At 53.2% G+C, this 70907-nt stretch overlaps 1 protein-coding gene across 1 annotated transcript; it reads right to left on the bottom strand.

Moving 5' to 3' along the window:
• Window positions 1–20624: 20624 nt before the first annotated feature.
• Window positions 20625–67382, bottom strand: EPHA10 (EPH receptor A10). Its single transcript, XM_052811480.1, has 17 exons — window positions 67280–67382; window positions 65878–65942; window positions 63934–64603; window positions 46482–46637; window positions 45319–45660; window positions 38362–38486; window positions 35889–36051; window positions 34372–34480; window positions 34051–34106; window positions 32509–32634; window positions 30776–30961; window positions 29947–30008; window positions 29623–29826; window positions 27609–27758; window positions 27205–27398; window positions 26934–27098; window positions 20625–26396 (listed from the first exon to the last, which is right to left on the bottom strand). The coding sequence occupies exons 1-17, from the start codon at window positions 67380–67382 to the stop codon at window positions 26282–26284; spliced, it is 2991 nt and encodes a 996-aa protein (XP_052667440.1). The 3' UTR covers window positions 20625–26281.
• Window positions 67383–70907: the final 3525 nt, after the last annotated feature.

Genomic DNA, 70907 nt, shown 5'->3' with positions numbered 1-70907 from the left:
AGACATCTTTTGCTTAATCAATAGGACAAATTGTCCTAGTCAGTGTGTGCACAAACTGACTTTTCAATATGAGTTCCCACATCTCAGTGAATCAGAGAGGGCTGTCTGGGGACCAGTGAGAAGTTCAAGCTCCTAGTGTCAAGTCTGTGATGCATGATACTATTCCCTTTGATAAGGACTCAGCTTCCAGTGGCCTTTCTTGGTGAGGACGGGTGCTCTCTTCACTCCCATCCCAGCATGCATTTGCATGCCACCTGATCACAGCTGGGATGTTACACTGGCTCTGCTCTAATTTGAATCTTCCTTCCAGCGGTTCACAGCTGAGCAATGTGCAGTTTTTAATGAGGTGAAAAGATAATCTCCATCAGGGAGATGAGTCTATGGATCCTAGGTCTGCTGCCAGCTGCGTTCCTGCCTGGTCCACAAATCGCAAGACGTGGCCAGCTGGTTCCTCACCTTGCTCCTTACACTGCTTCTGCTGAAGGGGAATGGGCTGTTCGGAGCCGCAGTCAGTGATGCTGATGGCTGTTGGGAGATTGCAACACGGCAATGAGGAGGCCCAGCCAGTGGTGTTTCTTGGCACAGTGTCAGACTCCCGTCACGCAAAAGTAAGTGGTCTCCGCACTGAAGAACTGCGAGTCTACCCATGGAAAGAGAAGTAACGGATGGTGCAGAGGTGAGCACAGGGATTCAGCTCTGTGGCTGCCTCATGTGGGTTGTCAAACCTCTCCCTCTGTGATTGCTGATGGAATGGATGCTCTAAGAGCAGAGTTACAAGGCTTGAATTACCCTTCATCAGCTGGGGGCGCAGCCTGCCAATGCTGCTTATGCTTCTTTAACTTTGCCTTTTTTTCCCTTCTTTCTTTGTGGGCTTTTTTTTGGTGGGGGGTTTTGGTGGGTGGGGGTTTTTTTGTTGTTTTTTTGCTAACTGACAAAGATTTAACATTTAATTAACCTGACTGACATCATTTAGCAGTTGGGCACTCAATTAGGTATAATGTATTAATTAGAAGACGTGAGTGGTGGTGGGTTTTCCAGGCTGGTGTCTCGCCGCAGGGAAGCCGTGCTGCACAGTGTTTAACGATGTCTGCGCTGCTTCGGACAGCCGGGCTCTCCCCATCACCATCTGCCGTAACACGATGTTCCCTGTGGGACCTTACAGCCCTTCAGCTGATCCTGTATCGCATGTCACTGTGTGTGATGGGGGTTCCAGGAAACAAATCAAACACTGTTGTTTGCCATGGATTTAGCTGCGGCTTGTGTTCCTCTAATTGATTGTGCTGCAGGACTCCGGGTGAATCCTGGAGGTGTGCGGTGGGAGAAGAGCCTTGCTGCGATGCTTGCTTGTCTTCCCACATGCATGTGTGCTCAGAGGCAGGACAGGTGGTCTGTTGGCAAGTACCCGATGGCTTAGCAGGGAGGGCTACACTCGTTGGCAATACTCACTCTTGGGGAGGTTGTATAAGGAGCCAGAGGGGCTGTAGCTTAGCTTCTGGGTAAGAAATTTGTTGATGATCAGACAAGTCCCTGGGAAGGTGCGCTGCTCTGTGGTGAGGTCCTCAGGAGAAGAGGTTGTCCCATGTGCGGTACCTGCTGTCCTCCAGTCCACCGCTGTTGGGAGTAACATGCGGGAGTGCATGGCTGTGAGCACGGCTGTAAGGAGGATGGCATTGGGTCACAGCCCATCCCTCCGGGTCCTGCCAGCAGCCAACTGGCAAAATGAGGAGGGTTTTGCCCTCCCTGTGGCAGCACCAGCCTTTGCTGCCTGAATCTGAGGGTCTGATGCCTCTGAGGACAGAGGGAGAAGCCGACTGCCCAAACAGCCCAGTCATCTGGAAAGGGAACTGTGAGTCTGGCTCCCCTCCGGCCACGGTGCCATCCCTGCAGGGTGAGAAAGCCAGGTGTGCCAAGCAGCCTCCAGCAAGGTGAGACCTTTCCTGAGGTGTACATCAAGTATTTCCTTCCATGAGAGGTGCCCACGAGGCAGGCTGGGTCTTGGCTTTCACAGCCTGACAACTGAAAGTTGGAGCCTGTCAGGAGACCAAAACAAGTATATCCAATTTATTCATAGATGGTAGCTTTCTTAAAGGCAGGATTTCTTTCACAGCTGTGCTGCAAATCAGATCCATGTTGTCCAGTGAATCTCATTTACAGCAAGATAATATGAAAACTGATGTGACTGGACCTCGCTGTGGAATTGCAGGGTGCCACTGCTCGGCTGTCACATCGGAGCTGGGGAAAGCATAAATGTCCTCTTAAAATACAGCGGTGGGAAACAGAGCTTACAGGGTGTGGACTTAAGAGCAATTTCATCCTTAGCTCTGATGAGAGCGGGGAAGAAATTCTCTATTTATCTCAGAAAATTAGTGCCCATGAGCCACAGAGCTTTACACTCCTCTTGCCCAGAAGCATTATTACACTGAAAAATGGGATTAGACAGAATCGCTAATTTTAACATCGCACATGGAGACCAAAATCCCAGGCACCCTCCCTGTCTCTCCAGGGAAAGATTTATTGCCTGCTACAATGTAATTAATCTAATTTCCCTTAAGAAGGGTGAGACAGTTAATAGGAAAGTCACGTCGTCAAATTCAGTTGCCATCCCTAAGCCTGGCCGTGCGGAGGAGCGCAGCCAGGGCAGCGCCTGTGCCCCTGGCACAGCCCCTCACCCCAATGCCAGGTCCTGCCCACGAGGAGCTGCCTGTCCCTCCGCAGGAACCAGCAAAACCCTCTCTGGAGCCAGAAGTCACGCTGGGACAGGGCAAAGGGAAGGGAGTGATTCCCTCTGCCCTGTGCCCAACACCTGCTCCCTTGGGAGGGTGCCGTTGGCTGCCTCCTGTCCGGGGGTCCCGGCGAGGGAACGCAGCCCTGGATGTGCTCACCCAGTCGCTACGGGTGCAGTTACGCTCCTGCACGTCGGCAGAAGAGGGTACTTGGGGGAACAGGAGGGTGTGAGGTGTTTAAGGCATGAAAGCATGCAGGCCTTGCTCCCCGGCACCTCCATTGCTGCCAAAGTGCTCCCTGAGAAAGCACCCTGACCTGCAGCCACGATTATTTTCATTAAGAGAAAATACGCTCTTGCAATCCAGTGTCTGTTGTCGTCTGTTCTGCACAGCTCTGGAGCAACTGCCTGAGAGCAGCTTTCAAGGGAAAAATCAATAGTTACTAGTTATGGGTCAAGCTTCCTTATAAAGTACAAACCATGCTGATTTTGCACAGTTCGGGGCTACACCGAGTGGGGAAGCCAACATGTTTCATACACAATTTGAAATTAATTCATTTGCTCTGAGATAGCAGCTGGAAATGTTAATAAGGTCTCAGCTGCTGTTGCAATCCCCTCCCCAGGGAACGAGCTCAGGAGCCCCGAGTGATGCCAGGACCTGGCTACAGCCCCCAGATCGAGGGGATGGGGTGGGGGAAGTGACTGCTGATCCATAGTGCTGAAGCACAACACCAGTGGAAAAGGACAATTTATCCTTGTCCTGCATCCCTCATAAAAATAGCACTGGGGGGTTGAGCACTAATTGCAGCCTCTCCCGGCCAACTTCACAGATTACAGGCAGCATCTGGCAGCTCAGCTCTAGGGCTGAGGCAGGCAGGGAGCTCCTGGGACAACCTTGTCAGTGGGGAGAGTCGCTGGGTTTAAGAGCCAGCCCACCCCTAAGCACTGCTTGTCTGGGGAGGAGGGCAGGCAGGCAGGCAAACGCTGGTGGAAGGGCGAGAGGCAGGAGCACGTTGCAGAGCAGGCAGGGCAGAGACCGGCCGCTGGCTCGGTGGTTCCTGCAAGCAAGCAGGCAGCACAAGCTGGATGTCTGTCCTTTTGCTTGTCCCCACTTGCATCGCCAGAGCCCAGCGCGCCTCTTGTACCCACCATCGTGCCGTCATCCTGGCCCGTGCTCACCCCGACACCCGGCTTGTGCGGTGCTTAGCCAGGGCTGGTCCCCATGGTGGGGCCGGCTCCCAGCGAGCGGTGACAGCAGAGGCTGTCTGCCCATCTGTGCGTTTGCTGTTATGGCAATTAAAGCCAACTCTGGAGATTCTTTGGTTTCCTTTAGGAAACGTCTGCTGTGCTCTTTTTCCAAACCTTCCCTTCTGCAAAGGGCCTCAGTTCACCTTCATGAAGAACACTAATTGCAGAGTAATTTGGTGTGATGAGCATCTGCAAATGATACCTTCTGTGAGCAGTAAGTGAATTTTTTTTCCATTGCTGCAGCATGCATTAGCGATGGGGGCGTTTCTCGCTCAGTTCAGCTGTACTGCGTGTGCAAATGAGGAGGGAAGAGCTGGCTTGGGTGACCCTGTTTGTGGCTCTCACCGCTGTCGCGTGGCTTTGGCTCATCCACACAAACAGCAAAGGCTGGATCCAGATCACTGGCTGGGTTGATGGTTCCCAGGTGCCGGGGCTCTGAGCAGCCACACGATTTGCAGGAAGGGCTGTAATAAGCAAAGGTGGTTTTCTCTGGAGGAGCAAGGTGAGCGAAGCTCAGCAGCTGGAGCTGGACAGACCCCGGGCTCCTGCTCCCAGCACTGGGAGGGGTTTGGCTCCTCAATGCCTGGGAGGCATGGGAGCTCGATGTACCCCCCCATGGGCAGCAATTCATGCAGCAGGGAACAGTCAGACTTTAAATCCCAGCTAAACAAGCAATGGGCTGAGTTCATACCTCAGCAGCAGGGGTGGCAACTCTGGCTGTTCTCCCCATTCAGCTGCAGCGGTAGAAAGCCCTCCATCAAGAGGCTGAGTCAGCACGGAGCCTCTGAGCAGAGCAACCCCTTCCTTGAACCACTTCTGGCTTTCCCTAAGGAAAAGCTGCTGCCAAATGGCTGAGTGCCAGGAGTCCGAGGGGAAAGCTCACGCTCCCCGCTCGGTGCCAGGCCAGCATCGTCCCTTGAGCGCTCACTGCACATCTCCCTGCTGTGCGCAGGGCTGGCAGCTTTCACTGAGCCCGACGGGCACCCTGCCCCTTGCAGGGGGACACCGGGGATGTGTGTGCCTGCCTGGCACTGCCGGGGAGAGGGCCTGGCCCCCCTGCCCTGGGACACCTAGGGAGAGGTGCCCCCCGCACCGGCTGAAGCACCTCTGAGGAGTGGGGGTCCGAACACAGTGCCCTGGGGGAAAGCCCTGCATCTGGTGCTGTCAGATGTTCCTGTGTGTTGTCTCACTATTTCCTGAAAAAAAGTTGTGAATTTTCTTCCTGCTTATCCCCAAAATGGTCTGAGAGTCCAGAGGCAGGGTGGAGGGGGACAGTGAGTAATGGCAGCTTGCAGGTCAGTCTCCCTCCCTTGCCCGCTGTGCGGCAGAGCCAGGGCTGCGGTGGGAGAGGGGCACGAGGAGGGCTCTGCTTCAGATGGAAAGCTGATTTCCCACTGAGGGTGACCTTGTGGCCTGGGAAGCTGGATCCTGATGGCACTTGATTGATGGGATCGGAGGAGTTGTTCTCCCTCAATGTCAGTCAGCCCGCCTCTGCTGACTGCAAATGAAGGTACAAGAAATTGGACAGTAATCAATGCCAGATGGAAAGTGCAACTGAAAATGCCTTCTGACCGGAGCGTGCAGCCTGGGAGGGAAGCTTGGCCAGGGCAGTGCCGAGCACTCGGCTCGTGCACGCTCACAAATGCTCTCATTTTCTCTTTCTGTTGCTCAGTTATTGCACGCAAAGATGATGGGAGATGCAGCTCCATAGGAACCAGCCGGACAAAGAAACCGCTTGGCAAGAGCTGCCAGCTCCGAGTGCTGCCAGCTCCAAGCAGCTCTTGCAGATTAAAAAAAGAGATGCTGTTATCCCGCCAGACAGAAAGGGGCAGAGATCTGAAATGCAATAGCTTTGCACTTTACAGCAAACGGTGCAGAGCGAAGTCACCCTTGCAGCGGTGAGAGCGCCGTGCAGGCACGCAGGGAGCAGAGCTGCTCACAGGCTGCGCTGGAGCTGCCAGGCATCAGAGGCATCCCGAGGGACCGGGGCAGCAGCAAGGCCTTTCTGTACATTATATTGCAGCAAAGCCTTGACAGAATGTAAACCTCCAGGATGACAGGAGCACATCCTCTCCCTCGCCGCCAGCGCGGCTCAGCCCTCCAAGGCAGCACAGACAACGGAGGGGAAGTCGAGTGGTGCTGAGCATAAATTACAAGGTCTGCAGCACTCATGCATGAGCACCAGATTAATTTATGCATGAGTGCCCAATTAGTTCATACATGAATGCCCAGCTAGTTCAGACGTAAGCACCCAAATAGTTCCTGTGCCAGTGCCCTGTTAGCGGATGCCTGAGCCCCGCATTGGGCATGCACGGTGGGGCAGCAGCCAGGGGCTGCCAGGGACCCCTCTGGCATTGGTGTAATGCCCCACTGCGCACCGAAATGCCAGCTTGGCAGAGGAGCCGGCAGCACTCCAGTGTAGGCGGATTTAAGACCAGGTGGCCCAAGGGAGGAGCAGACATACGGCTGGAGATGCTCCCTCCAAGCACCAAAAAAAAGCTGCCGTGGGGCAGGTTTGAGCCGGGGGCCCCAGCCTGTGGCAGGGACGGGGCCAGGGCTGCTGCTCTGTGCTGAGGAGGCACCAGCTCACCTCTGCAGAAGTGGGGAGCATCCTGGAAGGACATAGGCCAAGCCTGTGCCAGCACAAGACAAAACAGTGACAAGGCTCCACCTGCTCACTATAAATAAAAGCCCTTGCAAGAGAGAACAAATTTCCCGTTCCCTTTGGGAGAGTGCCGACCGATAGTAATCCCATCATTTTTTGGCAAATAACTCCTCTGGTAGTTTTTCGCTTGTTTGAGGAACAAGGCATCTTGCTGTGAATGAATTACAGGTTCATTTTCTCATCAAATATCCAGCTCACCTAGAAATGAGGAGGCCCAATGGCAAAGAGAGGAGGGAGGAAACTTCGGAGACAAAGTTTGATGCTAATAGCCTAAGTTAATTGCCGATTGTTTGGAGCGGAATCATTGGAGCCTGTGGCTCACTCCACGTAATAACATCTCCCTCCTCAGACACCTTACCCATCTGGCACTTGCCATCTGTTCCCCACAACACTCCCTGCCTTAGCTAAGGTTTGCTGGAGGAAGTTTCTCCGTGCAGAGCACTGGAGCCCCAGGAAGGGCACTGCCTGCTGCCGCGAGGGAGCATGAGCATTTTTGGAGGCTAGGTGCTTGTGGTGGTCCCTCGCACCCTGGGCAGAGCATCTCTGCAGACACCTCCTGCACCCCCTACCAATTAATTATGTCAAAGCACCCTGGACACTCCCCATCCTAATGAAGCTGTTACTGTCTCCGCTGGAGACCCCTGCTCCTGCCCTGCTGCCTGCGCTGACTGTGAGTGACCCAGCCAAGGGCAGCCACCCCCTCCATGAGGGAGAAGGGCCTGGGATGCAGGATGGGTGCACATCAGGGAGCCTGAAGCCTCTGCCAGTGTGGGTGGTCCAGAATCTGCTGATGACCTGGCATTGCCATCTCACTCCTTTTTCTGGCTAAATCCTGATGCTGCAGTCAGACCGTTCCTGCTCTTTGTGTCTACTATTGTCCTTAAAAACAAAAATTTGCTTTTGGCTAGAAGTAGAAATACTATTTTAAATACAGAGCCACCGTGTTGCTTTTCCTGCTTCCCAAGATCACTCTGTGCTGAAAATATTCTCGTCCTGTTTGGAGGCTGAAATAATTTGCTACAGTCATAATTGCCTTTTGGCTCCAAAGATTACTGATGAATCTTTCTCTGCGGGTATTCAATGGCAACGCTTTTCTGGCCACATGTGCGGTATCAGCAGCATTGCAGGGTATTTCCTTTCCTGGCGGAGTGGGTCTAATCGATTCTGAGCTAATTCCTGCCAGTGAGAGTGGCAGGAGGAGAGCGCTCCCAGTCTGGCTGCCCATGGCATAAAGGGGGAGCATGAGAGACCCTTCTCCTCATCCCACCTCCCCTGGTCCGGGCAGGAGCCCTGGCACCTGTACCCCAAGCAAGAGGGAACTGTCACCATCCCAGCGATACTTTCAATCAGCCAGTGCAGTAAAAGGGAATCAGTCACGTTAAAGGGGAATCATAAAGCAGCTTTGGAAGCCAGAGGGCCGTGCAGAGTTGCTCAGCTGTGTTTGTTCAGAGCCCAGCCATTTTACGGTGCCATAAACCTCCCGGCACGTGGGCTGAGGAGTGTAAATCTTGCGCTTACTCTTCTACACGCTGGCTAATGGCAGGGGCACGCTGCAGAATGAGACAAGCTGACACAGGGACCGGGGTGCCGTGTCCTTGGTCTCGCACAGCTAGCCCGATGAGATTTATTTTTTGCCGAGTAGGCAATTCTGCACTCCCAGGACACGACAGATGTTGCAGCTTCACCATCTCTGCAACAGTCATTGTAATGCAACTTGCTGAGCTTCTCAGGCTTCAGTGATTTTCCTCTTTGTCACCAGTCTCCAGATCATGTCGCTTCCTCTTCTTGCTCTCAGCTCTGGCCCAAAGCGAGCATCGTGGCTCCTCATCTGTCCTGATATTTAGGTCTCTGCTTACAGAGAGATTTCTTGCAAAAGCAGGATTTTGCAAGATGAGTTCTTCTAGAGGAGCCACTGCTGCAATAGGCTCTGCCAGCAGGTTCTTCCCCCTGGAACCTGGGGTCCCTGACCGAGCTACGGGCACAGAGAGGCACCATCAGTCTCCTGTGCAGGGCTGTCTCTGTCGCTCCCAGTTTGGTCTCACCAGGGCTCAGGGACGGGAGGACGCGCCTGCGCAGCCCCAGCACATCGCCTCGGCCTCGCTGTGTCCACGGGGGCTGCGGCCACCCCCGTCGCTCACAGCCCAGCAAGCGGAGAAAGGGATCCTGGGCAGGACAAGGGCTTTTTTGCTTCTGCTCTTCCACTTGTCACCTCCCCGAGGTTTCTGGAACGAGCCCCGCTTGTGTGCGGGGGACAGGGCAGCATCCTCCACCCGCTGCGCTCTGAATGGGGCCGTTCCATCCTGTCCCACAGCTCGGGGAGTGACCGCGGCTCTGTGGGGTGGGAACCAGAGCCGCCCGCAGGGACACGGATGACAAATTGCCGGTAAAGTTGTTGTGGGGAGCATGCACAGGCAGTAATGGAGTTGTAATGAATTAAGTGCTGTTAAAATTGATGCAGGGCTACTGTAATGAATGTGCATGTGTTGTGAGGATTAGGACACGGGTGCGATGTATATTGTCTATCAGCTGTGATAAAAAGCCTACTATCCCAATACATATTTTCAAAAACTAATTTAAGGCTGAAAGAGATTATTAAAAATGAGGAGAGGAAATTGTCTGGGATATATTTAGAGTCTCTTGCTAGGTAAGATGAATTCCAGAACTCAAAATACTGCCTGTGGGGTGAAAAGGATAGATGCGGATATTGTGGTAGCTCGTGATAAGAAGACAGGGCTGAGGCAATCCTTCTGCTGAAGGAGAGTGTTCGGGGAAGGAGGACAAGGAGAGTCCTTGTCTGGGGACCTGTGTGCTGGGGACCTGTGTGCTGAGCTGATCCCAGCACAGGGACCGTCCCGGAGCTGTCAGCCCTTGGCAGGGGACCGGAGCACGGTGCTTCTGCTGTCCCCGTGTGTCTCTGCCCCCAGCCCAGGGTCCGGCCAGTCCCTTCCTACCTCAGTTTATTTCCTGAACCTGTGACCGTTTTGCAGCTGTGCAGTGGGGACACGAGCTGCTGTAAGCACTGGTAAAGGATCCCGGAGGGGGAAAGAGCTTCTGCAGAACAAGGTCTAAGAATGGCCTTTGCCTGGAGCTGCCAAGGAAGAAAAGCCCAGCACTGCTGGTGACAGGTGGGCTCTGGTTTGGTCACTCCGTATTTCATTCTCTTTCATTAAGAGGGCATGTGCACATGTACACGTACCCCGAGCTGCTGTGCCAGCTTGGGTGCAAGGAGACAGACCACCATGAGCCTGCAACCTGCCGCGCTCCAGACATCTGGAAATCTGAGGTTTGATCTTGGCTGTTCCCTCAGTCTTTCATTTAATCTCTCTGTGCTGTTCACAATGACAAGATCATTAGAAACCCAGTTCCTGTTGCAGAACTCTTCCTCCCGAGCAGTGTGTAACCACACGGACGATGCCTGCAAGACAAGAGGCTTAATTGTGTTCTGCCAGCATCCAGGGGGATGTCAGCGAGTCAAATTTAAAGCCAGGCTGGATGGGGGTGGGAAATGCACCTCCATTACTCACCCAGCCTGAATGAGGTTTCGGTTTTATTATATCCCGAAATAGCCGGTGCCTGGGAGGTGCTGATTGAAGCCATTTGAAAACATGACAACATCCTCAGGACAATAGGTGTCTAATCTAATGAAGCCAGAATGCATTAGCTAAGAGCTGCGTAAAGCAAAGAAAATGCAGTTAAAGCATTCCTGAGGACAGATGTCGACCTATGTAGGGGACACTGATATGAAGACATCGGCAGAAGTCTAATGAAAATAAATGATCTATTTGAAACATTCCTCAAATCAATAATGGAGACCAAGCCACCGCCACTCCCTCCAGCCCTCGGCGGCTGCCACCTCGCTCCTTTCTCACCTGCACCAACACAGGGAGCAGCTTTGCTCGAGGTCTGTTTGCTTCGGTCAGAGGGCAGGAGTTGGGTCGGGGGCTGGGGGCTCAGGCTCGGTGGGTCGTGCTGGCAAATTTAAAGCCGGGCTGGGCGGCTCGGTGGGTGCTGCCAGCCATGAGCTGGTGCAAGCACTTACCCACACATGGTTACGTGGGCAGGGACTGATCGCACTCCTGCCTGCGCAACACCATGGGCATGGCAAGAGTTTTGTCCAAAACAAAGGCAAAATAGTCCAGGAGAGCTCACTGGCTCATTCCCCGGTGATTACAGGGCTGCATGTACAAATGAGGGAGCCACTGTGATTAGCACCTGTATTAATCAGCATCGCCAACAGATCGGGGCTTTTCCCAAACGCCCTTCCCAAGGCTGGGACACTGAAACCTTTCTCGCAGTCTGGTGACAAGACATGATCCCTTCCCTCCTTGCAGAATTTTGTAAGTTTTTGTCTGTGAGTAACCACTTAAAATACCTCAGGCTGCTGAATTTTAATCAGCTCTTTTCTTCTTTAAAGACTAAATCAGAGGAACACACAGAATCTTTCAGTGCAGTTAGACATTGATGCATAGGAGCCAAATTTCAGAGATTTCATCATCAATAACCATGGCTCCTTGCTGTGTCTTGTACTTTAGGTTCTCAGACAGATTTCCTTTTATTCCCAGCTCCTCAGTGACACAGGAAGTCTGATGAAATTTTGATCTGAGCCCATATATCTCACTATCTTTTTTCATCTCTTGATGCTGGTTTAAAAGGCAGCACAGAGCCACCACAGCCCTACATCAGGGTACACTCATCCCTGCACGAGCAGTGGGTGTCAGGCTCATTCCCTCGCCTGCCCACTGGTTTTCCCGTGGAGCACCGTGTGGGAACGGCAGTGCGTGGCCGAGCCTCTCCGCACTTATCCCCGATCAAGGCTGTGTAAAAGAGAGCTGTAACCTGAGGAGATGCATCTTCCCATTGCAGTGTGACCAGTGTAAACAGCTGAATAATTCAAAGCTCTAGACCGATACGCTTCTTGCAAAATAAAAAATCCCGTTTCAATTCACCCAGGTAAGCTGCAGACCCTGCCCATGGGCAGGTTGCTGGCAGCAGGGCCCCCTCCCTGCAGCCTGGGGCTGCCCGTGACCAGGCAGGGCCATCCCTGCCTGCACCCCTCCACCTGCACGGACCCCCAGCCTGTTTTTGTGGAAGGGCTGGCTCCCAGGGCTGGTCCTTGGGTGCTGCCGCCGACAGGCACCTCTGGCTCCCTGGGCTGGGCTGGTTCCCAGCATGAGGCAGCACCCGCAGGAGCTGGGCTGGGAAGGGTCACCTGCTCCCACCTCCTAATCCCACCATCCGGGTCCCTGCCCGCTCCCAGGCACTCTCCTGCCGCAGGGCACCCGGTGCCTCCCCAGCTCCTGCACCACGCACTGCAGGGGCACGCGGCCACGCTGTGTCCCTGTTGTGTAGCCAGGGAGCCCACCCTGGGCAGGGGACGATGATGCTCCGGCCGGGTGCAGGCAGAACACCTGGTCAGAGCCTCCCCGCTGTCACCTCCATGGGCATTTGGGTAAGTAGGAATGGAGGAAATGTTCCTGTTCCTTGATTGCTCAAAGTGGATTGTGTTGCGCTCTCGCTCTCTCAAGTTCTGCTATATTGGAGCTACATTTAGGATCTGGGTTTTCTGTTGTAAAGCTAATGCATATTTGGATAGAGACACCTTCCCTTCTCTCTTTAGACTCTTACTCGTGTTATAAATAGTAATTAAAACCACCCACTTTTGTAAATTGCTGGCAAAAGTAACTCACATCAAATCACGATTCTTTGGCAAGAGTTTAAATCGACAGTGACAAGTTTATTTCTAGAAGAAAGTTTTATTTTTGGAAGTTTGATTCATTATGCCACATCACATTTTGATGCAGTGTGATGTGATAGCTGACACATTGCATTTCCCCGCAAGTCAAAGCAGAGATTTATATATTGCTCTGCTTTGTGCTGTGAGACAGCATGCTGGCTTCTGAGAGCCACCCTGCTCTTATTAGGCAAGACAATACTCTGTTAACAATAATTTTAACAGACTCAGAGAAACTCTTATCCTTTTGTGGGCAAATGTTACAGTCATAATAGAGCTTTCCTTATAAAATTATTTAAGTGGAAACCAAAACGTGCCCCAGCTGCAGGCACTGTAGACCCTACTATGCACTTAATCATGATTAGGAAATCAAAGACGGTGCAGAGCTGACTGCAAATGCCTTTCTGCCCAGCTCAGCACAACCAGCTGCCCCACTAACACAAGCACTTTGATTGCCAGTGCTTTAGGTGGAAGGGACTTGGGCATATCTGTGAGATGACCGAGACAAGTGCCTCTGTCATGCCTCCTGCTAGTTCAACTCCTGTCTGGGCACCCACTGCACCCGAGCATGCAGGGGCTCCTCAAAACCACTGCCCGACTCCAACCCGCTGCAAACATGGGTGGGGGTGTCTGCTAAATTGGTATTTGGTGCGATGCTTTTAATCTTCAGCCAGCAAGGATTTGGCAGCATCTTTACTAACACAAGAGACCCTTTTTATGGGTAGGAACAAGCAAACACAGAAGGAGGAGACTTGCAAGGAAATGTGTGAGCCTGACCCGTAGCCACTGGCTGGGCTCAAGGCTGGCTGTGCAGGAGCAGCCACCTCACAGCAGGAGTGTGACAGCGTGCAACACGACCCACACGTGAAAACCCCTTGGGTCATACACACACATGTGTACAGACAGCATGAGGATAAAATAGGTCCTTTGGGAGCCCTGGTGATAAATGGTGGAGAGGGCATGACTGTTGCTGTTCCTCACATGAACCGCTGCAATGAATTCTGCTTCTCCTTCAAAGCTGCATCATATCTTCCTTTAATTTACTTTGCCCCGAAACAGCCACAGTGAAAGCAGTCTGGGTCCCTGAGCCTGTTTTATCCCAGAGACATACAGCATTACCAATTTACATGCCACTTACCCTGGGAGCTTGTATTTACAGTCACAAACCACTATTTATCCAGCGCACCAATTGCCATCACCCCAGAGCACCTAAATCTCACAAAAAGCATTTTCATTGCCCTATTAATCTCTTCGACTCCTGGCGTTTAATAGAATTCACTTAAAAATATTTAACAGCCTAAAACCCCCATGGCTGAGTGCCATCCTTATGCCTGCCTGGAGAGGTTGCCCCGCCACCTCCGTGCTCGGGACACCGGGAGCGCGTTGCTCCGCTGTGCGCTCGTCCCTGGTCCTGCAGCCATGGGGGTTTTATGAGCGAGCATGGGCTGCCAGAGCTCCCCACAGCTGTGGCCAGACAGCCCCTGGGCAGCAGCAGCAGCAGCACCAGCAGCGACACCGGCAGGGATGCGCCGGGTACCAGCCTCCCTGCAGGGTCCATCTGTCCATCAGACACAGTGATTGCACCGAGGCTGGGGCCTGGCACGAGGATCGGGCCAACAGCGTTCGGTTTCCAAGCTGCATCAAGATGGGAGCCTTGGGATCAGACGGAACGCTGACATTCTCGTGGTTTGCCCAGAGAAGACGGCACCTGAGCAGGATGGGGAGAGGCACTGCCAGAACCTTGGCACTGCCCAAAATGAGCCGCAGGAGGGATCGGCGGGAGATAACTGCCTGCGAGCTGCTGCCACGGTGCATCGCGGCACTCATGACATGGTGAGACATGGCCACTTGCAGGAAACAAGCCGAGCTACCTAAACATTGTGGCGTGTTTTATTCATTGCTAATAAACACAGACCGCAGCAGGACCCGTGCTGCTGTGCCCCAGCGTGTGAACACGCCTGCCTCTGCCCTGACTCCTCCTGGCTTCATGCTTTTGCAGAAGAAAAAGCGGAAGACCCGTCCAGATCTGTGGTCCTCTGGGGCGTCCCTGCTGCCTCTGCCCACCCTGCACAGCGGTGACAAGGCCAGCTTGCCCGCCATAGGCGTGAGGAGGGCACAGTGGAGTGCACATCACACGAGCACCTTGCCCCGCGCGGCTGCGTTGGACTGGTTTTGTGATGGCCTTCCTCTGGCGCACGTTTGGCCCTTTGCTGCTTTTGTCAGAAAATGCAAAAGCCCCACCACTGCCCCATCATGCCTGAGCACTCTATTAAGCATCCACCTAACAGAGACACAGTATTCCCCTGGGAAAGTGTCAGCGAGAACAGGCTTCATTGAAGAGAAGGAACTTGCAAGAAAAATCTGAATTGTCCAGTTCTAAGTTCTTATTCAAATATGCAAGGTTTCCCCAAAGTGCCTCTTTGTAACAGATGATCTAGGGCTCCAGCAGGGACAAGATGATGCTGCTTTATTTCAGGTCCATTATGGAATTTAAATACTGTGCAAGTTAATGGAGATGTTTACGACTGTACATAAAGCAGCGAGCTGTGCTGCTGTGGCGCTGTGCAGAGAGTGAGACCAGCCCTCCGCACGCTGCAGGTGCCTGGGGGTTCATCGCAGCACCCGAAGGAAGCGCCTGGCCTGCAACACCCCTGCCTGGGGTGCCCCTGCCCGGGGTGCCCCTGCCCGGGGTGCCCCTGCCGCCTGCCCCTCCGCAAACAGCCCGTGGCTGCTCTCCGGAGCAGGGGGCTTCGTGCAGGGCAGAGCAGGCAGGAGGACGTCCCTGACCCCACTGCCGCAGGAGCCGGCGCTGCCACCACGGTGGAGATGGCACTTACAGCTGGGCAGCACCACGCTGCTCATCTGTGCTAAATGTTTGTGGATAACTATTTCATCGCCCATTTGTAAATGTGACTCAGTGAACATCCATGTGCGGCGGCACCCCCGAGCCCGATGCGGCTGCATTTCTAATGAATGCGTTTGCTCAGCTGCTGCCAATTCCCAGCACTTCATGGAGTTTCTTTCATCTAATGAGTTATATTAGGTGTGATACAGACCAATGCACGCAGCCTCTGCATCACTCCAGTCAGGCTCGCTGGCTTTTGCAGCTCAGGGTGCCCCGCTGGGCGCAGGAGCCTCCAGGGGCTGCTGCCGCAGCCACGGCGGGATGAGGTGCTGGCACTGGCAGCGGTTGCGATGCCCTGTGTGGTCTCAGGATGCCAGCTGGTCACTCAGCACCGAGGGCATCTGCTTCTCCTGAGCGGTGCCAAGGCCGCTCGCCTGCTCTAGCAGCCCACCAGCTCGCTTCAAAAGTGCCTGTTTGCAGTGAGCTTTGTGAACAGTTGTGCAACACTCCTCCTGGCACAACTGATTCCTGAAAGTCTGGTCTGCTAATAAACCAGGACTCATTAAAATGGCCTTTCAATTACTTACATCCTCTAAGTAAGTCAGATGCCACCCTAAAAAAGGGGGGGTGGGGTGGGTGCCTGGGGAGAACACCTTATAAGGGCTCTTCATTATAACAGAAACAGCAGAAACCCTCTAAACAACTTCCCGTCCCTCTTCTCTCTTTCTTTGCCACCATAGACCTGCCACCAGCTTGCAGCAAGCAGCTGGGTAAGGAGACGTCCCAGCCAGCCGTGCCATCCCCCCCCAGGTGTGCTTTGCTTCCAGACACAGTGCAGCCAAAGCTAAAAAGGGGCAGGGGGAGCACAGCCCCTGTCAGGCCACGGGCTCTTGCTGTTGGGGCTCCAGATGTGGCAGGTTGTTGGAATGCAAAAAAGCAAGGCAGGAAAAGGGCCAGCTCAAGCTCCCCGAGATGTGGCCGTGTGACAGAGCCTGTGCCAAGGCGGTGGCTCAGGGACTGATCCGGACCTGCTGACTTAATACTGTTCCTCTGCTTTTGTTTGTGCCCCTCCAGCTGTGGCTGCTGCCCAGGAAGGCAGTCGCTGCACGGAGCGATAACGGCTTCTCTTTGTCTGATGCTGAAGGTGCTTGTCAGCCTCGGCAAGATAAAAAGGCCAAAGATATTTATAATTGTGTAATTAAACGGCTCCTGTGCCTTCCAGGCGTCTCTTGCTGCTGGGCAGATGGCTCTATTGTCAGCAGGTAAGTGCAAAGGCAGCTAAGGTTACCCATGGGGGGCTGCGCTGGTGCTGCTGGCGGGCACCCAGCCCTGCGCCAAGGCCACCTGAACCGGGATGTGCCACAAACGCCAGCACTTGCTTCAGCCCGGGCACCCCTCGGCCGGTCCCCGCTCTGCAGCGGGCTCAGCCAAGCCAGAGCTCTGTGGCTGCTCCCGCCGGACGAGCCTGGGACAGGCACCTCTGTCCATGCCGGCGTGACCAGCGGCAGAGCTGGACGGTGGCTGCGTCTGGCCCCAGCAAGGGATGAGGGGCAGAAGGAGCAGGTCCCTGCAGCCTCGTCTCTGCGCTGGGTGGCTGAAACTGAGCTTGCAGCCTCTGCTTTAATTAGAATTGGTTTAAGTGGATGGTGTTGGGCCAAAGCAAGGAAGGCAGCCAGAGCTGATGCAAGGCAGGCAAAGTCCTGAGTAGCTGAACCCATCCCCAACAACGCTGCCTCTGAAACTTGCTTATCACGCCTTCGATGACCGTGAAGTTAATACATTACCTTCAGCGCATTTTTCAGCTTTTGCAATTAGCAAAAGGGAGCGCGAGAGCTGGCAATGCTGCAGGACGCAGGGAGACCCGGCTCTGCTGCCTGCCGCCCAGCCAGGGAAGCACAGGCACTCTTCTCAAGGGGAGCCCGAGAGCTGTGGGGTGCACTCCCCTCAGCAGTGCGGCCTCTGTTTTTCCCAACTGATGCGTTTGGCTGCTGCCATGCCCCCGCGCTCCCTCCGGAGCTGACAGCTGGCTGCGCTTCCCGGGATATCGCTCCACTGTCGGTCTGTCCATCACCTGCAGCGCTGCTTTACACGCTCGTCAGTCATTTTGCTAAGGAAAAGGCTGACGAGCCCCATGTGGGGTTTTAGCCTTCCCTGGAGTCCCAGCTCATGCTGACGGTTAGCGAGCAGAGCCGTTAAGCGCACCAAGGCACGGCTCCAAAAGCACACAGGGTGGACAGCTCGTCTCTTGCCCTGCAGGACGCTGGGTCTCCGCAGAGCAGTTCCGCTGCTGCTGCCGCATGGCTGTGCCTGCGGGATGGCCGTCCCTTCGTGCCACCGCGCGGGCACCCGGCTTGTCCAGCCAAGGCAGGCAGCGTGGCACCACCGGCAGCCTGGCGCGGCGGCTGGGAGAGCGCCTGTCCTTTGCGGCGAAGTCCTGGTGAGGAGGTGGGCTCCGGGGAGGGACAGGAGCTGCAGGGATTCGGCCGTGCCCCAGCGTGTGCAGCGCTCTTCTCACGCACCGAGACGGTGGGAGATTAATACAAGGAGGAAAGATGCATCCGTCCCAGTGACACTTGAACTGACAGATCGCTGATTATGATGATAGATGGCACTGCTCTTCCTGATAATTAGCAGTTGCTCATATTTAAACGTTGCTCTTCCTCCAGAGCCAGGCTCTTTTTAACATTCCCTGGGCATCGCTTTCCTCCTGCCTGTCTCCTTCCCGCGTGGGGAGGATGGGGGACGCACGCCAGCGAGGCCAGGTTTGCCTGACTCCACCACACCGCTGTCACGGCAGCGGTGGCTCATCCCGGCCTCATCAGCCGTCACAGCAGAGACGGGGCCATGCAGCCTCTCTGCAGCGAACGTCCAAAAGAGGAAGGGGGCAGGTGATGGATTTCATGTCTGAGGCCGCTAAGTGGGAGCGAGGGGCAAGAGGAGGAGACCTGCTCTCATGAGCACCATGCACTAAATGTTTTATTTAAAAAATCCCCCCTGTATGAGGCAGCACCTGCCAAGTGCTGAGCCCTTCCCTGACTGATCACTGCTGCATCTTGCGTTTTACTGGGTCTCAGCCATAACAGCTTATTGATCCCTCCTTTGTCACCAGAGAGCGACGTCCTCCATTACAGCGTGCTCTCCACCCGCGCCTGGGGTGAGCCGGGGGCACGGGCCCGGGCTGGGCACACAGGGGAGCAGGGCTGGCAGTGGGAAGCTCTCCGGGGCGCAGGAGCTGACACCGGCACCGCTCAGCCATGGGCCAGCCGTCCACGGTCTGATAGCTGTGCTGTTTGCTATGATTTTCCAGACATTTTCCAGAGCTGGTTTTCTTCCTCAAAGACACTGCATGTGTCAAAAGCTGGTAAGTCCATTGCTGCATATACAAGACACATGCATAGTTGCAAACCAGGCTGTAATCTTCCCCTCAAACCTCCAGATCGGGGAAGTAGAATTAGATGGACAGAGGTTTTCTCTGGTCTGTTGTGCAGAAAATATTCGCAGTCTGGTCAGCTGCATCAGCAGAAGGTGGGGGAAGAAGGAACAGCAGCTTCAATGTCAGCCCGTGCAATCCATCACTGCAACAGGGCAGTCGTAAAACTGTGAGCACTAAGTTATAAAGACAAAGCTTCCAGCTCAAACAGGGCAGGGAGACACTGCTCAGTGCAGCAGCTTGACCCAATAAGCCAGAAAATCTGCCTCCATGGTAGGCAATGCAGTGAACTGCTGAAGTGTGGACCTGCCGTGGGAGAGCCGGGCAAGTCTGCTCCTTGGGTGGCAGAGGGGAAGGAGCCCCTTTTGTGCCATTAATACCAGCTAATTATACAGGTGGGCAACAGCTCATTTCTGGGCAATTACCTTCCTTATTTTTATTTTTTTTCACTCCTCACACAAGGCATCAAGTGAGATGAGTTCAAACCTGCCAGGGCAAACAGGAGAAGGGCTCCTAAGTCTGAAAGTGGGGACTGAGGACTTAGACCTAGGAGGGGACCCAGAGCTGGTGGCTTGCACGTAGGCAGCCGTGGCCGATGCTCGCCCCGCTCCGGCTGCCTTTCACACTGACCTTTCCCAGCGCACAGGGAGGCAGCTGCTAATGATTTCTCGGCTATCTCTGCGAGCCGCCACACGCAGCCTATGGCAGACTTGTTTCCATGTGTCATGATCTCAATTATTAACGGCTCGACTTACGCGGCACACCGCAGCCTTCGCCTGGCACGTTCCCTGGGGGAGCCGCCCCTGCCCACGCACCACAGGAACGCTGCGGGGCCGAACGCACAGTGCCTTTGCCATCGCTCCTGCCTGCCCGCCGGCCCCGAGGGAGGGTGATGTCTGCAGCTGGAGACCCCCACCACCCCCAGCATCACCCATGCCCTCCACTGCACCCCCCTCATTGTCTGTGCTGGGGGTAACCAGCCCCCCCGTCGCAGCCAGGAGGGGAGGTGTCCCACGGCCCCCAGCCGAGACCGTGCCAGGAAGGTCACAGAAGAGAGGTAAAACCATCACCCGCAGGAGGCATGAGTGCAGATAACTGGGCAAAAAATACATCTGCTTGGCTGTGACTTGCAATCCACTATTCATAACCCTGCTTCAGAGCTCCAATTATTTCTTTATAGTGCCAATATAGCCCTGACCAGGCTCTTAGTGAAGACTGGCTGAATTAATTGATCGACAGAAGGCAAATAGACTTCACCCATTTTAAGCACCCATTCCGTTCCTTCTTCCTAGCAGCTGTCACTGTTGTCAGCATACCAAAATGAGGCTTTTGTACATGTTCTTTGGCATTAAGCAGCCTAAGAAAAAGAGAAGAAATGTGAACTAGTGAGAGTTGCATCAAATTATTTCTAAATATTATTGTTTGTGCAGTGTCTGCATTTTAGATGCTGGCCATACACTGCTTTCATTTACTCAATTAAACAATTAATTACATGCCTTGAGCACAGTAACTCTGCAGTGTTTTCCCTCTGCTCAGCAGCATCCGCACACTTCACAGCAACACGTATATTGGACTGACAATTGCACTTGTATTGACAGCTCCACACTGTGAGCACTTCCAAGGTTATCTGGTCCTCTGGGTGACAAGAGGGAGTCCTGCCTGCCCGAACGGCATCTGGCCTGACAGGCCAACTGATGGACTTTTCTATCCACAAAACACACATGCTGTATTAGTTGAGTAATGTTTTTTTTTCCCCCTAACAAAGTGTCAATAACAAGAAACCACCATCCTGAGTTCCACTGTTGCTGCCACCTCTGTAGTAGAAGCAAAGGCTCTCATTTTAGCACCATGCTCTTTAATAAAACAATGCATCATTTCACACCTTGCTGCTACTAAAACTATTCCTTACCTGACACCTGCTACCCTTGCTAAAGTAGCACTTCTCATCATGACGCCTGAAATGACCCACACAGACAAACCAGGGCAGAATTAGTGGTTGTTTTTACTTCGGTATTTAGATATCTCATTATTGCAATCTTCAAACATAGTTCAATAAATACAAAATTAACAAAAATGTCAATAGATCTTTATTACCATTTATTATTATTATTATTATTAATTATTCCAAACCAACTGTGATTCCCTGGAGATGTCTGACTATAGTTCAAACATGAAATGTACACAGTGTCCCTTATGATATTATATTACATTTGTTTCAAGCTTATAAAAATATATATTGACTTCTCAGGTATGTATTTACAGTATATAACACACAGTTAATGAATATCAAAAAGCATCTGGAGATGAACCAACTTGATTCCAGTTTTGGTTTCATGCGAGGGGGGTGTTGCAGGGTGCCGGCGACGGCAAAGCCGCGTGTCCTGCCTGCACCGAGCAGCGCTGCGTCGAGCTGCGGCTGGTGCTTCCCCAATTCTGGCTCCAGCACATCATTCCTACCCTGGTGCTGCCTCAGGCCTTCAGTCATCCCTAGGGATGGGAGGCACATCCCTTGTCCCCCCTCACTCACGCACCCCTATAGCCCCACGGGGTCTGATCCTGCAGGCGCTGTGCCTTGCTGCACGGGACGCAGCGCACAGACCGGCTGTCCGGTTAGGAGCCGTCCTTCTGATCTCACGGAAAACAAGGCGCAACACAGGAGGGAAGATTCGGGGACCGCAGCCGAGGGAGCTCAGGGGAAAGGGCCTCTCCTGCAAGAGCCTCGCCTGCGGAGCGGAGCCGCCGCGAGCAGCAGGAATTGCTCTCCAACCACCCCAGGAGAAGCTGTGCCGGGCCTTTTCTCGCCAGCGGAGAGGAACATCTAGTCGAGATGTTCCCATGAGGAATACCAAGCAAAGCCCAGAAACAGGTTTCCTGCTACTGTATCAGGGCAGCAAAGTGCCCCATCCAGCCTCCCAAACGCTGGACACCGGGTCCGTGTCGCTACCCTCCCAAAAGCACCCAGCCTTTGGCTGCTGACAGGCACAGCCGCCGCGCTGCTCTTCCAGAGGACACACGATGGGAACAGCACCCTGCTTTACAGTCGCCAGGCACCGACAGCCGACCGCGCACACTGAGGGATCAGGGCTGCTTTCCAGGTGCTTCCCCTCCATGCAAGAACAGCCGACGGTCCCGTCCGCACATGAGCTTAGACACGCACGCTCGCTCTGCTCCTCCAGTCCGTAACTGGCCTCCACTCTGCCTGAACATCTAAAATCTAATCCTCTCATAACTGTATCTATTAGCTCCAGCAAAGCCCACAGATTACAAAACATTTGTTCTTTTTTCTTCTCTGAACAAGCCAATTAACGCTACCGCTGCTGCAGAGAAGGTGAGTGTGCTCGGACAGTCCTGAGCCCTTATTAGCACTGATGTGATCAGGGCTTCCCCACAGCCAGGGGAGGAGGAAGGAGCCTTGCACTGTGTCAGAGGCTGGAGGGGCAGAGAGACTGAAATTTTTCAGGCATTTCCCTTGGTTGAGCAGCTTCAAAACAGCGTTGCTAATTAATTCAATTATAAGGCATTGAATACTTCCCCAAAGAGGTGCTGAGAGAATGCAAGTTAATTTTAAAATCATAACAACAATCTATAGCTTAATCTGCTCATTTTATTATCTTCAGTGTTGATAAGGAGCTCAATTAAAAGTGTTTGTTGTTGCAACAAGCTAGGCTAGAAAGCATACTTCCATTATGTGCTTTTTCTTTTCTTTCTTGAAGGAGAGGCCAGGAAAGCAAATACCTCTTGCTTCTGCTGAGTTAGAGCATGGTCCCTTCCACAGAGCCATGCTGTCTAAAAGAAACAGCTTTCTGAAACACCACATCCGAGTCGCTCACCAAAGTCAGAAAAGTAATTAAACACTGAATTTCTTTTGGGAATAGCTAGAGAGACGCAGACAAAGAAATTACACCTTCAATTCTGGTTGTGCTAGAGAATGTAGTATGGGAGCCTAATTCAGTGGGGGAAACACTAAAGGAATGATTGAAAGGTGGTCTCATTTTCACTTGGAGAACTCTAGCACAGAGCGAGCATCACACTATTACACAAGTAAATGACGCAGGAGGCTGCGGGGCTGCCAGCCCCCTGCAGAGCTCAGCTGCTGTGGGAGGGCAGGGACCCCCACACAGCTTCCCAAGGGACCCACGGCTCCCGACAAGCCACTGGTCACTGCAGCCCAGGAGAAACTACCATGACTCTAGATAAGCTGTGCTGAGGTTTCTCTCTCTCCAGCTAGCACAGAGCCAGCCCCTCCTCACATCTGTAACTTTGGAGACAGGGTCAGTTCTGGGGGGTTCAAGAGGAACACGTTGCTGCCTGCTGACGGCCAGGTCTGTTTCCCGGACTCCGAAGCACTCTGTCACCTCATCACCAAGCCCTGGATTTCCCCAGATCTCCTTGAAAGCAGCTGCACCAACCTGGAGCCAGCCCCTCCAGCAGTGACGCCCCAGCACAGCTCCCTGCATCCCGATGCAGAGGCTGCTGGAAATCCCGGTGGACAGGACAAGAGCAGGGAGATGGGGGAGACGATCAGGAATCAAGTTGGTTCAACTCCCTGCCTGAAGAACTATAATATACTTTCTCTATAGATAAAATGTAAACATAAAGAGCATACAAATTGCACTTGATCCTTGGGATCTGGCATTTCTACCCAATGAAGGTTTCTGTTCACCATTATTACTCTTCTTTGTGTGAAACAGCAGGATTGTGAGTGACCAACCAGACCAGACAAGGGCCAAACTTAAAGACAAATTATTTGTGTTAGAAAACTAACCAAGGGATATTGGGGAATGTTGTTTAAACTGCAGAGGTGGCAGGAATGAGAGAGCTTGTTTACCCCGGAGAGCAGCAAACTCCCCAGAGCGCGCCTGGCACTCGCCCACCGCCAGGCACGCTGCCGGGACAGCTCCGGATCCCGCAGGGCCAGCGTTCCTGCCTCAAGCTCTGCACACGCGTGTCTGTGCTGACTCGCACTCCCATTAGTGTTTGCTACCGGGAGCTCAAACCCTGCGTAGAGGAAGGTGCCCTTCTCTCCGCCAGCCTGCACCGCCGGGGCTGTGGGACCAGGGAGCCGCTGGGAGTGTGCGGTGCTCACCACAGCATCGCCTGGGAACACTGGCACAAGGCAGAAAATTGATAAACCAACATCAGCTGGCACCTTCTTGAGACCACTGGTTGGTGAAGTTCAGGCAGAGAGTTCTGATCTCTAATGCAATCAAGCTAAAATATCTGAAAAAAGTGAAATCTTGTCAGTCTTGAGCACTCCTGGACCCAGCCTGGCCACACACCTGAGCCAGAAGAGCCCAAGGGCCGGTGAAAAGGAAACCACCGCGAATGAGGCTTTACTAAGCAGAAGCTGGATCCCTACAGTAATGCATTCTGTGAAGGCCAGCGGGCCCAGGACAGCCACCAGCACCTATGGTCACGCCGCTCTGCTTGACCACACCACCAGGAGAAAAGGAAGACGCCCGGGCAGGGCAGGTGCCATGCCGGCCCCGCAAGAGGCTGCCTTAGGGCCCTTCGCTCAATCGTCATTTAGATCCTCATCCTCTCAGAGCAGGCTAATAGGAGGATCTGACTCAAACAGATTTCCAGCTGCCCTGTGAACATCTCCCACAGCATTCGTTCCCTTTGTAAATCTTTGCCTTTTATCATTAATAATTCACTTGCAATACTTACAGATGATAATAAAAGGCCTACAAAACTCTGTACAAGGCTGCAAAGACCCATTTAATTAACTAACTTCAAGGAAACTTGTATTATTAAGCAGATGCTATTTATGTCTTCCATCAGGGATCAGGCCTGCATCAGTGGGAACTGCCAGCGTGCAAGGCAGGCCGTACTGCGCTACCATCTGCAAGAAAATAAAGTGCTGATGTACCCTGGTTTGCCCAGATTGCACAGCAGGATTTCAGGGATCCCACTGATGTAATGGTCAGTTCTACCCAAGGCCCAAGGTCTGGGCTAGGGTGTGCGGTCCCTTCGGCACAGCCCGTGCAGCCACCTCAAACACCCGGACCCGGGGTGCACCCACTGCAGAGGCTGTGGGTGCTGTGGGGCACGCTGGCACTGCAGCCCTCTGGCACGGACCTCCGCACAGCCATCAACCTGCGGTGGAAAACTGACGCCCTGGCACAGCAGAGCAGGACACTCCAGGCAGACTGCTGCCCTTCCCTTCCCTGCTCCAGACCAGGCACGGGGCAGCCGGAGGAGGAGGGGAAGAGCACTGACCACAGCTGAGGTGGTCCTTCCAGGGGCACGCTGCCAGAGCGGACACGGGAAGCATCCCCTGAAAGCACAGCCATGCCCGCTGTCTCTCTGATCCCAAACCAATTCCCAGGTTTTCATCCCATTTCTGGCTGAATTGGGAGGTTCCTTTCTGCCGCTGTGGGTTGAATTAGTGCTGTTCATAAAACCTCTTCCCTTGCAAAAGCTTCCAGACCTAGAGAGGGAAGAGCACTCGTCCATCTACTGCTCTGAGGCAGAGCGGACACCTCTGAGCAGGATGCTCCAGCTCAGCTGACAGCAGGGAGTCCCCAGGCTCTGGCGTCAGCCCACAGCTGTGGGCACGCAGCGACGCTCTGCCTGCTTTGCTCCGCAGCCTAGGGACAGCAGTCAGAGCCCATCACAGCTGCCCACAAAGCCAAGATGCAGGATGCTCGGCCCACAAAACTGCGAGGCAGGAAGCAGGGAAGAGAGGCTAAAGTAGCAACAGATGCTTTAGCATCAGTCCTGCACCGGCAGCAGGTCTCTCTGCCTGTGGGCTCAATCTGCATGTGGGCAGCAGTGTACTGCCTGCTGTTGCTCTAGTCTGTAAGTTCCCGCCCCACTGCTGGGCTGCAGCAGTAAAATGAGGGACCAGGACCTGCACAAAAGGCAGTGAAGGCTGAGAGCATCAGCAGGGCAGCCCAAGGACTCCACTGCTTGACCTATTGGCTATGGCTCTCTTCAAAGGTTTTCATTTCTTCCCCTGAAATTGTCTTGCCAAGAGAGCCTTAGAAACATTCAGCACCACTTGCTCTGCGCTTTAGTGGAGAATATTTGTTTTTGTTCACCAACTGTGCTGTCAAGACTCAGTGAAGTAACTCTTAGAGCAGAAGGGACATGGCTGGGAAACAGTTTCCTTCAACATAGCAGATGGGGAAAGTCACCTTCCAGAAGTTGGGCACTGGGTGTGAGCTGTGCTCTGGTCTCTAAAAATAAAAGCAATAAAAGCTCCTTGTGGGGTTGCTAGAACATGTCAGCTTGTATAAAAATACCCATGGATTTCACTAGTAGGATGCTAGATAGGAAAATGCTGTCAGCTCTGGATTAAGACAGTGCACAAACGTCCATCCACCCTGTTAACCTAATTACCATATGAAATGGCATCATTACAGTTTGACTCATCTTACAAAACAGTGCTAGGGAGAGCCACAGCCACCTAGGCACACCGCATGTGTCCCAGGAATCCTTGGCTTCCCCGGCACAGGGGACAGGAAGCCCTGCTCTCTTGCCACATGGAATGACTTGCTTGGCAGCAGCCCAGTGATTCCTACATCCCACCTGAAACCACGAGGCTTCAGAGATTTGGTCCGGTTCGGGGCCGGCTGGCTGTCTCCTCCCCGGGAGCGCCGGGTCAGTGCTCTGCACCTCTGCGGGGGACTGCTTCACACCTGCACGCCTCGGCCATGCATTTGTATCACCTGGGCCCGGAGAGTCTGGATCCCGCTCACGATGGTCTTCTGGTGCTCCGCCAGTGTGATCCCCAGGCTGAGGACATCTCTGCAAAATGAGCCCCGCATCAGCCATGAAAAACAAGCCCTAACTGTAAAGTGCCCCGACACCAACTGCTCCAAGGCAAGGGCAGCACAGCTTTCAGACCTGCCAGAGTAAGAAAGCCCCAACCTGTCGTCCCAGCCAAAGCAATACGGACCCTGACTGGGAATCCAGGGGTAACACGAGCCTGCAGCATGCCAGGCGTGTGATGGCTCCCGACCCTGCCACCCTGTGCTGCCTGCGTAACAGGTTATCAGTGAATTGCATTAGATTTGACTCTGCTTTATGGAAGGGACAGGCAACACTACTCTTGTCAGAAACAAGAGGTTAAAGTCTCAAACTCCAGGTTTAAATCTCAGCTTCAAGAATCAGCAACTGAGATGCACAACACATGCAGGCCAACCCACGCCAGCGAGCTCTTACAGACATGTTTTGGAATATCCGTCCTCTTGTGTAGTGACGCCTGACTGTAACTGCAAAGCAGAGCTCACTCACACTGCACCCAGCAACACACGGTTATAGCCAGGAAACCAGTTCACTTACTGGGCTGTCATCCGGGCCACTGATTCCAGGTAGCAGTAGCCCGCAGCGGTGAAGTTGTCTTTGTACCTGCCCATTTCTATCGCTTCCAGCCACTCGCCTACGGAGCTGAAAGACGGGAAGGCTGAGAAGGTACGCTCAGTGAGGGGGATGGACGTGCTGTGGGACCTGCCAACAAAACGGGGCGGTGAGAAGGGAGCAGGGCACGGCACGCCTGAGGTGGGAACCAGCAGGCAAAGCAGAACAACAGGCAGCAAAGCAAGAGGGTGGTCACCTGGTGCACGTGGAGTTGGGGCACTTTGGGGGCTCTGGGCTCTGCACCAACTTGCTCAGGATGTTGTGGATGTGCGAGAATTTGGGTCTCTGGCTGCGGTCCTTCTGCCAGCAGTCGAGCATGAGCTGGTGGAGGGGTGGCTGGCAGTTCACCGGGGCAGGCAGGCGGAACCCATCCTCCACAGCCTTCATCACCTGCAGTGGCAGGAGGGCGGAGGAGGTGAGGAGACGGGGTCAGGCGCTGCGATGCAGATCACAGGCAAACCCCTGGGGCAAACCTCCCTCCTCACACCCCGCCTGGGGAGCAGCAGCAGCTCCTCCAGCTCCTCCGTGCACCGCGGAGCCACTTGCACACCATTAGCAACGGCAACGTTGTCATCTACCGCGCGGCCGCCGGGGACTCACGTCCTGGTTGGACATGTCCCAGTAGGGTCTCTCGCCATAGGACATGACTTCCCACATGACGATGCCGAAGCTCCACACGTCGCTGGCCGGACTGAAGTGGTGATACTGGATGGCTTCGGGGGCTGACCACAGCACCAGGCTCTTCCCACGCTGGACAGGCAGAAGGGGAGAAATGACGTGCTCGCACAGCGGGACGTAGCCGATGCATGCGATTCCCGGGCGGCCGTTCATCGTGCCCTGCCCGGCATCGCAGGGCAGACACTGAGCAAGCCCGCATGCCACATGCGGGTTTAGTACGAAGAGAAAACTTTTGCCTCAATTTGTTTTAAAATGGCCATGCAACTGTATGCTACATGGGAGTGTGAGTCTTGAAATATTAATGGGAGAGGAGAATGTCTCTGGGAAGAGCTGATGGCATTTTATACATTAATATTTAATGAAGACCATTTCAGAGCTGCACAAACACACAGTCCTTTCACCCTGGCTTGCTCTCCTGTAATTAGCAATCCACACCTCAGCATCTGCAGAGCTCTCTGGATGCAGTAGGGGAAGCAGGTGACAGACACCACCGCTAATTGTAATTAACAGTGGGGAGACCTTGACCCCAAAGCCACAGCCCCGCTGCACCGCGGTGGGAGAAGCCAGGGCTCCTGCTGGGCTCTCCATCCCCCTCGCTCAGCGGGCTGCTCCATGCCCGGCGGCACGCCAGCGCCAGGGCAATTCCGCTCGAGAGCTTTGCGGCACGACAGCCACGGCTGAGCTGCAGGTCTGCAGGCAACGCTCACCGTGTCCGGTGAGGGGGAGTCACGCTTTGCCAGGGACTCTTCGGGACAGTAGTGCTCTCCCTATGGAGCGCACTGAGCGTGCCTCCCTGCAGCTAGTGATAACGGCTGAAAAAGTTTTCCAAGACTCTTTCTGCCACCGGTCTGCTCAGAGTTGGCAAATGACTGCAGCTCCTGGCAGAGCACGGGCCAAACCCTGCGAACAGGCTCTTCCCCCTGGGATGCCCATACCCTGCGCTGGGACACAGGCACCGCGTCCCCGCAGGCAGCACACATCAGCTGCTACCTCCTCGGCACTGCCCAATGCTCCCTGCAAACATTAAGTGCTCATTTGGTTGAGGAATCAAAGCTCTTTAAAATATTAATGCCCAGTTAATGTGATGTGTTAACAGCCCCAGCTGATACCAGGTAGATGCGGGGTACCAAAAGACATACGACTTATTGCTCTGCAGTTAAAAATGCATTGAGGCACCCTCACGTGAAACGCGCCAAAGCAGTGTGTGAAAGAAGTGGGGAGAGAGAGCCGGCTCCGGCGAGGGGCTGTGGGGGTCTCGGGGGCCCACAGGGTGCCTGCCCAGCCCGGCGGGCAGGGACAGCCCCACGGCTCCGCACCCAAGGGCTGCCGGGCAGCTTCTCCAAGTGCATGCAGGCACTTGGGAGACACACTGGCTAGCAGAGCTGACGAGGCGTGAGTGTGAATCAAGCAGAACTTAAGTTCTTAATTGAAAACCATGAACTTCATGACAAGTGATAAAACAGACATAAGGAACCCTGAGGCTGCCAGGGCTGCCTCCAGCCACCCGCTGCCTCTCTGCCAGTTTGTGCAGATGCGTGCAGGGCCGCGGCCAGAGGAAGAACAGTGCCGGACGGCTCCTGTGCAGTTCCCTGGCTAAACGCATTTGCCAGCTGAGAAAGAAGCTGTTAAGATGCAGAGCCCACATTCATACATGAGGAAGGAAACAGGAGCCTAGGAAAAATATTGGTTCTGGAGTAGAATTGCTGTATGTCTTAACTCCACCTGTGGAAGCTGGCTGGCTTTGGATTTGATCCTTATTCAGCATTCAGAGCAGGCTGCAAACCTCTCCAGTGACGCCAGGCCCCAGCCCAAGCGCTCCCAGCCATGGCTGTGCAATGCAGCCAGGGAGATCCACCTCTGCGGAGGTTTTGTAGCCGTTCTGTCAGCATTTTGCTTTCAGGGAATGTTGACAATAGAATTTGGAAATGCAGCTTACCGTGGTGGAGAAGATGGTCTCCATCTTATCTTCTTGTGGCCGTCTGAAACCAGTTATTTTGCAAGCCAGGCTGCTGTTCACAAGGACCTTGTGGGCAGCAAGGCTTTTATGTATGTAACCCATCTCTGCCAGGTACTTCATGCCAGAGGCAATCCCCTGCAACATGCAAACGAGCTGGGTGGCCGTGAACTGTCCCTCATGCTTCTGTAAAAAAAGAGGCAGCAAAGCCAAAGGTGAGTAATGCCCAGTTCAAGGGGGCACCGCCAGCAGAGCCCAAGCGGGTGGCAGACCCCCACAGTTACCACTGGCTCCCACAGCACTTACCCTGAGAAAAGAGTCCAGCACACCATTCCCCATGTACTCCATCACTATCATCATGGTACTCCCTGCACGGACAGACAAGGAGCACTGCGTGAGTCCTGCCCATTGCTCAGGCAGTTCTAATACTGCAGGTGTTAGAAATCCTGGTGCTAACCTCCAGCATGGTCAGCCTGCACTGCCTGGCTATTAAGGGAGACAAGGACTTTATCTCAGACAGTGTGCAATGAGCAGTACGTCCGAGGCTTTCATGTCGTTCCCAGCTGGGATCACGCTGGATCCCAGTATCAGATGCTCCTTTTATCAGGACACTGAACCACATCACAAAGGAGGATGGCACTACCCAATGAATGCAAAAGCAACCAGCTCAGCCCAAGACTCAGGACAGAAATACTTCCTTACCTAACAAAAAGGCTAGTTTTTTTACTAGCAAAGAAACATGCTCACGTTTCTTTGGATTACATGAATATCTATTTAACTACAGCATCTGCAGACTAGTTCAGCGCACACACTCCCACGAGACCCAGGAGCAGTCATCTGTTTTACTGACAGAACCTCACTTCAATTTGCTTTTATTAAGAGTACACAGTTTTGCTGCTAAGCCACTACCTGGATTTATTCACCTAGCTGTAAGCATTTTATTAATCATCAGAATGCTAAAATAGCTAATACATGAGGAAACGCCTGATTTCCAGAGAGCAACAGTATTGCACCTTCAGCACCAGGTCATCACTCCAAAGCAACAGCTTAAGCACATTGCCTGCACAGGAGCCCTCCTCCACTGTGTGTGGCTCAGGCTGCCCCCCCATGCCGTATGGCCTGGGACCCCCCTTACCTCTGGTGATGACCCCCTCCAGGCGGATGACGTTGGAGTGATCAAACTGGCCCATGGTGCTTGCCTCTGCCAGGAAGGAGCGCTGCTGCTTCTCCGAGCACCCTGCCCGCAGGGTCTGGATCGCCACCGGCAGCTCTCGCTTGCTGGGCAGCTTCAGGCATCCCCGGCAGATTTCTCCAAACTCTCCTGCATAGCAGAGAGACGAGTTAAGCAGCATCCGAGGCCACGGCAGGACATCCCTCACAGCTTCCCTCTAGGGGATATTTTCTTTGCCCTGGGACCATAAAGTGCATTCCTGTAGCACGAGTGATGTGTCTCACTGTGTAGACAAGCAAGATTTTCCCATCGTTAATCAGAGGATTTGCCAATCCATAAACTCAGAAACACACGGAGCCCTGCGTGGCTGCAAGTTTCCCCCGCAGAGTCTGTTTTACGATCTTCCCCCACCTTTGCTGAACACACAACCCTTCACACAAGTTTAGCATCAGCATGTGATACTAAAAACGTGTGATAATGCAATGCAATTTCTTCTTCCTCTTCCTACATCTCTAAGCCATTCTCTCCATGCTCTGCTCAAGTGCACATTGCACTTTTTCTCATGAAAAGAAGATTAACCCCCAGCCACCAAGTTCATGCTCCCTGGGCCTGGCTCGTTCTGCTTCCCAGCTCGGCACACGCAGGATCTGCTTCTCATGGAACAGAGCACGGCAGGGCCAGGAGGGTTTCTGCAGTCTTTGAGGCAGAGTATCCCACTCTGCACAGCCACACGCTTGACACAACAGGAGCTACCAAATTCATAACATAAAAGGCTAATATTGGCTTTACAGCAAAAAATGTGTAGCTATGAAAAGCTTTATTGATTTCAAAGCCAGGTACTTGTTAGGTCAGCAGTAAGACAAATGTACTCCCAAATTCCTTCTGTTTAAATGTGTTCCTGACCAATTTGCTTCCAAAAGGTATGTGGGATTAGTCTCAGCTGCTCCACTCAGCAGCTACAAAGATAACCTCCTCCTCTCCTCAGTGTCCTCTTCCCTTCAACACTGTCCTTTAAGCTGGTGGGCAAGCCCTTCCCTCTTCCCTTCCTCCACCCCTTCTTCTTCTGCAGCTGAATTTATCTTTAGGAAAAGAAACGACAAAGAATCATCGTGTTTCCCATGTTCTGGCACACTTTAGCAGTTAAGGCTCTAGGGCCCAGTGAGGGGATTTTAATTTGCTTTTAAGTTTTAGGCAGTGAAGTTGATGAAAATCAATAAATCATTAGGTTCACATATTTATAAATAGTTTTCATGCTGCTGTCAAACTGCCCAGATGCAGATAATTGCTGATGCTTTCTGGTCTGTGCCTCACTCAGTTGGCTGTACTTAGTGCCTCAGAAAAATAAACGGGAATGCAAAATCAAGCTCCTGAACAAAATACTCACCAGCCCCCCTCCCATCTCCCCACTGCAAGCATGTACCCTCCCTGAGACAAGAGCAAAAGTCCACACCGCTGACGGTGCCAGAGGACGAGGAGCTGCCCTGGCAGATGCCGGCAAGGTGGGCAGAGCCTGCGGGAAGCAGCGGGAGGGCCGGCACGTGCCCACGGCACTGCGGCTCGGGCAGGACCGCAGCAGCAACGTCACAGCACTGCCGTGGCCCTGCGTGCCGGGGGCGAGAGGGGAGCACTCCGGCTGGGCACACGCGCAGCCCACGGCACAGCCACCGGCACAAAGGGGCCAGCGAGGAAGAACTTGCCTGTCCCAATGATCCTCTCAATTTTAATACTAGCGTTATCCAGCTCTTTGGCAAAGAGGTGCACGGCCTGCATGGGGTCTTCACAAGTGTCAGGGTCGATGTACGTCCTCCTGGTTGGTATTTTAACTGCAGGAAAGGCAGAAAGAGCGCATGAGAAAGGCTTGGCAGAGCTCCTGCCCACCCGTCCCAGGAAACACCCTCGCAGTTACCCATCTCCAGGTCTGCTGGCAGGTCTAACTTCCCACCTTTTTATAAGCAAAGCAAAAGATTTGGCTTTAAGGTTGCTAGATTTCTTGCAGGATTAAATGAACCTAATTGCTCTGCTCCACTGCCACAACCCCTGGGTTAAAGGAGAGTAGCTCCTTCACTCTAGCGCAGCCTCCTCCTAGACTGAGCCTATCTGCCACCCGTGCTAATCCTCAAGTATCCAAATCATCTCTGTTCCCAAGACCTCTAGGAGAGGTAATTATAACAATGAGCAACAGCCATGTTCCAGGTCCCCTCGACTAGCAGCATGGGCAGCAAAATACCTCCCGCAGGCGCCTACCATCTGCTGCATGGCGAGCGACCCTGCCCGGGAGCACGTCCAGGAGAACTGCACGGAACGAGGCTGACCCGCTTACAGGAGCCCTTGCAAAGTTCCAGAGGAGAAACAGCCACCCGCTTGCTGGGGCTTCCTCAAAACCCTAATTCACGTTTCCTGAAAACAAACAGCCAAAACAACGGCCGAAGCACATCAGCTCCACCGCTCACCAGGCCCCTGCTAGAGCACTGCCACGTCTCCTCCTCTCCCTGGGCAAGGCGAGGAGGACAACGGATGTTTTGCACAAGCTGCTTGGCCCGTCCAGGACCAGCACACAGGCTAACAGCCAGATTGCTCTGGGAAGGGGTCGCACCACACAAGGCTTCCCTTCCACTTTGGCTCCATTCGCCTCCCCAAGAACAGACGGCTGCTGCACTCCCCTTGCCCTGCATAAAAAACCTTCCAGATCAGCAGCGTGAGGCCCTTCAAAGCCAGGTGAAATGGCCAAGCTGCATCCGAGAAGCATGCAGGCTCTGCTGCTTCTGAAAGGCTTTGGGGAGCAGAAGAGCACGTGTGCGCTTCACGGGCATATGCCAGGAATCAAATAAACTTATCAATCCTGACATCTGAATTTCCTTTGACAACTGTTGTCTGTAAAATTATTGCTGCTCAATAATCAAGAGTAGCCCCAGAAAACAAAGCTGTATTCTCATGTAGCTGTTTGTGAAAAGCTGATGGAATAATTCATACACCCCGTGGAAAGCTGAAAGCATCCCCATTGCCTTTGGCACGGCAGTGACCTGTGTGCAGGAAGGACGGACACTGGCTTATGAAGCTGTCAAGCCCACAGTCCCCAGAGAGCCTCACTGTGCCGAGACCCTGCTCTGGGATAATGCAGGATGACAACACTTCAAAAGGAAGGACTCAGGGCTGCTTTGTCAGGAGCTGGGTTATTAATAGCAATAAATACAGGGATCCCCACACAGTTGTACTGGCCACGGTGGCCAGGCTTCACTTACAATGGAAGTACAGCTCCTCATCCCCATCCTGGCTGGCTTTGCTGTAGCCACACTGCCTGCAATGAGAATGAAGATGCACACCGTTATCTGGGCAGCAGTCTCTCGCTAGGTATAAAAGCCTCAAGTCGCAGCTCAGGAACAGAGTCCAGCCCCATGGCACAAGGAGCCAGCATGTAGTTTAACCCAGCTCCCATGCTGAGAGCCAGTGCTGCCCCGTGCCGCCAAGAGCCCCTGCTGCGGGGGCTTCGCTTCGGTCCGGTCCTCCTCCCCTGCCCCAAACCTCCTCGGTCCATGCCCCGGCTCAGCTGCGGCTCCGCTCACCTCCTCCAGACCATCATGCCAATCACCATGGACACCAGCACCGTCAGCCCCGCGATGGCCACCACCGCGATGATGAGGACAGGGTTCTGCTCGCTGGAGGCCACTGTCACTGTGGGAGGCAAGCAGAGCGGGTCGGCAACGTGCCCTGGGGCAGGTCCAAGGCATGGGGCAGCCCCAGCTGCTCCTCCCAGGGCTGACCTGTGTCCTCCAGCAAGGCTGTGGGACAATTCACCTGCAGCGCCAGGCTACATTTCACCATCCTCACAGCAATTCACATTCTGGTTCAGTTTTAAAAGCTCGAGCTGGTGCAATCAGACCAATGTGCAGGGCAACACTGCAGGTGCGGACAGAGCAACCCCAGCGCTGCCACACCAGGCTCCTGGTTTTGTTAATCAGCGCTGAGGAAAGGTTTCTGTTTATCAGAGGGACATATTAAAATTTATGGCTTACAAATAGTTTTCCTTCATCACATTAATCCCTTCCTTCCTGCTTTTGCAAACAGGGATATTAGAAAGCTAAATTCTATATAAAATTTTTATTGGCTTCAATTCATTCTGAAAATGTCTTCTGTGTGGCAAATGGATGCAATTTAAAGCCCTGTTAAACACAATCTGTGGGAGTCATACTGAGCCAGCCATTTCAGGGCTTTCATTTCTAGCCAGGGTGGATTATTAAGCTGAAGCCCTACCATCTCTCCAAGCCCTCTTTTAGTCAGTGAAATAAGATGCTTCTGGACTATAGTTATGAATGGAAACTGAAAAGGAAAAGCCCCAGCAAATAACACTGGTGCTGGCTGACCTTATTCAGCCAAGCGGCTAACAAGCCAAGTGTCTCATGAGCCAGGACGGCAGTGGGGGTAAGCAGTCATCTCCTATCTGGGGCACACATCCAAGACCAGCTGGATCCAAGGCTGGCCTTGCCTCCTCTGCTGCAGACGGTGCAGCTGGCCACCCCGTCTCTGCAGCGCCCGCTGTGCGCTGCACAGCTTCGCAGACATGGGCAGGATCGTGCCCTCGGCGGTTACATCAGCAGGGAGCGATGCTCACTCCCTTCCAGCGCCTGTTTGGTGGCCCCACAAAAAGGACCTGCTGAGTTCTGTTCTGGCACCAACTTCACAGCAAGTCAAAACAACCCTCAGTCACTCTTGCTCTGCTAAGCACTTTCTTGGGCAATCTCAGTCGAAGAGCAGAGACTGTCGCCAGTCTCTACACCAGAGAGGAGCCAGAGACTGGCTGCCCTCACTGATGCTGCACTGAGAAGAGTGAGGACAGACACCTCCAGGACAGGCAGGCCAGCAGCAGCAGTTTTGTTAAAATCAAAGAGGAAAATGCAATTAAAAGCAAGTCCTGGGAAGTACCTGCTCTTAGACCCGGAGCGGCAGAACCAGAGGAACAGATGCTGTTCCACAAAACCAGGAGCATCTGGGGCAGGAGCAGCAGCATCCCCACAACTCGGCTCAAAGAGCCTCACGTCTGCAGGTGCGTGCGTAAGAGGAGATGAGCCTTGCCAACACTTACACTCTGCCAGCGTCTCCACTTCAATACTAGGGCTGTAGTTTCCGTAGTCCGGCGAGGAAGATGTCCGGATTTGGAAAATATAGAGGGTGCCAGGCTTCAGGTTATTGACCGTCACGGCCGTTGACGTGGTTTTCACAGTTGAGTAGCTTTGATCTCTCTGATCCTGTGAAATAATGAGATACCAGCAATCTAGCTGGACTGACAGCTGCGCCACAGAGCAGGCACTGCACAGCTGTATCTTTGCGTCGCCTCTGGGTCCCATCAGGACAGTCTATCTAAACATAAAGCCTTCGACAGAAAGAATACATTTACTAGATGTCTCATTAATAGAAATTGCATGGAAAGGTCACATGAAATAGCAGATGGAGCCAGGTGATGCGCTATGAAGGCAGGCAGAGGATGGGGTGGTGGGGAGCAGCTGTGCCACCCTGCATGGCTCCTTTCCTCCTGCCTGCCCCCGCGCTGGGGCTCGGCTGCTGGCACCGTCCTGCCCCTTCCTGCTCCCCTGCTGCAGCCGCCTGAGCCCTGGAGTAAATACACACGTATTAGCACACACTGAGTAATCAAAGCTGGCAGGTGGGTCTGCCAACAGTCCTGGTCCCCGGGATTTTACCCACTTGCCCAGCAACCTACAGATCCTTCCGCTTTGACTAAGGGAGAGCGCGACGGGCAGCCCCCCTCCTGCAGCCGCTGATGGAGACAGCGAAGGCGCGGTAGGTTCTGCCCGGCTAGACGGCCAGTGGGACCGCTGGGCTACCTGCGCTGCTTTCACATGCCAGAGCCCAGACCCCTGTGCCTCTGGTTCTCGTGGTTTGCAAAGCAAAACAAGCCCCAGCACGCCCCTTGAGCTCCCGCAACGCTTCGTGTGCTACCGTGCAGCCACTATCGGAGATCATTTTCTCAGCCATGTCAGGTACTTCTGAACAAACTTCCTGGCGAGAAGATGAGGCCGGTGTTGCCACAGTCCCAGACTGGCATTATCTGAGGCCACTTTCCACCAGGAGCGGGGCCAGGCCACATCCCACAGCCTCAGCCCCTCTCAGATCCCATGCGCGCATGCTGCATCCTCATGACGCCGGAGACTAGCCCCGACGAGCGTCCCAGCCCTGCGATCTGACACGGGCACAGGCAGCAGCCGTTCACCGCACCGCTCCCAGGGCCAAGACGTCGCTGTGAAATGTATTTTCCATTTGATATGCTTTCCCCCTTGAATCTCCATAGTTAAAGTATGGCTTTAAAAGCAAAGATTAAGAACCAAGTTGATTTTTGTGTCAGCATCAAGAACCTCGTTTCAGTCAATAATTGCTAAACTATAGTTTGAATTCCCTACCCAAGCAGGGCGTTTCCTCATTTCATATGCCCTGAGTATCTTGTTGCAGCAGCCCATTTGCACAGGAATTACCGTCTCGGGCTTCAGCATTCACCCTCACCCACAGATTCCTCCTTTCAAATCTATCAGATACTGAAAATGACATTAATATGAATCAGCTTCAAGGTAGCTTGTTTCTAAATACAGAACACCAACATGTCACCTGCACAGTTTGCTTGACATGTAATCAGTTTCATAACGAGCCTGAGCACACGCAGATAAGGTAATTTGCGGAACTGTGTCATAAACTGCATTTATTTTGATTTAGAGCATTGTCCCTGCTCTCTGCCCACCGGTATTTCTTCTAAAATTCTCAACCCACCACACCTGTCAAATAACAGCTATTTTTAAAATTAAGAGACTGTCAGAAAAATGTTTGTTTGTGTCCCCTCCTGTGTGGAAGGCCACTCACAGCTCACCTAAATCACAGATTCAGTGGCCCTCAGTCCTAAACCAGTGAAGACCACAAGGTCCAACACTTTCCCAGAGAACAGGCTATGAATACAGGTGTTATCTCGTCAAAGATTTAGAAACCCAGTATGGTTTAGCACTCCCTGTCTAGCTGGCTAATGGCAAGCACTCAAACCTCAGATTTTTAATGTCCTTGAAAAAAGCCAGCCAATGCATTAAAAAAAAAAAAAAAAAGAATGAATGAAAATTATTAGCTTTACTGTTTCTCCCAGGGAGATGTCGACATTAGGACTAGATGAAATCTTGCTGCGCAGATGGGTAAAAAAACCACTAATTAACATAAACTCTACAAATAATCCAAATTTCCCAAAACTTGCATAAGCCGATTGCATAACACTGTTGGAGAAAAGACTTTAAAGGCCCCTATTTGAAGCACTCCTCTTTCAGGTGCCAGTAAAATCTTCACAACAGCACCGTCCACAGACATGCATTCCCTCCCTTTCCCACCGCTCAATCTTCACGCGGCGGGTGGTTGACTGCGACCAGGAGCGCCGGCACATGCAGCACCCACCCCGGCACACGCAGCAGCCCGCGCTCCCGAGGGGCAGACCTGGCTGGTGAGGGAAATAGCCAGGAATCGGCCGGGGAGGGCTGGGGCACGACCGAGAGCCAGAGCCAGTCCCCAGAGCCTACCTTCTCGTAGTACTTGACCTCATACTCGGTGCCGTTGGCGGTCAGGAAGCTCGGCTCCTGCCACGACAAGGAGATGCTCTTCTGCTCAACTTTATCTGTGCGGATGTCAGTGACAGGAGTCGGCGCTGAAAAATCAGAGGAAAGCAGCAGGTGACGGTGGTGCTGCCGGGGGCAGAGCATCCCCCCTGCTCCAGCAGCGTACTCTGCACCCTCCCTGCGGCCAGCAGCACCCAAATCCCCCTGCACCAGCCCAGCACAGCCTGCCACGTCTGGGGCAGAGCCCCGGGGACACAGCCTGTGACGCTGCATGCCACCACACTTCGGTTGCTTTGGTTCTGAACAGCCAAGTAAGCGCAACCAGCAGATCACAGGTTCCAAGGAATTTTATCTCTATCCTCTTATTCATCTGGCTGTGAGTCACACGTCAGCCCGAATGTGTTCAGTTGTGGTAACTTCATTTCTGCTTCTGCCCTGTGATGCCACAGTAAAAACTTCAACAATTTAAACAGCTGAAGAGTGTGCTGCTTCTGCAGATACCAGTTCCCTCTCTCTGAATCAGGACTAAAACAGGGCAAACTCCAGGCTGGTAATCATCCAATGGGAGAAGATGGTGGTAAAATACAACAGCTTTGTAATCTGTGGGCAGCTAGTAACGCTCTGACTGAAAACAAGCGTAAAACCCTAATTGCACCCTCTGCCCATAGCGCTGCAGAGGGGTCTGAGCACTGGCTAACATTCAGCACTCTGAACCTGCTGCTAAGGATTTCTGGGAAACACAAAATACAATCTTTGAGCAGGAGGGCTTGTAGGACATACCAAGGCTTCGCCAGCCGCCTCCAACCACCCTGGCGCAGGCTTTGCCCCACACTACTCTGGACAGCCGGGAAGATGGGAGAGCTGCCTGCCCTACCCGCTGCCGAGCACACAGCCTGTGCCCCAGGAGCTGGCTGTTTATTTCTAGTTAGCACATGCTCCACGCTGAATCTTTCTCCCTGGCATGTGTGCTCCCGTTTAGTTCATCTCACTATGCAAGATGCACTTGCCAACTATTCCCATTTTAATCAGGTTTGGCTCCAGACGAGCTGACTTCTCCAGCACGCAGCAGGCAGCTCGCTGTCCCCAGCTATCCGCAGGCTCTCTGCCTGACACCTTTGCTGTTCACAGCAGCAGAGAAGGGTCTGCCTGCCTTACCCTGCTGTGCTCATCCCTGCTTTCCCAGGGCCTCCTCCGCATCGTCTCCTCCTCTGACCACCTTCTCCTGCCTTCAAGCCGCTGACCTGCGCTCAGTGCCCGTACAGCTCCCGCAGCTGACAGGCAGCAGCACTGTCTGCGCCGGGCTCCCAACCTGCAAGCAGCATCCCAGCAGCTCTTCCGAAAGCCTCTGCCTCCTGCACGAGTTGGAAAGCCAGCTGGACCTGTCGGACTGTCTGCAGCATCTCAGGAGCCAGCCAAGGACACGGCATCCCCTGACTGCCCAGAGCAAGGCAGCAGCGGCTCAGACGCGGTGATCTGCCCATGGCCAGGGCATTCAACAACAAGAGGAGGGAGGAAGAGACTGCTTAGGTCATGCTAGGACATCAGTGTCTTTGCTGCAAAGGTACTATTTTAGTAGGGAAAATAAACTTTGTACCTGGTGCCTTGATAAAAGCTTCTATTGCAGCCCCTTGCTCTGCTTTGGATTGATTAGAGAGAAAATTAGGATTGATTAGAAAAACTGACCTCACCCGTGGCTGAACACACCAAGTAAGGTCTTCACAGCTCTCCTGGGGCAGTGCCACAAGCTGTCCTGGTCAGGAGGCAGAAAGTCTCCTCTCCAGCTGAGGAGAGAACAGGGAACAGCAGAAAAGCGTCCCATAACTGTGGCTTTGGGTGGCTCAGCCTGCCCTCAGCAGCCATCAGCCTGGCCACGGCTGGAAGGCACAGTCCTGGCACAAGGAAGAGCGGTCCCTGGATCACCCCGGTAAGCACCAAGGGCCAGAATGCACCAAGGTGAAGGGGCTGCAGTGACCAATTCACCCGTTTACACCAGTAGCCCTGCAGCAGGCACAGTGAAAGCTGCATGGGGAAATCGGCTGCTTCTAGCTTGTCCCACTTCTCCATCAAATCAGGACATTTGCTGGACCCTGACCAACCCACAGAGACTCCTGTGGAGAGGAACAAGTCCCTGGAAAGTAAACCTAAGTATCTGTGAAATTTTGTATTTATTACTTAGCTCATTAATCTTTGCTGAAGAAAAAAGTCCTCCTGATGTTTTATTCATGATGATTTGCTCATTGATTCCAAGTCCCTTCGGCTTCTGCTGAAAGAGCGGGAGGACCCGAAGGGCAGCCGGGAGCTCCCGCGCTCGAGCAAGCTGACAGCCCCTGCCCGCAGCTCCCTCTGCTGCAATCTGGCCGAGTGTCGTTTCATGTTTTTAAAAGAAGTTCTCCGAGTAAATACACTGGCCCCAGAGCTGACCTTTAAGGGGATACCAAACTGTCCACGTGTAAAGAAGGGGAAGCAAGCTCACTCCAGCAGCACGAAGTAAGGTAACGCTCCCACCAGGCCAAGCAGGACAGGACCCCTTTCGGACCTCCCGCATTTTTTGCCCATGCTTTTCGCACAAAGGAGGCCTGAGACTCCTCCAGCACGGCAATCCCACGGCACACATGGTGCTGCCATCCTCCTCGCACCAGTCTGTACCACAGCACATGGGAAATGGCCAGCGCCGGCAGCACCCGTGTGCAGCAAAGGTTCCCCTCCTCTGCCAGAGACCTTCAACCCTGCTGGTACCGTCAGGAAGCCCTGTGCCCTCTTGAGGCACTACTTCAAACACCAATAATGAGTATGACTGAATTTGCACCAGTTTGGCACACTTTTGCTCCAAACCCGGCAAATTCCTCCTTATTCCCACTTCATCAGAGCCAGGTTTAGGCTAGCACAGGCTGTAATATGGCATTTGCTGTTGGGGTGGAGTGGTGAGAATGATTTTCATATGCAAGAAGTGTTTCAGTAAGATGAGAAAAAAAAAAGAGAAATATTCTCAACTTCCTTCATCAGTCTCATAAAGACACACTGACCCACATGCACAAACAGAAACGCACACGGGCACGCTCACAGCTTTCATCGCTGGGACAGCAGCAGGGTAATCCCCACCACGAGCCTGTGGCCCCGCACGTTTTACAAAACAAGTGATACAGGTGGCTGAGGCCAGCCTGACACTCAACTTTAGTTTTGCTCCTGTAAACTAAGTTAAGTGCTCCTTGCTGTTTTATATGATTCCCATCAATAAAATATCACGCAGATGCCCTCCTGTATCTCTGAATCTAGCAAATGGACTGAAGAAACCTGAACAAGTGGTCCTGGACTGTTAACAAAGTCATCGGGAAAAATCATACTTGCTTAGTGATGGGCTGTAGAGCAGAACCCATGGTACATGCCAGGAAAGCAGGCACTAGCCTCAAACATGCTTAAAAGGCATTAAAGAAAATCACACAGACTATAAAGCATTTCACACTGTGAAAAAAATGTGTTTCCCATCAATATTTTAAGCTCGCCTAACATTGCCTCTATTCTGAAAAAGCAAACATTAAATTATTCACCACTCTGCCTGATTTTATAAACTCCATTCTGTTGTTGGCAGTGGGTTTACCCCTCTTAATTAACCAGTATACCAGCAGAAAAGGCATAAAACTAGGTGTGGCCACAGTGTCTCTCCACTGAACGACCCACTGCATCCAAAACCCAAAGGGGGCCCTTAAAGAGGGACAACAGCAAGCACTTAAAAGATGGAGCTGAACCAAGTGCCTGCAGGCCAGGCAGCAGGAAGAGCCTCTTTGGTGCCCAGCCCCAGCTCCTGCACCCAGCCGCCTCCAGGAACGCTCTCTCCGCACCTTTGCGGGGCCGGGGCAGCCGAGCAGACACGCCGCAAACAAGAGCGGACCACAACCCGTCTGTTGCGCTCCCCACATGGGGTGAGCAGCAATCAGATGGACAGAACTCCCCATCGCCCCCGAATACCTCTGCCGCCCTGCACCACGGCACTGCTCACGCTGGGGAGAGCCAGCCGCTCCCCTCCGTCACCAGTTATTAACACTGCAATGCAGAAAATGCACTGGGCACTGTCGGAGGCAACGCCTGCCCCAGCGTCCTTCTTTCCAAACCAGAGAAGCAGCCTCATCAGTTACCATACAGCTCTTCCAGGTCCGGTTCTCACTGCGTGGAGAGCAAAGACCCCGTGAGCACAGACCCTCGCCCTGGAGCCGGCTCGTCCTGTGGACCCACCGCCCCTCCTGGCTGGGGCTGGGCTGGTGTTGCCGCACCAGCAACAAGCGGGCACAGAGAAGTCTACTTCAGAGGACCTAACTCAGCACAAACCGCTTCTCTATAGACTCAGAAAGGAGAATGCATTTCGGCACTGGCTGCATTATTAATCTGCAACAGATTTAAAAGCCCTTTAAGATAGGAGCCGATCCCTGCTGGGAATATAAATGACATCGTCCCAGAGTGTACATTTACATAGCTAATGCAGCTCTACTCCTGCAGGTAAACAGCTCCGTTCTCTCCTCAAACACTTTTATTTAGTCCCATGCTGGGGCCAGATTAGAAAAAACACAGTATTAATTTTGCCTCCTGCAGACTAAATAGCATCTTTTCTTTTCCCCTGCAAATACAATGAACAACTGCTAATTCCCTCTTGTGACTGCTGAAGGGGAAGGGCAGTGCGAAAGCTGCACTCAGAGCTATATTTAGAGGAGCAGGGATCTGACAGCTAAATAGGGTCTTGTTTCTTTGTTTAATTTTTCCTCTGAGTTTGCGTATCTGCAGCCAGAGCTTCCCTGCTGCTGCAAATCACTTCCCTGAGACCATTGCATCACAGCTGCCAAGGAAGTCACTGCTGTTCCAGGCATCCCTCAAGTCTCCCTTTCTCCTTATCTCTGGCCCCATCCAGCACTTCTGTGATGGGCTTTAATGATGAGGGGCTCCAGGGCTCAGGACTCACTGGAGGTGGCACACTCCGCAAACCGTCCGTGCCAGCCGTGGCTCCGCGTCCTGCCCGCACCGCCGCCTGCCTGCACAGGGTCCCATCCCACGCAGAGCCCTCCTCGCAGCAGGGGGGCTCTCGCCCCAGAGGGGTGTTACAGGCAAACTAGACTGAGAAGCCACCTCCCCAGGAGATGACCTTCTCCCCCTTTTTGCCAATAGGTGCAGGTTAATCACCACTGTCGCTTCTCGCTCACAGTGCCAAATCAAGAGGAACTGGGCCACCTGGGCACCTGCAGACGGAGCAGCTCCAGCCTGGCACTGCCCCAGGAGGGGACACCTTCGGCAGCAAAAAATTTAAGTGTTTCAAGAAACTTCCCGAGCCTCAGCTGCTCAGTTAATTCTGAGCCACCATCTGCATCCGGAGACTTGACAGCTCGACAAGAGACACTGATTTTGAACAGATTACAAGATTAATTATGCCATATTCTTTATGCATATTTCAGTTCCTTCAGGAGTATGCAGTGTTGAGTAAGGGGTTGAGATTCCCACTTATCCAGAAGAAAAGCTGTATTAAACAGATGAACGGCTAGGGCATGGGTTGGTATCACAGTCCTGCGGCTTCACTCCCTACAGAAGACAGGGCACTTGCTGCCCTTACCCAGCCTCTTGTCCCCGGCTCGGACCTGAAGCTCCAGGCAAGGACACAGCTCCTGAGCACTGGTCCCTCTGCCCAACACCAGGCAGAAGCCTCTGGAGGAACAGCTTGTTATTAGACCTCGTTGAGTTCACCCCTCCCTAGCTTGTACGCTGGCTCAGGAATAGCCGGAGCTCAGGAGACAGAAGATCTTCCCAGAGCTAAATCCATCCTTGAACAGCAAAGATCCTAATGAGAAATGACACCTCCACTGAAGAGCAGTCTGTGGCACAGCATCCACCCAACGGATTCACAGAAATTATCATATGAGGGAAGAGAAAGCAATGACACACGCAAAAACATTTGATCAAGTGGTGGGAAAATTATTTATAACAAGATCAAAGTTTAATCTCTTCAGATGAAATTGTTGGCCAATTCCTGCCAAGAGGTATGTGAGGATCATCTGTCTCCATTAACCGTGGCTTGGCAAAGGGTTTTCATGCAAATTAATAACGTAACCACAGAGGAACAGACAAGGACACAACAAGCCAGAGCTGATTTTCCTTAGGCACAGCTAACAATTGAGGAGGGATCAAACCCAGCCAGGGGCCCCATCTGCACAGGCAGGCTGGGTGCTCACTTCACCTCACATAAGGGAACAGAAGAGCAAAACGTAAAGTGGAAGGGGACACCTACAGTAAGAAATTGTGCCACAGACTGACATAGAAGAGAGCAATTAAATCAGGGTTTTTGTTTCCAAAGGACAACCAATATTGGAATTATCTATTTTAAGGAGGGTTTTTTTGTGAATGGGCTGAAAACGTTGCTTCTTTGAAGGTGCTTTTATTTTGATTTGTGAATTCAAACGGCAGCTGGATCACAGAGCAGACTCGTCCCTTTGGAAGAGCCCAGGCTGTCACCACGCTCACTGCCACCCACCTGTGAGCCAGTGCAGTGGGAGACAACGGGGCCACAGGCTCCTCCAGTACAGCCAGCTCCTCGCCTGCCCGTGGCACCAACCAAAACCCCCCCGGGAGTGTTGCAGCTCCGTCTCCATCTCCCCCTCCTGCCTGTGCTGCCTGCCATCGCTGAGCACCACGTCTGTGCCACCAGAGCAAACCGAGAGGAACTGGGGCACCGCGGCAGCGTCAGGCACGCAGAGCCCGAGGACAGCGCCCACGCCACCTCCAGACCCGCGTCCTCCCAGCAACGAAGCCACAGAACCAGCTGCCGAGCAGACCATACGCCCCAGAGGTGACGCGCAAGCGTAAGACAGCACGGGCAACTGTTTTCTTGGCGCGATGGGGGCGAGGCACCGCTCACCTTCAGCGGTCAGGTGCGCTACGTGGCAGCCATACCTGCGAGGCCTATGGAGACGTTCACCTCGGCGTACTGCTGCCCGGACAGCGGGCTGACGCCCGAGACGCCGTTGACAGCTGCCACGCGGATGGTGTAGTTGACGTGCGGCAGCAGGTTCACCAGGGTGACGGTCCGGTCCACGAGCCCCGTCTGCTGCGGCACAAAACCCACGCTGCTGCCGCACTGCTCGCAGCGGCCCCGCGGAGCCGCTGGGCACTGGCCGCACCACAGGCTGTAGGTCAGGTCGCTCCGGCCACCCGCGTCAGCGGGGGCACTCCACTCCAGGACCAGCGACGACTGCCGCAGGCTGTAGACCAGGTTCCTTGGGGCGGAGGGCGGACCTGGAAGCAGAAGAGTGTCTGTGCACAGGCACCGGGACAGCCGGGTGCTGCCTGGGGAGCAGGGCAAACCTACAGGTCCTCTGGGAGCAGCAGCACAGGCACCGGTGGCAGAGCAAGAGAGCACGGTCCCGGGCAGCCGCTGCACGTGGCAGGACAAGGGGATGTGGATGCATCGGTGCGTGCAGCTCGGTGGGGACACCAGACGGAGGATCCCCGCCGGAGGGACGGGTATGCACAGCAAGCAACAGCTCACGCAGCGCGTGAGGAGCGCCTGGCCGCAGCTGGCACCTCCCTGGGGATCGGCTGTAAGGGCCCCAGGAGCCCCACTGCTGGTCGGACACTGCCCAGCCACACTCGCCTTCGGGCAAAGCGGGAGGGTTTCTCATCGCTGTGCAGGCAGTTGTACAGCATTCATCACTGGAGTAGCTGGGGTCCAATCCAATTAACTAGAGGCCATTTAATTAAAATCTGTGATCTATGTTGACTAAATGACCGTGCCCTAGTTTTGCCAGGGAGCCTGCAAGCCCGACCACGCGTCTGTCTCAGCAGATTGCAGCCTCAGCCTGCAAGCTTCGTGGCGTAGGGACAGGACAGCCCCTCCATCCCCTCCCAACCGGGGCAGTACCCCAGTGCGGACAGGGCCGCCCAGGGACATACGTGCCCAGGCACAGCTCCCATGGGCCAGCACGGGCTGGCACGTGCTGGCAGGGGGACAGCCTTGGACAGCCTCCCGGGCATCCGCTCAGCTCTGCGGGACAGACACAGCGTCTGGATCCCCGTTTCCTCGCTTTACAAAGAGCTGCCGTTTCAGTGAGACGTACGTGTGCAGGAGGCAGATGGTGGGTCTGACGGAGACCTGGAGTAGTTCTTCTGGCACGAACAGAACGTGGAGGCTTCCTCATGCGTGAAGCTGTGCTCAGGGCAAGGAGAGCAGAGAGGGAGACGGAGGGAAAGCTTGTAAAATCCAGGAAGGCAAGCTGAAAAGACAGAGAGAGGCAGTTATGGGAAGAACACCACAAGGTGAATGGGAGACACGTTTGGTGACTGCATTTCCCCGTTTCTTGGGACATCCTTTGCCTGCCACTGGCCAGCAGATATCAGCCTCCATGCTACTTTCCCTGAGCACCTGCATGATCCTGGCACCAAGAGAGATGTGCCTTTGGTTTGACCCAGAAGAGACATTTAGATGCTGTAGCTCTGCACTGACCTCCAGGCTGGGGGACTCTTTCAAGGGGCTGGGGAGGGCCTGGAGGAATGGTCAGACATCCAGACAGCTGGGGCAACGTGCAAAGGGAGCTGGAGGTTCTGAAGGGACATGGGGGACAAGGTGGCTACGGAAAGATGCAGGATATGGAAAACACATGGCTTAGGGTTTAGAGTGAGGTGAGCAGAGCAGAAATGACACGGGAGCCACAGCAAGACTCAGCAACAACCCCAAAAGGAGAGGAATATTGAAAACAGAGAAGTCGGAGACCTCATCAGTCACCAGAGCTTCATATACAAACCCAAGTCACAAGGCCATGTCACTGGCAGCTACAGCTTTATCATTGTGGATTATACAGCAGTCACTGTGGACAGCGAGGTATGTGCTGAAGTTAAACAGTAGTATAAATTTTCTTTTATAAGTCATACACAGGCTTCCCTTAATACTTTGAGAAGCACCTTTGATACACAAACAAACAAGTAATTCACACACCGGTCAAGGATTTGCTTGATCTTTACTACCAGCAGCACACAGCCTACAAGCAATACTCCTAGCAGGACACCCAGAAGCTATGAAAGACTTATTGCTTCATGAAAACAACAACAAAGGCTGCAAAACTCCATAAAGCAGTTTGCAACAGTCTCAGTTTGACCTTAAAACATCTGAAAAGGAAGCAGCCTGCACACGAATGTGTGCCTGGCATTGCTGGGTGTCCCCAGCAGTAAGGGATGGGGCAGGTGTGCCCAGTGCATACTCCTGCCGGCTGGCGCAGGGGTCCCCTCCGGCTGGCAGCCCCTCCACGCTGAGAGGTGACCCCCAGAAAGGCCAGCCCGAGGGGCAGGAGTTTGTCTCAGCTGGATTTCAAGCCAAACAGAAGCACTCACGTTTTGCTTGGCTGCTTCATCTTCTTGATGTGGTGCTGCTGTCTGCTATCCCTTCATCAGCTCCCTGAATATTTAAACTTAATCACTTGTAAAGTTCCTAGATGAACAGCTCCAGTAACGCAGTCCCCTCTCTTATCATTTTTAAGGAGTTGGCTGCTGAGACTGTTCCTTTTAAAGCAGATTATTCCAGTGCACTCTGGTTCATTAATTTTTAGCATGATATAAAGCTGGCAGCTACAGCTGTGATCTGAGGACAAAGCACTAGACATAGCACAGGGCAGGGAGAATCCTTCCCTGGGATGCTGAAAATGGGTGAACATTTAAGGGGAGGTTATTTCACCTACCACAAAGCCTTTAGAAATTCAGTGCCCTACAGTCACACATGGGGAGGGACCACAGCAGCGTGGCTGAGGTTTGTACTCCCAGCGGTCCCTTCACCCCCCGGCCACCGGCACACGACAGACAGCAGCTTGGCAGAGCTGAGAGCAGCATCACACATGAGATTTTTGCCTTTCTTACGTAACGGATACAGCCTTTCAAGAGCTGCCTAAAAGCCTTGCTCTTTGCCAGACAAGATCTTGTGCTGTCTTGCCACCCAACACAAGCAAAGCCTGCAGAAAGCAACAGATTTGGCCTCCTCAAGCCCATTCCAGTCATGCCCAAGTAATGAAGAGAGACTTCCTTGTAACTGGAATGGAAACTGCAACTTTCCAACTGATGTGGACTCAACGTTACATTTCTATAGCAAAACTCAAGAATTAAATTGTTAAAATGGAGAATTAAAAAAACCCCAAACTTTTAAAAACTGAGGGAACCAAACCCAGCAGATTATTTCTGGGCTCCTCTTGGCTGTGGTTCCTGGCTGAACTGGACAAGACAAAGCATTTCAGGGCATGCTGTGGTCACCCAGACACGAAGGGCAGCCTCCTCGGTGGGCTCTGGCCAGCTGAGCTGATGACCGAGCTGGACATCAGGACCCCGCAGCAGTCACCAGAGACATGCAGGCGTTTCTTGTCTGCCTGACCTGCCTGCGATGTTGGCACTGGGTGAGACGATCCACGTGCCCGGAGCCCTCGTTGCTCTCACTGGCTGCAAGGGGAGCCCAGACACCTTCACCGGCTGTCACTGCGTGCTGGACAGCTGGAGCATCCTCTCCCGAGAGGCGCTGGAGGAGGGATTTCCAGGAAAATACGCGTTTCTAGGAAGAATAATTGACATTTGCTCCTTGATCTTGCAAGCTCTCGGCAACAGCTGCTGCCAGTATGGGACTGGAGAGCCTGCAGTTCTGTATTCACCTCCCCTGTCTCACAGTCTGCACGCCTCCGATACCGGATAAAACTAACCTTTAAAAGCATGGGCTTGACAAACACAACAGAGAAATAAGATTAAGACAGTGAGCCACAATATAGTAAATGTCACTCCCTACCTAGGGTGCTAGATAAAACAGGAAAAACTAGCAAATGTTTAAATTACTCCCAAAACTTCCAGCTTCCTCTTTACATTTGAGAAACCAAACCAAAACTAATGTTACATTCACACAATGGAGACATAGTTTGCTTTTTGCTTTAGTTAGGCAGCACTGACCACAATACAGGGCAGAAATATCACCAGTGGCCCACTAGTGATCCCAACACCCCACACACGGAGGGCACAGTCACTTCCAGAGAGCGGAAGCCTGAGAGCGCATCCTACCCCAACAGAGGCAGCAGCCAGATTTCAACAGAGAAACCCAGCACGAGCATCGAGCACTTGGGGGACTCTGCTGAAAGAGCCACCAAGAGCGAGCCGAACACGTGCTGCGCCCATCCCGAAGAGGCAGAGAATCGGCAGACCCCCAGATGCCGCAGTCCCCGCACGCTGGGGACAAGGTTTGAGCTTCCCCAAACGCTCGAGCATCTCCTCCCGGCTCTGCAGAGCGGTGACCCGAGCGCAGTCCCAGAGCCGGGGCTCGCGCTGCCACAGAACCGGCCCTTCTCCCAGCAGCTGGAGGACGCGGGGAGACGTGTGCCCTGAGAGCAGAGCCGGGATGGGACGGGGGCTCGTGGGCTTTGGTGCTGCACATCAGTTGCAGCCTCCATCTGCTGCGGCACCAGCTCAAACTCATCCCTCCCCGCAGGGAGAAGCCTATCTCGTTACACCATCAAAGCCTGAACACTGGTGCGAGATCCCTGCTCGCACCCTCTGTCAGGCAGAACAGAAAAATCAATCTCGTTCACAAACTTGATGGGACCTGAGCACTAAACCCAGAGCATACTGCCGCCACTCCTCGCATTTAACGGTGAGTCTCACAGTCACGTAAGTTTGACATCTCCTTGTAGGAAACTGAATGTTTTCAATTAGAAGCATTATTCAGGCTGATCCTCCCTGTTTTTTAATAGCTAGAAGTAAGTTTACAGAAGTGTCTGTCAGAAGGTACGTCACTTAATAACTGTACGGAAAGCCTCAATTTGCATTTCTCAGAAACACAGGCACCATGACCCTGCATGAGCGTGTCCCACAAGGAGCCTGGGCGCAGCTCAGCCGATGGGCTTACTTTTTAATTTTGTTTCTTGGTTGTCTGAATCTTACACTTCAGAAGAACAAAAGCACCCCAGCACATGTGATGCATCATGTGTGCCTCTCCGTTTCTTTTCTCAGATAAACTCCCACCCTCTTCCACCTCATCCTACAAGTGCTTTTCTTGGTCCCCAGCTGGTTTAGGTGTCCCTGTTATTTCACAGTGCTCATTTTTGCAGTGGGTATGTGACAGCTCTCAAGAGATCAGGCCATTAATTTATAGGATGAAATTCTCTTTTTTGTATACTATTTTCTATCCTATTCCTTGTCCTCTGGTACTACCACAACTTAATTATTAAACAATAAAATTCAATAATGCATTCTCCTAGAGCCAAAGAGAAGCAGCTGGATGGGTCAGACAGATTAATTGCCTCTCTCCAGCTCCATCATTGCTGCCCACACAAGCTACTCCCTGTTCACGAGGCGTGCCTTATTCATTTCACTGACAGAGAGAGCACATGTTCCCTCCTTGATATAACACTGTACGCACACACGATCAAACTAGTAGCAGAACAAGCAACATTGATTTGTGCTGCAGCTTGGCAGATTACCCGGCACGATGCACCCACGGGAAGGGTTTTTCTTACCGACTCATCTGCCACAGCTCCTTGGACAAGAGCGGATGGCTCTATCGAGAGAAGGCAACATCCTCTCTCATGCCCAGTCTGTGCCATAGGGAGAGCAGGGGCAATTGAGGATGCAGAATTGAAAAATGCATGGTTTCCTACTCAACTGGCATGGGACAGCTTTAATTTTCCCTCCCAAGCAGTTCAGACATCTCCATCTCACAGCACCATGAAGCCTGCCAACCAGATTTTTCTGCCAGCGGCTCCTAGGCATAACCTTCCTCTCCAGCCAGGGACTCGGAGTCACAGCTCCTAGGATGCCAAAGCTTTTCCTTCACCAGCAAGGATCTCAACATTTTCTAAGCCAGTTAGCTGCGTGTTCAAGTTTTGGCTTAAAAAATGGCAGAAGAGATCCTGATTAATCTGCAAAAGGGCATCAGAGTTTGAGCAGCTTTATCTTGTTAATCGATGAACAGTGACTAAAAGTGACTCACTAAGTGCATCAAGTAGGACAACCTGTCTGCAGGACACACAGGCTGTGTAAGCTCCAGGGTTGATTGTAGTCGCTGTTAAAGTGAAGCATGGCCAAGATTTTGCATGCAGCAGTAAAATGAAGTTATTAATCACCCTGGCAGTATTTACCAGCTGGTCAGCAGCCTTTTACGTTGTGCACTTATGACAGTCAACTGTTGCAGTGATGGGTATCTCAAACAATTAAGTTAGCCTCTGTTTTCTTTTTGAAGTATGGAAACATTAACCACACTGACAAGCAGGAAACTGGGACAGAACAACTGTACGATTTGCACAAAGTCATACAAGACAAATAGGACCAAGAACAGGACTCGGGTCTCTGGAGGTCCAGCCAGTGCACTGACTGCACAACTAAAGACAGAAGTTGACCCTTAAGAATTCACAGCTTTCCTCTGCAAATGCTCTGCATGTTGGTTTATACACGCAAAGAAAAAAATTGGCTTTTAACCAAATGAGAGCAAAGACTGAATCCTATTCCAGCAGCCTCTTGGACAGGCACTGCTCCTGCTAGCGTTCTCCCATGGAGCAGATAAGCTCAATGCAAAGCTACTGTCCAGAGAGCATTCCCCCTCCCCACAGATCCATGGCTTCCACGTGCAATCTTATTGAGAGCAGAGCCAAGCAGCACATCTCTGACTGTAATTGCATTGGCAGCAACTTGCCTCCTAGGGAAAAGACAATCTTCTTTAAAAGAGCAGACAGCCTGGGTGAGTGAGCCAAGGTGCAATCCTGTAACTTGGCAAGTTTAAAGAAAATTCACCCTCTGCCACCCGCCCTGGGGACTGCACGCCTGGGGACCACGTAGCTGTGGCTGTGCCCCTGGGGGAGATGCTGCAGATGTCAGCAGCAGCGGGAGGAAGGGAAGGATCCCTCCAGCGCCTGCTCGGCAGAGAAGCCTGTGATGGACACGCTGCGGAAGCAAATTCTACTTCCGCAGAGGAAGCCGGAGCAGAGGCTCTCCAGCTCCGTCCTGGCTACGTGACTCTCGGCCCTTCAGCCGAGTCCGATGTGACTTTCCTGCACCTGTACATGGTGTTGATCCCGCTGCCAACTGAGGCATTGAAGCCGTCTGTCCTTCCCAAGCTTGTGCGAGTGTCCGACTGCTCTGGGCAGCATAGCTGCATCAGCTGCAAAATGTTTTGTAAATTGCGCAGTGGGTTTCAATAGACAAATGGGAGCATCAGTACAAGAGCATTCACCAACACTACCCCAGACGCATCGCAGGGTGCAGTAAAACCAAAAATCCATTTCCTGCGGCTTACAAGTCTCTTCTAATTAAAGAGTGCTCATCATTTTGCAGAGAGGAAGGGGCCGAGACCTAAGTAAATACTGAAGCTGAGCATAAAATATTAAGAGAATGAGCACAAATGGAAGATTAAATACTAGGCTCAAATTGCTTCATATCATGGATTTAGGATAAAGCTACTTAAACCAGACAACTTCATGTTAATGCTAATACAAAAATCCAGCAAAACCCATCAAACGTACTTCCTGCCCGTCTCCATAGCTGGAAAAAAAAACCATGTGCATGCACATGTTCTCTTCTCCGCTTCTCCAGTCACACCGTGCTATGCCACAGACAGAGAAGGACTCGCCTGAAGATCCCACCCGGGGTGCAGTTCAGGAGGACCCTTTTAAAGACCATTTCAGGATGCCGCTCTGGGTCTGCGCTTCTCAGCCCACCCGCATAAAACCAGTGACAGACACCAGCACGGCCTCCTCTCTCGCCTTTGGCCATGACCCCCCTTTCCCTCCTGGACCTGGATGTGGATATGGACCACCACGGCTCTCGTGCCCAGGCCCCAGACCCGCACCACACAACGGAGATGCCACTTCCTAATGAAAATGTTATTAACGATTCTGTTAAGAGCGACCATGCTGAGGCACAATACCCAGCCCGGGGCAGTCAAAGGGTCCGGCAACAACCCCGCTGCCAGGCAAAGGGGATGGGAAGGGGCACGCAGCGCAGCCACAACTCTGCGCAAGCACGGCCGCACTAGCGTCAGCGCCTGGCAAAGACCACAGCCTTGGGTCCGCTCCTCTGGCCACGAGCAGGATAAACCCCTTGCTGGCTGTGGAAGGCATTTGCTGTCTCAGCAATGAGCTCCAGCAATGCACTTCATAGCCACACTTACCCCTCCTTGCTGTCTGGTATTTTCTTCATATCAGAGTTTGTTGGTTTGTTTACACCCTCCTCAGTCTTAACAATTTTGATGCGTTCTGCCTTTTTTTTTTTTTCCTCCCCAAACTGTCGCAGGTCAGCTTGTTGACCCACAAACCTTGCAGATATCTTCGAAGAAAGAAAAAAAACCACGAAGGACACTGCCTGCGTTAGCACTATTGAACTTCTTCATGTTGCTGAACTCCTGCGGATAGTGGAAGAGCCGTGTGCGTGCCAGCATGAATCAATAACGCCTGCAGTTTCACTCAAAACGCCTATACAGTCATTTATAATTAACACTACAACTTGGTTGTCTTCCAAAATCAATTCCTTTCCATTTTTTGTCATGAAATTGTATTTGACAAAGTTCATCTGCTTTTAACGTGTGTTAATTTTCTCTGCTGAAGTAGGCATTCATAAAAATGCTATTTAGGAAAGAAAGCAGCTAGGGGAAACAAGCAGCCGGCACTGAGGGGGTGCCGCAGCGAGAACCATTACAGCACCCAGGGGTTGAGGCACCCCAGCAGACCGACAGTCCCTCCCGGCGAAGGACAGACTCGGAGCACTGGGCCCCCCGAGCAAGTAGACTTGCATCCAACCCTCACCTAGCCATGCTCAAACTCGCAATTGCAACCATCAAAACAGGATGGGGAAAAAAAAAAAAATACAAGACAAAACTCTACACCATACTTACTAGGGTCTCAGATTCGTTGGTGTCCAAACTGGAAACCACCCCTCCCCGGTCGGGGCGGCTCCTCCGGGAGCTTCCCGCGGGCAGGTCTGCCCAACGCAGGCAGGATCCGGAGCAGGCAGGCGGGATCCCCCTTCCCATCCCCTCCTCACTCACACCTCCCTGGGCTTCTGCTGGAGTCTCCCTCCAGGCCCCAGGGTCACTCTCCTGGGGTGTCCCTTCCAACACAGCAGTCCAGTTTTACTTGAGAAATGTTAATTGCACACCAGTGCCCCGCAGAGCCCCCCACCTCCAGCGGGACAGGGCAGGTCTGTGCCTGGTGCACGCAGGGCTTACCCCCAGGAGCACAGAGAACAGAGGTGTCTGCTCCTGGGATTAATGTAACTGGAGGCACACTAAAGGTCCGTGCCAGCCCCTTCGAGCACCGAGGGGAAGAAGTCCTCTGCTCCCCAAGACACGGGCCGCCAGTAAACAGCACACGCCACACACTGCGTCGCATAAAACATGAAGTTGTTCTCAACACGTCTCTCAGGAGCTATTGCTACCGCGGACCCCTCGCCGGACCAGGCTGGCACATCCAGCCTCCATCCACCTTAATTTCATTATCAAGCCAAGCAAGTCACTGTTCATTATGTTTCAAACATTTCGTCAACGCTTGAGAGGTGCTTCAGACCAGCACAGCAGGAGGGATGGGGCAGCAGGTCCCAAGGAGGAACAGAAAGATCAGCATCGGAGCAGGCACCCCGGAAGGATGGCTGCCAGCGAGCGCCCGCAGACAAGGACAGGTTGCCCAAAACCAGACAGGGCACCTTGTGCAAAACACACTGACAGAATAGAGTTTCAGCGGTGTATCGAGCTGGTCAAAGAGCCTTGTCAACAAATGTCCTCGGGTAATAGAGAGGCTCCTGTCTTCCCCTTACATGCTGGGTTTGCAATCTTGCCTTGCCTTATTGCAAAAACTGTAATCAATACTTTGCAGGCAGAGAGCAATGCCGCTACAGAGCCCCACTGTGAGGAAGGGGAAGAAATCATGTCCAATCTCCATACCTGTGCAAGGACAAAGTCAGTGCGAGCGAGCGATCAATACGAGCGCTGGATCGGGTCTCCAGCTCCTCTTGGAGGTACTGTGCCTGCCAGGACGAGTATTTCAGGCTGTACCACTCAAGAAAATCCAAAGGCAGCTTGTCTTCCACAAACTTTTTTTTGTTTTTTAATAACTGGTTTTCAGTAATACTTTTCAGCAGCCTACAGTCCAACACATTCCCAGCATGTCTGAAACCTTTAGGACAATGCTACTCTACAAATTATTTACAAAGGGCAAAAATTAAAGAGCACTGAAATGAAAACCTATGTCCAGAGGCTGGAGATCTTTGTGCACCTCCAACAATGAGCTCTTAATAGCTGAAATTAAATTTAGTGATTTAGTCCAGAAGAAAATTAAATACCCAAGAATATTTAGTAAGACAGTCTTGAAATAGCTAAAAGAATGCATTTGCTTGAATTCAGTGCTACAGCAGTACCGAACAGAACCTCACTGCCATTTATGCAGGAATGTTACTCAAGGACACACTAAAGTAGGCACATCCACTGAGCCAACTGCAATTTACTGTTGTCTCTTTCAGTTCCCTAATGTATCTACCAAATGATTCCCTGCAAAGGACTGACTGACCTGCACCCCCAATGCACCCTACTCCTGCCAAGTGCTTTATCTCACACAACCTCCCTTAGCCACGGGCAAGATATGTTTCCCCCTGTATTTCAACAGAATAACCAGCATGTCCATCTACCAGCCAGGTATCTATAACCTTAAGCCTGACAAGAATTCTGCAAACGAATTGTGATGCTTGTAATTTTCTGAGTAGTTTGCTTTAAATTGAGTGTCATAGAGTAATTTGTGTCTGGCTCTGCCACAATTTCCACAGCCATAATTATTTCAGACACACCGTAAAACAGCAATATAATATGCAATCCCGAATAATAAATATCTCCAAGCTTGATCATTACTCCAAAAAGAGACTGAAGAGAAAGCATATTTTACATGGGTGTTTCATATGCATCACTGATGGAAAGCAGCATCTACCATAAGGCATTACAGCTACCACAGAGGCTACCGCTACTGGGCAGATGGAGGTAGATACTCCAAATTCATTTAGTACAAAGTTCTCCATGCCTTCAAACTGTCGCTTTGCCCAGGTCACAAAGGTGCTCCAGCCACAAGACCCAAGAGGAGAAAGCCAAACCATAATTCAGAAAGGAAACTGAAGTATAAATATCCTCAGTGATTATTCCTTCAGCAACAGGCACAGATTTACTCCCACAGCCCCCACTCGATATGTAGCCCCTGTTTCCCATCCCACTACCACCCAGCGCAGCCACGGTGTGCCTGGCTCCAGTCCTGACAAGGGCTGCTAAACCTGCACATCAGCACTAGCCCTGCGAGTGCAGTATCTGTCTGCAGGATGCCGGTGGCTGCATCAGCGATGAAAGTAAAACCTGGTGCTTTGTGCAACTTACAGAATCCCAGGAGAAAAAATAAACTTATTATGCATAATACTCAAGCATCAGTCAGAAGATAAAATAAACTCCAGAAGCCCATACAGGTTTGTAAGCTGATGTATAAAAGATGAAACAAATCAAAAGCCCCAAGCACTGTACATTTGGATCCTTCTTTTTTGTATTTAAATGGACAAGCAGACCTTAGGCTTCAGGAGGTGTCTTTGCACTAAATGACAAAACAGTGTAATTTATTATTCTAAATTTCTCTAACTTTCAACTGAACTATTTATTTTGCCTCTAAGGACACTGTAGTGACATGATGCCTTGATGGGACACATGTGACGCACAGGAAAGCATCTTGCCAATACCACTTCCCACTCCTGCCCCAAATTTTCGCTCAGCAAGAGCAAGCCCTGGCCATGCAGAGCACACATGCGCTCGATTTCCAAAAACATCTTCCAGAAGGAGGCAGCCTGCTCAGGAAGTCTCCAGGTGCTTTCCTTCGTCCGCCTCTGCTACCAGGTAAATGAAGGGGCCAATTCCCAGAACCACAGGAGGGACGCGGGTTGGTCTAAAGCCTTGCACTTCCACCCCAGAGGCTCTCCCCAGACCGCAGGGAGCACAGCCTTTGCCTGCACCCAGAGACCGCTCTTACACGTCCCGCCGAGCCGCCAGCCGCAGCAGGAGCATCGCTGCCCACCGGCCCCTCGCAGCAGAGAGCTGCTGATGCGCAAGGCAGCCATGCAGCCCTTGAGAGTTACAAGGACATAAGCCTCGCTCACCATTTGCTGTCATTAAGAGAAAGATGGTGTCAGGAGCTCTCAGGGCTACGCCACTGCTTTGGGACTTGCTTTTTCTTTTTCTTTTTTTAAAGTTGATGTCTGCAATTCACTGGCAGAAGGAAAGGCACCATCACCCCCGGGAGGCACCAGCCCAGCCTGGCAGCGCGGTGCAGGCAGAAGGGTGCTGCCATGCACTGCTGCTCCCCAGGCAGGAGCTGCCCGCTGCCCATGACCCCACGGAACCCCCAGCCTGCGCACTGCCGGCTCCCAAAGCAGAAACTCAGCCCAGGAGGCACGGGCACACGCTCCTCTGCCAAAACAGCCTGCGGCTCCTGCCCTTGGCGCAGCCCCCTCTCTACCTGCATCTCTGCCTGCCTCCCCACCGCGGACACTGGAACCGAACGACTGCATTTCCCTCTCCTGAGGAAGGGGAGAGACAAACGCTGCTGTCTGATACCAGTAGCCAGGCAAAGGCACATGTAGCAGTCTCAATGGACGAGCGTAAAATGAACGGGTCCAACACCAGAGCGATCCCTCTCCCCACATTCAGCTTGTGATGCTCAGCAGCAAAAAGGCAAGCACTAAAAAGGGAAGGTACAACCGGACACAAACTGAAAGACTGTTTTTTTAAAAAGCAAGCACTTTCTCTATTGTAGCACTTCCCCTTGGAAAATAAAAATCAAGGACTGTATCCAAAATCTCTTTTCTGCAGAAAAACTTCCTATTAAATTTTAATCAAAATGTTGACCAAGTTTATGTCCAAGTAATGGCTGGAAGCAATGAAGAAACTACTCTATTTCACAGTATTTACAGCTGTGATTTTGTCCACAAACCTACTGCTCACAACAGGCAGGATGATCTTCTCAAAGGCTTTGCTTAGCCGTTTGTTCCCCTACTATTCAAGAAACCAAGCACAGGAAAGATAATATTGACTTTCCTGAGATATCTGTAGCAAGGCACAATCTGCTACGAGCGAAGTGTTCTCACTGCTCACTGGCGCTAGGACAAGAAGCTATAAGCTTAAGTGACTGCAAGGGCGATTTCTGTAAGACATGAGGAGAGCAAGGTGGTAGGACAGGCTGCCCGGGCAGGCGGCAAAGGCATCTCTGGAAGGCTTTGAGAGGAGGATAAACGCCCGCCAGAGCCGATCCCAGGGAGAACTGCAGGAAAGAGCCCCAGCCACGGCAGGCAGAAGAGAAGGGAGCAGCCCAGCCGGCTGCCTTTGCACAGGCACAGTTCTGTAAGGAATTACTGGGGGGGGCTGAGAACAGATTAGGAAAACAGTGACGACGAAGGGCCACAACAGAATCCAGACTGTGCTGTCACAAATCTTGTCTCCTCATTAAGAGCAACCATTATAAGCTGCCATAAAGCGTAATTATACTACACACAGTGTTAGATTCATCAGGCAATTACAGCCATTAATAACGCAACCCAGCCTGATGAGCAGAGCGGACTTGCAGTCCAGTGTCCTTCATTTTTCAGCAGACCACTGATGAATCCCACAGTAGATCAGAGAAGCCATTTCTTGCTTACTGCACAGTGTCAAGCGTGCATTACATTTTGTATCACTAGCAGTTACCATTAGCAAAGACTGCTTTCTTCTAATTAGCATTGACTTGTGCCTTTCATCTCATCCCTACGTTTCAAGACCAGCAGGCGTGCCAGCTTGCCTTGTAAAGCCCCTGAAGTCCTTCACATAGACATTGCCAGGGATGAACCCAGTACAGACTGAAGACAGTCCACTTCAGCCAGAGGAAAACACCCCAGACGCAGACGCGCAGGCTTGCACCAACAGCCTCGCATGCTGGAGCCTTCTCCAGAGCGTGCCTGCGCCCTCCCGGGAAAGGCTCCGTGGGAAGACTTGCCTCCAGCCCTCAGAAAGTCCCATTTCCACGGAAGCAAACAGGCAGAGTAGCTGACAGGTTACCTGTGCAAGAGCAACGTACAGGAATACCTGACACAGTGGGACAAAGCGCGCAAATCTGCCCAGCCGAGCCTGGTAACTCGCACTGGTTTACCACAAACGTACAGGAAGGGGGTGCAAAAAAGGGAAAATCCCACAACAGCAACACCTTTCACCTCTCTGTCCTTGAAGTTTCTTTTCAGGAGAGCCCAGAAGACCAACATGCTTTATAAGCAAAGGTGCAAAAGAATGAGTCTAAGGGCTATTATTTTCTCTAGCTTTCTCCCTAAGTGAGATATGGTAAATCTTCCTTGTGTCCTGTCCATGGCATGTTGAATACAACATGCTGCTCAAAAATCCATTCAGTAACGCAGAAAAGGGGGGAAACTTCTTTTAGTCCCCTTTTCAAACTGTCACTGTGGACATCGGTGGCTGCTCCTCATGCCCACGGGCTGCCACAAACAGCAAGTCGTTGATGTGACTTCTTGTGCAAGGTTTTCCTCCCCTGGAAAGCAGCAACACTCGCTGCTTACTGCAAGGGAAGAAAAATGCACGCCCGTGTTCAGCTGGACCATGAAACAGAATCAGCACTGGCCAGGGACCGGCCCGATCGCACTCCCTCGCCGCCCGGTCCCTGTGGCTGCAAGCACCGCAGGTGGCAAACCTGGTCCAGCTGCCTATGCCAAATTCACTTTAAAATGTCATTTAAAAATCCTAACAAAGCACTAGAAACTATTTCATCCCTAAAATTGGTTTCAGTAGTGTCATTCCTGCATAGGGAATGACTGCAAGGGATACAGCCCGCTAATTAGGCCATCATCCACCGGAACGAGCAGGGTGCCAGGCTGCCCTGTGCAGGCAATACCAGTGAAGGAGAGCGGAGCACAGGGCATTTCCCCAGTGCAACGGCAGCGCAGAGCCGGCTCCTGCCACTGCTGTCAGAAGTGGAGGGAAACAAATTGAGAAGGAAACTTTGCTACAGCACAAATTTACGTTTCTGTCAAAGGAGAGTGGCTGACAGCTATTTTTGGAAACCAGTCTCCATCATATTAATTCAACGTCTGGTTGAAGTTGTCTCATTTGCAGCAAATCTGGCTGGCAAATATTAACCTTGGGCTTTGTTGAAATTCTCCTTGCAGATATTACAAGGGATTGGATGGAAAAGATGAAGCAGAAAGAGACAACTCTACAGCAAATGTCAGGCAGATCCTCCACATCACGGTTTCATTTACACAAGAGCTATTGCAATGCACCACAAAGTAAATGGCATGAAGGGGCCACAGCCCATGCCTGGTAAAATTAAGGGTAAAAAGACATCAGTGCCGAGAAGCCTACCGAAAACAAAATAGGGATGTACAGGTGATCATCCCCAGTGCAACAGGACTTCCCACTTGCCTGCCGTCCATCTGCTGGAAATAGGTTTTAAGATCAGAGTAAGCGCAGACCAGCATCTGGCTACAGATATATATTAGACAAGAAAAGCAGTCTAAATGTATTTACAGTGACAGAACCTCTCCTCTTATTTGAGAGTAGATGTTAAACAGATGCTAAAGCTGCTCAGTTCCACCCTAGAGATGGCTGCATTTCAACGATCACTGAAATGATTCATCAGAAACGTGCAAGCCCATGGAAGACTGTCAGGTACACTGGGGCTTCTTCAGAGAGGTGGTGCAATATAGAAAGATGGACAGCAAAAAGGCTCGGCTTTCTCGCAGCAGTAATTAGCAGTGCCGTAAATCCTACTAGCCTTTTTTCATCTCTCCCAATTTCAGTGTGAGGATACAAATGTTCTCTCAGCGGCAGGATGATTTCAGCACTTAAATCATGGTTACAGGGATACTCGCTTTGTGATTTAGTTCAAACAGCTTCGCCAGTTCAGCGGGAAACAAAGCTCGTTCTTGCTGCAGAGAAGCCCGCACCTCCCACACCTTGCGCCTGCGCCGCGGCCGCCACCAGCGCTGCCGACCAGGCACGGCGCAGCCCTGCCCGCTGCCGCCCACGGGCACCGATCCCGGCCCCGCGCCAAGGGCACCAGCAGCAGCGAAGCCCCCCACCACCCCCGGCCGGCTGGGCTGGGGTCAGCCACCCGAGGACCTCGACCGGCCCCTCTGCCCAGCGAGCGCAGCCCCGGGGCACCGGCCGGTCCCCGGAGGACGCCGTCGTGTGCCCTGGCTTTGGAGCACAACAACGGAGGGCAGCGCCCAGCGCGAGATGGCCTGGGGAAACTTCTCCTGCGTTTCTGCCGTCCGATTTCCTTTTGATTTAGACCCAAGAAGCTGCGCCACACACTTGGCCCTAAGCATCGCCCCAGATCCATCCCGGATCCAGCTGGCGGCCAGGCCCCGCGGGATCACCGGACACGCAGCCACCCCGGCGGTCGGTGGGGTCAACAGGCGACTGACTTCAGACACCAGCACGTCCCACGTTTCAGGCGCAGCCAGAAAGTCCTCGGAGAAGATCAAAGGATAAGGGAGAGGACCGGGAGCTGCGAAGCAACGCCCAAGACAGCCTGGAGAACTAGCAGCCACCCCTGGCACCGGGTGGGGGGTCAGCCCCTGGGCTGCCCCCGCTCCCCAAAGCAGCCGGCCCTTGGGGTCCAACCTCTCAGGGGCACAAGAGCTGTGACACAGACTGTGGCCAGTATGTTTCATGGGCAAGGAGGATCCAGTGGACTCACACCCGCTGAGCCCTCCAAAGCCACCGCCATGGGACCACGATAGCGGAGCCAGATTTGCTGTGCCATCACCTGGCTGTTGTAACATCCCCAAACTCCCACCATATTTACCTGCCTCCAGCTCGAGGGCTTTTGTCCTTGTCAGAGAACCTCCTTAGCCCTGGATGCTTTCATCAGAAATCTTTTAAAGTTATGCACTTAGCACTATGCTAATGCAGGGCTCTAAAACAAACCAAAAACTTTGAACCCTTAAAACTATTTTCTGATATTTGACCAGACATCAGACGCTGCTCCATGGAGAGTGGCTAATGACCTGCTTTCTGTGAGAGGGGGGAAAAACTTAATTACGTCCATTAAATTACTTCAAATATTTTTCCTTAGAGAATATGAATTATTTAAACTCAACACAGAGAAACCTGAGACATTAGTAAAAGCCTTCTGGGACTCGCTATGTAAATTCCCACTCCAAACAGATGGGGAAAGCATGGCAAGCTGCCATGCAGCCACTGAAGCAATGAACAGTCCTGAGATTTCAATTCAATAGTTTTAATAAGGTCTTCTTATGGAGGGCACCAAGTGAATAGCCACTACCTGGAGCACCTGGAAAGGCTTCCCACCTCCTGGAGGAAGGCGGCACAGTTGGCACAATTTAAATCTGAAAAGGCTCAAGTAGCTCCTGAAGGGCAAACCTGATTCCTCAGGAAAAGCTCACTCTCCTACCATATGCCTCAAACATGGGGGAACTGTACCTGCTTGGGACTTATTTAGCTACTTTCCTCTCAATCTGTTTCCTACCAGGTGAAAAGGTAGAGGTCCAAGGTATCACCTGGACACCAGGCACGGGCAGCAAAGTGTCTTTTCAGGCATATCTTTCAGGCTGTCTGAAGAAAACACCTCCTCTCACACATCCCAGCTCATGGTCTGACCTCTCCTCTGCCCCAGAGGAGCTTTGCTAAGAGGGCAGCCACGCACACTGCCAGTCAATAACTGATAGCCAATTACACCTTTCAAAGAAGAAAAGCCCCAGGTGCTGATGGACAACAGCCATTCCTGGGGTAGGAGATGCACACCCGCTGCCCCGCACCGCACGCAGAGCAGCCTCCGCTCGCCCGGGACCGCTGCCGGCTCCTGCGGACACCTGACTCGGCACAGAAGCAGCCGAGACCACGCTGAGCTGGGACTAGGTCCTGACCACGGCCTGAAGAGGGAAGGTGCCTGGGAGGAGGCATTAGCCCAGCACCTCTCTCCTTTCAGAGGCTCACACACTCCGAGGAGGACCACGGCAGCCGGTATCCCACACTCAGGGCTGATCCCACGCCCAGCTCTCACCTGCCTTTGAAAGCAAGATCGAAGTGGTCACAGCACCAGGTTCGTGAGAGAGATGCCCATTAAGGTAGAGGTTATATCCATTTTTACAGCTGTCATTAAACATAACCTTGCGAGCTGTAAAGTCACCAAATTATTAAGTTGTGTCTAAAGCTTGACAATGGGGATATTAATGTTCTAGAGTAATTTTATAGTTACAGATAAAGCTGTGGGAAATGCCCGATGGTATTCAAGAGCTTTGGCACATCTGCCCAGCCAACACCGTGCTGCAGAGCAGCTACCAGCAACACGCCCCATTTGCCCAATTGCCACCCTTCAAATTAAGGTCTGGCTGTTAGCTGGGGAGCTGCGATCAACTAAAAGAATCATATTGCTGACAAAAGGCAATACCACTTGTCTGAGGTGTGCTCAGGCACCAAGCAGACTCGAGCAGTCTGGCAGCAACATGGATTGACACAGACAAAAACTGCCGAAGGACACCGACGTCCGCTTTTACCTCTGCATCCCCCGTCCTTCTCCTCGAAGCCGGGACCACACGTGCATTTCCCTATGGGGACCAGCCACTCGCCCTCCGCACTGCAGTGCATCCTGGGGGGATTATCCACATCCACTTCAGCGTGAGCGACGCACGTGCCCTTAACTTCCACCAAAGTTGCAAAGGCCGTCTCCGCCACCGTGTCCGGAAACACAGCCAGGTTCTGCACAGTGGCGAGGCACTTCTTGTAATAGACGCGCACAGAGACCAGCGCCACGCAGGCTCCCACATCCTGGAAGCCCAGGTGGAAGCCTCTCTTGCTCAGGTGCCCAATCTCCCTCAGCTCAGTGTTCAGTTTCATCTTACGTTCACCCAGGTCCCCCTGCGTGAAGCTCTCATCAGCAGCAATGGTGTCGATCTTGGTGTGCTTGCTCTCATGGACGCTACGGCCCAGGTCGGAGTCAGACTCGACATAGTACAGGTTGAAAGTCTCCTTGCAGGTGCCTGTCACGCCAGGGATGCTGTTGCAGTCCCGCAGGGTGAACTTCAGCTCGATGAAGATCCTCTGGCCATCGCGCCTGGCAATCCAGCCTGTCTGCAGCCAGTTGTTCTGGTTTGGCTCCATGACATTGCAGACCTGGTACGTGCGTATCGGCTTGTAATTCTCATCCACGCCACTGATTTCTTCCCACTGGGGAAAGAATACAAAGGACTGTAACAGCTCGAGCGCTGTCGTGCGCAAGAACCAGCCACCCTGGCAGAAACACACCGATCAGTATGAAATCGCCACCACAAGCCTCTCCACCTACAGGCCATCATATCATAGGCACTGAAAGTCCTCAGCCCACCAAACCCACAAGCTGTAGTAACACAGCGGTGCTGCTGGACCACCTAACACCTGAGCTCTTTGCAGAGGTGCAAACGCAGAGACACAACCAGAAAGAGGGCACTGGCATCAGACGTTCTGAAACAAAGTCTAATATGAAACAGGACACATCATCTGCTGAGAAGCCAGAGCCTTTTATCTCCCACACACACCTTGGATTTTCTGTCCCTGGGAAGGTGCGTCTGCAGAGCATTACCATACGGTGTAATGCCAGATGGGGTTGGGCTACCCAGAGAAGTCAAAGACGGCCAAGGAGATGTGACGCCAGACACACCATCGCACAAGGACAACTATCTTTGTGAACAGCAAGCAGCAGCTTCTCTGTCAGGAGAAGTTTTAGCCAGAACAGGACAAATCCTCAGACTTCAAGTGAAACGGTATTTCCCCAAAGTTACCAGCAGAGATTCTGATTAGTGAAATGATGATTCAACCCTCACGGCCTTAAGGATGACCTGGCAACTTCCCAAAGTAATTCTTTCTGGGGGTAAATTTATGCAAGATTGCCAAATACAGCTGGGCAACACAGATGACTCCAGGATCTATCACTACTCCCTCTGAACGGTTTGTTTCCATTCTGGAAAATGAACCCAAAGCAGCAAGGAACACAACTCTTGAGTTTCCCAACACACTCTCCTGAAAGCAGCTGTAGACTGACCCTGGCAGCAAAGCAAGGACCTGATCAAACAAACCCTACGTGAGGCAGAGCTCCTGGCGATCCCACCCCAGGCACAGCCCTCTTCCAAGCGCTGAGCTGACCCCCCAGGAGCTCGCGCTGGTGTGCAAACTACAACACAAAGCCTTAACTGGCTGCTATTTGCTGATTACAGGAGTGTAAAATTCGTTTTGAGGAGCTGTTCCACATTGGTTGTACCACTCCCATAACCAGTACTTCACTTCTCGCTCTGCTCCTCGGGGTGCCTGGTGCCGATCAACACGACAGCTCGTGCCGAGCTGCCCACCCGCCCCCGGCCCAAGGACACCCCGTGGCTGCCAGCCCCTTCCACCAGCTCCACGTGCTGAGCACCAAGAGATAGACCCTCTCTAGCAGCACAGAGGGACAGTCCCACCTCTGCACTTACCCCGTTTGATGGGTGCGAGGTCCAGCCCAGCTCCGCTTGCGATGCCTTTGAGTCCAACAGGACAACTGCAGGGAAGACAACACGTTAGAAAGCAAACTCACCGACCCAGGAAAAACCAGCAAATGCCCACCCGGCCCGCCTGTTGGGAAGCTCAGTGCTGCGGTGCGCCCGCCTGAGCGGTGGGTCAGGTCCCAGCGCGCAGGGAGCAGCTCCTGGGGCCCCAGCTCCCCAGCCATCGTGTGAGCACCGAGCACGGCACCGAGCAGGACTCAGGCTGCAGAGCTCTAGGCTGCTCATCCAGAGCAGACCTCGCGGTTACGCGATTAGCACCCTAAACTAACGAAGATGATGTCCCAGGGAAGGCTGCACTCCTCCCCAAGGGACTCTGCAGGACAATCCCCCTGACACCTCCAGCCAACACTGCAGCCATACCGTGCCCGCAGCACGCGTTATCTCCTGGAACCGAAAGGTACTGCTCTGAAATACGAATTTCCTTGGGAGGCTACATCCTTTCTCCACAGAACCCCCAACTCTGCGTTTGACAGCAAGAGGTACTTCCCCTCACGCACAGTCTCACCATCCTTCCACAGCCAGCGAACAGAAGCAACCCCCGACCGGCGAGCTGTCCCCCCAGCTTCGGGACACCAGACCACGCTGTGCCCCGAGGGCGCGTCCACGGCCGCGTCCCACGCGAGGCTCGGCGGCTCTGCCCACGGCAGCGCACCCGCACCTTTGAGGCTCCAGCCCTCTCCCCACGCCACGGCCCCGACGAGCCCGCGGTCCGGGGCGCAGGCTGCAGCGGGGGGTCAGCGCTGCCGCCCCCCCCCCCCCCCCCCCCCCCCGGCAGCCGGACCGGGGTCCCGCGCGTCAGGACGGGCGGCGCGGCCCGGGACCGGGACCGGCAGCGCTGCGCGGGCAGCGGGCGCCGCGGGAGCCCGTTCCTCCCAGCGCCTCCGGCGATCGCGGCGACCGGGACCCCCCGCCCCGTCCCGCTCCTCCCGCGCCCCGGAGAGCGGCGGCACATCCGCCCCGCGAAGCCAGCGCCGCCGCGCCCGCGGGGGCAGGCGGCGGCGGCGGCACCGGGGACGGGGGTAGGAAGGGGAAGCGCGCCCGGACCCGACCCTCCGGCACCGGAGCGGACCCGCCGCCTGCCGCCCAGCCGCGCCGGCCTCTCCCGGGCGGCACCGGGCACCGCAACGCGCAGCCCGACCCGCCGCGGGCGACCGACGCCGGGGCCGATGCGGCGGCACCGAGCGCCGAGGACCGGCGGGCACGGGGCGGGGTGGGGGCACGGCGCGGCCGCCGGCGCCGGAGCACCGGGGACACGGCGCGGCCAGGAGTGCCGGCGCGCCGGATGCCGCGGCCACGCCGCTCCGCCCGCCCGGTCCCCGCCCCGGCTCACCCTGCTCGGCGGCGGCGCGGGGCAGCACCGGCAGCACCGGCAGCACCAGCAGCAGCAGCGGCAGCGCCCGGGGGAAGCCGCCGCCGCCGCGCGCTGTCGCCATGGCGCCGCCGACTCCGCGCGCCCCGCGCCGCCGCCGCGCTCCGGCCGCCGCGCCCCGCCCCCGCCCCGCGCCGCCAACCGCCGCCGCCAGCCGCCGCCGAGGGCGTGGCCGCGGGCCGGCAGGGCCAATCCGCGGCGGCCGCCGGGGCGCTCGGCGGGAAGGGGCGGGGCGAGGGCGCCGTTCACTCTGAAGTCTACTGATGGCAGCTGCGGGACGGTCCTCGACCGGCTGTGTCTCGCTGCATGATCTGTGGGGCCGGCTCCTGCCGGAACAGGCCGAGCACAGCGGGGCTGAGCTTTGGGCTGCCCGGTACCGCTGCCGAGGGCAGGATCTGCCCTCCCCATGGAAGCCAAAGGACTGCTGGGGCACAGACAGCTATTGCTGATGCTGAGATGCGGTAGCCTAGTGGTCACAGCCATAATTAAGAGTGCTGTGCCCCCCCCCCCCAGATGACATTTGCACCCTCCTGCCTTTAACAGGCAGTCAGTGGTGAGTCAGAGCCTTATTTCTGCACCACAGGGCCCAAGAGAGCAGCGGGGCAGGTCTCGTTACTGCCCTTGCCTGCAAGTGATGCCCAGGAATGCCGGTTTTATGTCAAGCCCTCTGTTCTGCCTTTCTGGGTTGAAATTTGATTCCCAGCTTCATCTCAAGGTCCTCCAAGCCCACCGGCTGCCGTAAGAGTCAGAGAGGCCAGAAAGAAACCCCAGGAAAAGGTAGCCCCAGGCAGGGCGGGTCCTGCCAGACCTGCATGAAGGGCAGCGCTGCTGCAGCAAGCACACCACGGGAAGGCTGCGGTGAGGTTGGCTGGGCTGGGGGAGGCAATTCCCAGCTCGCTGCAGGCGAGGTGCGTGCTGCCAGGCCCACAGCCTCCTGCACCGGGGGAGGAACTTAACGAGGTTTGATTATCGCTAATTGTAGGTGTTGCAGGTCTCTGCAAAATTTAGTCAGGCTGAACACCCGTCAGTTCCCCACCTGATGGCTGATACTGCGACACCAAAGCTTGCTTATGTAGCAACACTTGTTCCTGTGGGATGTTCCCTTCGCTATGATGATGTGCTGTCAAATGCAAAACATAGCAAGTCTGGAATAAAAATATTGAGTCCCCATCTAACGCAGCCTGGCTGGGCTATGGCACCCCGTGCACAGTCCCTGTTCACGGTAGTGGGTGCTTGGACCACAGGCCAAGCCCTGTGCGCAGCCCCACAGCCCCGTGGAGGGGCAGCCCCTGCCCTCACCATCGCCGCTGGATCCCTGCTGCTGCAGCTAGCAACCCCCAGTGAGGACGGTGAGGGACTCAGACGCTGGCTTGGCAGGCGAGGAGCACCCAGTGTGGAGGGCTGTGTCTGGACACAGAGAGCTGAGGGCTGGGTCACACTGGCAGCAGGACTTGCCCAGCTACACCAAAACCCATGCATGAAACGAGAGGTGCAGCGAGGGCTGCCGGGCACAGCAACCCAGTGAACATGCCCATGTGAAAACTGGGGGGGGGCACAGCGTTGCAGGGGAAGAGCAGTGTCGTGTGTCTGCACAAACACACTGCACTTAAACACCTTAAAGCGTTAGACACTAAAGCCTGAATTCTGCAGTGCCTCACCCATGCATAAGTTTACTGGAGCAGGTATCCTACTGAAGCCTGCTGCCAGTCAGACTCAGATTTGCACATTGCATAATAAGATTAATTAGATATGGTGATTGCAGTTCATTTGCCTCGTGCCCCAGCTTCTAAGTACTCTACTCCTGAAGTCAGTAAGACTACCCATGTGAATAGATTTAACCATGTGTGAAAGTCCCTGCAGGATCAGGAATCCTGAACAACCTGGGTATCAGCTCCAAACCCGGAGCTCAATGTTTCTTTAACCTGTTCCACAGGCATCTTGCCTTTCCAAGTGTTTTTAATACCTAAGGCATGTTTGCTTTTGAGAGGTTTGGGAGGCATTGCATCTGACTATAAATCTGTTGGCAATCTGGGGCTCTTGGCCAGCTCAGAGGAAGATGCTGCTGCTGTGGCCATTCTGCAGAAATGGAGGAAGCATTTTTCAAGCACAATGAGGATCCACAATTGGATTTGACAATATATACCTCTAATATTTCTACTTGCTCTCCATGTCTTCCAGCACTCGCCCCACACCCCAAAGTACAGACCTCTCAGCCCCCAAAACTGCTATTCAGCTACCACGTTAGTTGCAGCCTGGCAGATCTGGGGGAGAGACCCATAACGGGACGCAGACCGCCCAGCTGGATGCCTGAAGCCAGAGGGTGTTTCCTGCTCTCTCTCCATTTCTCAGCCCCTCTGGAAACACAGCCACTACCTTTTCTCTGTGCTAATTTGACCAGTGAGAAAATCCCTGTCCATTTAGCAATGCTCTTTCTGTCCGGGAAAGCTCAGCTTGGGCCAGTGCTTTGCTGCGGTGCTGCCGCAGCACACCAGCACTTCGAGCCCAGCCAATGCTCCCACCTCGTACCTGCAGCCCAGGAGCTCCTGGCAAGCCAGGGGTACAGCCCTGATGGCTGGGGTCACAAGTTCATATGATTAAAATTCCCTCTCCATCACATTACAGGGCAGGGAAGCAAAAGACAGAGTTTATTTATAATCTTCCTCAAGTGGAAACCAGAAGTGACCCATTATTACTGGAGATTGTTCAAGCCACCCAGGAAGAAAAGTGATATTTAGTTGTCGTTAAAGGCTCATAACTGCATAACAATTTCATGCTATGTTAACTTCTAGGTTTTCTTTCGCATATAAATTTTTAAGGAGTAAAATAGAAAAACCCAGGCACTTGACCTTTAATCACAGTTATTTGTGTGATCAGTCAAGTGTGGGAAAAAGCTAGTTTGTGCTTGAAAGATGCCCTTTAAAACTGGATTGCTCTAATATGACACACAACTCACATGGTTTAATATATGGGATCTCACTTACCAGCCTATGAGGCACAACAGCCTCCCATTTAGTATTCATGCACAGGATCTTGCTGCTGGTACACTGGAAGGCATTAATGTCACGAAGGAAATTGATACAGACCCCTGGGATAGCTCCATTCACCACTGAGAGACCCACGGGAGGCATATGCATTCATGTCATTGAAGAAACAAACAGGGAAGAGTATTTTCAATGTATATGGAGGATTTGATGTTAGAGATACGTTTCACTAGAATAAGGGTATGTCAGGCTAATAGAGTACAAAGCTTTTCCATTCATCTGAAATATTATTCCAAGCACTTATAAAAGCTTAATATTAGAACAGCCAGAGGTATTTTAATTATGATTTTGAAGTATCATGTTGTTCTGGGGAAATGATCTCATGAATTTTTCTTTGGCAAGACTGGAAGACTAAAAGCCATTGCTGAGGTGAAGGAAACAGAGCAGCCTTTTAAATTGAGACTATTGGATTTATTCATTATCAGGCACAGCTGATGACCAGGGACTGGCCTCTGAGCCCAAAGACAGGCTGCGGCACAGCCCAGCAAGCACCAGGGACATGGTCAGGGAGCAGGACAGCAGGATGCTGTCCCCCTGGGGCCAGCAGA

Source organism: Harpia harpyja, chromosome 16 (assembly GCF_026419915.1).
Source record: "Harpia harpyja isolate bHarHar1 chromosome 16, bHarHar1 primary haplotype, whole genome shotgun sequence".
Classification (NCBI taxonomy): domain Eukaryota; kingdom Metazoa; phylum Chordata; class Aves; order Accipitriformes; family Accipitridae; genus Harpia; species Harpia harpyja.
The sequence above is the reverse complement of the archived record's forward strand: the minus strand, read 5'-3'. Positions and strand labels throughout refer to the sequence as shown.

Coding starts and splice junctions, on each gene's coding strand:
- EPHA10 (XM_052811480.1), bottom strand. CDS start 67,382: ATGGCGACAGCGCGCGGCGGCGGCGGCTTCCCCCGGGCGCTGCCGCTG. Junction 34,107..34,371: donor GGCATGATGGTCTGGAGGAG/GTGAGCGGAGCC, acceptor TTCTCATTGCAG/GCAGTGTGGCTACAGCAAAG. Junction 30,009..30,775: donor GGAGGGGGTCATCACCAGAG/GTAAGGGGGGTC, acceptor CTGTCCGTGCAG/GGAGTACCATGATGATAGTG.